This window comes from Rana temporaria, chromosome 1 (genome assembly GCF_905171775.1).
Source record: "Rana temporaria chromosome 1, aRanTem1.1, whole genome shotgun sequence".
In the NCBI taxonomy this organism is placed as follows: domain Eukaryota; kingdom Metazoa; phylum Chordata; class Amphibia; order Anura; family Ranidae; genus Rana; species Rana temporaria.
This window is the reverse complement of record NC_053489.1, coordinates 19,608,995-19,681,083: the sequence shown is the minus strand read 5'-3', so window position 1 is coordinate 19,681,083 and position 72,089 is coordinate 19,608,995. Positions and strand designations below refer to the sequence as shown.

Sequence of the window (72,089 nt, the reverse complement as noted above, 5' to 3'; positions counted from 1 at the left end):
GGGCCGGGAATAGACCCGCCAGCCTGTTCAAACCTGCCTACCAGCTCCTTGATACCTGCTAAAAAAACGCAAAACCCACTTCAACAGCCCCTGACTGAGCACACGACACATTCCCAGTCACCCCATCAACATTTGCAACCACACTGCCCCCAGTAGTACTAATAGGTAAAGTGAAACACGACTTACCGGGCTGCCTAGGCAAGGACCCAACAGCCGACCGTCCCGTCTCCACCGCCGCCACTCTCCTCCTAGGGATCTCCTCCGATTCCGACAGCTCCCCCTCGGATCGCGCCTCCATGCGTTCCTCTCCCATCGACGAGTGTCCGCCAGGGGAAGGGTCCCTGGCGGCCGAGAATCTGGCTTCCGACCGTCCCCTGCCAGATCCGCTCGCAGATTTCCTTGCCGATTTTCCAGGCCCAGGTGAGCCATCTCCAACCCTGTCGCCGTGCTCCTCGCTCCATGTCCGTCCGACTGAAGCAGCCTCCGGCCTGACGAGGCCCTCGGCTGTAGCACGCTTGGGCCTGGCTACAGCGTCCCTGGGTCTCCCACGCTGAGGCACCGACCCCCCTGCAACCGCCGAGGGGGCGGGGCCCACCTCCTCCGACTCCACACGCCGCGCGGGTCTAATGGCCACCTCAGGGCTGACTGATCGGCCTCCCGCTGAGCCCCGTCCGCGTTGGGGATTCCTCACGGTACCCCCCGTTGTGGGAACAGCCGCGCGCTTCGCGGGGGGGGCCTGGAGGGGCCCGCGAGTGGGGACTCCCGGTCTGACGCTGGGCTCTAGAAGGGGGCTCTGGTGAGAAGCGCTCCGGCGGCCTAGACCTTCGAGCTCGAATTTCTCCTCTCCGTGTGGTCACGAGGGCGGGCTCCTCCCCCCTTTTATGATTTCCCACTTCTCCCCCCACATGCTCCCAGCCAATCCTGCTGTTTGTAACAAAACAGCTCTAAAGAACCCGGGAAAGATGCCTCCCCTCCTGCTGCCTGTACCATGCAGCATAATCACAACAAGGTAAACACCGTTACAGTTAACCCTGTCATACCCCCCCTTCACCCATTACACTTTGTTCCATTGCTCCGGGCTTTTCTGGACAAAATTGAGAGAAATGTGAAAATTCCAATTCAGGGTAACTTGAGGAAATAATATAATAATTATTATCCACAAATACCAATGGGTCCCTCCACTTTTTTTTTCTTAAGTTTTAATGGTTTGAATGAGAGACGCATCCAGGTGGCTCAATCCCATCATGTTCCTTTGGTAGGTTCTTATGCCGTGTACACACAATCTTGTTTCTCGGCGGTGAAAACACCGCCGAGAAACCTGACGGGAAACCAAGGACCGGCTTGGTCCATTTTCCCCGTGTACACACTCTTGGTTGAGAAAACCGGCCGTGTGTAGGCTCCCAAGCAGTGTTTCCCTATGGGAAAACTGCAGAGGAAAAAAAAAACGCCGCAAATCGCAACGCGAAAATTTAGAACATGTTCTAAATTTTCTCTGCGGTTTTCTCGTCGGGAAAACTGCTGGAGAGCCTACACACGGCCGGTTTTCTCGTCCAAGAGAAAACATGACAGTTCGACGAGAAAATGGATTGTGTATACGTGGCATTCGTCTTCTGGTGTTTGGATCTAGTGCCAAGAATATTAGATCAGCGATCAGGAGCTGCAAAAAATTCAGGTAGGGGCGAGCAACGATACGGCGGCGCAGCTTATCGTATTTACGCTACGCCGCCGTAACTTACAGGAGCAAGTGCAGTATTCACAAAGCACTTGCTCTGTAAGTTGTGGCGGCGTAGCGTAAATGGGGCCGGCGTAAGCGCGCGTAATTCAAATGTGGAAGGGGGGCGTGTTTTATGTAAATGTATGATGACCTGACATGATTGACGCATGCGCCGTCCGTGTACATATCCCAGTGTGCATTGCTTCCAAGTACGGCGCAACGACGTATTGGTTTCGACGTGAACGTAAATTACGTCCAGCTCTATTCGCGAACGACTTACGTAAACTACGTAAAAAATTCTAATTTCGAAGCGGGAACGACGTCCATACTTAACATTGGCTTATGGAGAGCATACATACGTACGGCCGTCAGAGTATGCTCTGAATTCAATACAGCTTGATACCTCCTTTTTATAGGATCCCTTATCAGAAAAGTTCACACGGGCCCACCTGCAGCTGCTGAACGAGACTTCCATGATCATAAAGTTCACACAAACCCAGCAGCAATGGCCAAGTGAAACTTCCATGAGACTACCATGCCTGTCTGCACTTTTTGGTATGTTTTCCTTAAAAATACTTGCATGAAGATGTTTTTCTCATAATTTTAGAGATAAACCCTTGGCAGAATGGTACTCTCAAACAAATTCACAATCAGCATTTTAGTTTCTGTCTTGCTGAACCACACTTTATATAATGTTCATAACTAGCATTATTATTGTGTGTTTTGTATATAACGCTGACTATAAATGTGTTTCACACTGAGATGTATGGTCCTGTAAAGATCATATTATTATTCTTATGTGTAAGTGTAATAGGTAGTCAAATTAGATTTGAAATGTATGTCCCTGAAGGTGCTCCCTGCATGTTGGGCCTCTGTATGTGGCCAGGCTGTGGAAAAGTCTCACACATGCGGTATCGTCATACTCGAGTGGAGTAGCAGAATGTATCTCAGCCAGAATTCTGGGGGCTCAAATGGCCTACAGGTATGACAAGTACATTGTTGCTTACCAGCCACTATCATTATACAGGTCGGCAATGATCCCGCGAACCATCGTAGCTGTACGTCGGTCCCTTTAAGTGGGAAAGCAGGAGCGCGCTGCACTGTGGGGATTCCAGTGCTCGAGTCATCGCAGGCACGAGAGGCAGAACAGGGACTTGTGTGTGTAAACACACAAATCCCTGTTCTGGGAGGAGAAGAGAGAGAGATTGTGAGTTCATAATAGCTAGGAACCACAATATGTCACCTCTTATAGTCAGCCCCCCCCCAGTTAGAACACACACTAGGGAACACAGTTAACCCCCTTGATTATCGCCCCCTAGTGTTAACCCCTTTCCCTGCCAATGACATTTATGGTACACAGTAATCAGTGCATTTTTATAGCACTAATCGCTATATAATTGTCAATGGGTAAAGAGGAGATAAATCAAGGGTCACTCCAAACTAAGACCCTGATCACCAGTAGTGGTTGGACTAATGCGGCACCCAGACTAGAAAGGCTTGGTTAATAAAAAATGAACAATTTATTACAAAGATTTAACAAAAAACAAATTAACAAAGATATATACAACTGACAGTCACAACAGTTACTTAACACCAAAAGTTAAAATCATTACAAACTCCACATGTATGTAGAGAGCAAGATTGATGTGGCTAGTAGCAAATCCTCAACATGTTTCGTGACCAAGTCACTTCTTCTGGAGGTGTCTAGCTCTGACATCTGGAACGATATGTAGTCTCATGGTTATATAGTCAAAATATACTCCATTATAGCAACGCTACAGATAATACAATTGTGTAAGGAGTAAGAGAAGAGGAGTAAGGAACAAGAAGGGGAGAGGGATAAGAAGAAAGATTTGCAAGAAGGTACAAATGGGGAATGGGAGTATAGATACACAGGGGAAGAGAAAAGGAAAGGAAAATAAAAGGGGAAAAGAAGGAGGAAAGGGGAAGGAAGGGATAGTAAGAAAAAAATGGGTAAGGGAAAGGATAGGGGAGAGGAAAGAAGAGAAGGACAAGATAGGGAAGGGGGAAAAATGAGGGGGGAGGGAAAAAAGGAAAATAATGAAACAAGGGAATCAGAGAAAATAGGGGTGCGGGTGATGGGAAAGAGAGAAAGGAGAGAAAATAAAAGGGGGGGGTGGAAAAACAATAACAAAAGGATAAGAGACTGATTATGGAAAAAGAGAAGGAAAATAGGATAAAACATGAGAGAAACCATGAACTGCGGTATTGTGCTATTAGTAGGGACAATGTGAGGACACCATCACAATAGTGAAGAAAGTAGAAACAACAATAAAATAATATAGCTACCCACCCCCTGCTGTAATCTGAATAGTTAAATGACTCCGGGATCACAGAGCTAACTAGTAGCCAAGGTTAGCAACAGGCTCAACGCACACTAGGAAAATGGTTCAAGCCGAGCACACTGGGGAGTGTGTAAACTTCTCTCCAATGAATCTAAAGTGAGGATGCAACAACCATTAACTAGGTGTCAATAGGGCACCTTCCCAGCACTTAGTGAGCCAGACCTCTCAAACATATAGAAGGGGGGTGTGCCACAGCTCAAGCATACTGGGATTAAAGTTAGGTAAAAATGGAGTGACATTCGTAAAGGGTGTATACCTAGCAGTGATTTTGAGTCGTGCAGGATCCTGGATGTCCACCGTCCACAACACAGAGGGTGGTCTAAGGCTGCCCTTTGTGTCCTCCGACCCGAATGACGTGACCATGCATCAGGCTCTCGCCGGGTGGCTGCGTCATCAGGCCCACCGCTCCCTCTGCACTTGCGTTAAAGAGAAGACAAGTGCAAGCGCAGAACTCTCACTAACATGGCGCTGGAGCGACATAGGAGAGAAATGGTGGGCGGTGTTAGCTATGTCCCATCCCCCCCCATTTTCTCTTTGTCCCTCTTTTCCTTCATTTATCTGATTCCCTTGTTTCTTTATTTTCCTTTTTTCCCTTCCCCCCCCCCTCCCCTCCCCTTAATTTTTTCTAGTTTGGGTGCCGCATTAGTCCAATCACTACTGGTAATCAGGGTCTTAGTTCGGAGTGACCCTTGATTTATCTCCTCTTTACCCATATTATACTCTAGGATGATGACACCCACCCTTACCTTTGTCCGAACAGTGAGGCAACCCATTTCTATTGTATAATTGTCAATAGTTTCAAAAGTGTGTCAAAAGTGTCTGATGTGTCCGCCATAATGTTGCAGCCCCGATAAAAATTGCAGATCGCCTCCATTACTAGTAAAAAAAATAATAATAATAAAAATGCCATAAATCTATCCCCTATTTTGTAGACTCTATAACTTTTGCGCAAACCAATCATTATACGCTTATTGCGATTGTTATTACCAAAAATATGTAAAAAAATATGTATTGGCCTAAACTGAGGAAAAAATTGCTTTTTAAAAAAAAAAAATGGGGATATTTATTATAGCAAAAAGTACAAAATATTGTGTTTTTTTTTCAAAATTATTGTCTATTTTTGTTTAAAGCGCAAAAAATAAAAACCGCAGAGGTGCTCAAATACCACCAAAAGAAAACTCCATTTGTGGGAAAAAAACACGTCAATTTTGTTTGGGTAAAACGTTGCACGACCGCGCAATTGTCAGTTAAAGTGACGCAGTGCCGAATCGCAAAAAATGGCCTGGTCATTGAGCAGCCAAATCTTCCGGGGGTGAAGTGGTTAAACAACCTTATACTTAACTTTGCAGTGCGGGGGTTTTACTGAGACTATACAAATCAGAATCTGGACCAGTTGTGTATAACAACCAGTTAGCTTCTATTTTTCATTTTCAAAGCTTAACCACTTAACCCCCTGGACCATATTGCTGCCCAAAGACCAGAGCACTTTTTGCGATTCGGCACTGTGTCGCTTTAACTGACAATTGCGCGGTCGTGCGACTTGGCTCCCAAACAAAATTGGCGTCCTTTTTTTTCCCACAAATAGAGCTTTCTTTTGGTGGTATTTGATCACCTCTGCGGTTTTTAGTTTTTGCGCTATAAACAAAAATAGAGCGACAATTTAAAAAAAAATTATATTTTTTACTTTTTGCTATAATAAATATCCCCCAAAAATATATAAATTATTTTTTTTCCTCAGTTTAGGCCGATACGTATTCTTCCACATATTTTTCATTATTTTTTTTGCAATAAGCGTTTATTGGTTGGTTTGCGCAAAAGTTAGAGCGTTTAAAAAATAGGGGGTATTTTTATGGCATTTTTAATGATATTTTTTTTTTTTTTACTAGAAATGGCGGCGAACAGCTTTTTTTTTTCGGTGGCCCCTAGTGGCCTGCGCGAGAGCCGACGTTATATTACGTGCTCTCACGCAGGGGAGCCGACTTGTCGCCGTAAAACGACGGTGGGCGGTCGGCAAGCAGTTACAGTGGAGTTCCACCCAAAAGTGGAACTTCCGCTTAAACCACTTTTTTTTTGGGGGGGGGGGGGGAGTGGGGGCTTCGTTAGGAGTGGGACTTCCTGTCCCACTTCCACCTTCCGCCCAGGGACCGCTTAGGCAACTCGTCATATCGCCTCCCTGTAGGCGATCGCCTGGGACATGTGACAAGTCCCAGGTGATCGCCTGTCCATTCCTAGAGCGCGGCTCGTGCAGTGAGTGCCCGGCCGTGAAACTGAAAGCTGTCACGGCCGGGTGTCCACAGTCTGAATGGGAGCTCCGGGCGGCTGCGTCACTGGACAGTAGAGCAGGTAAGTGTATGTTTAATAAACATAAAAAAAGCTGGAATTCTCCTTTAATTTAACAAGGTGAAGACAGAAGCTCATTGGTTGCCATAAAAAGTTGATTAATCCCCTTCAGTGTGTTTTGACCTACAGGGACCCTTGTCTGCATATTTCTGTAAAGGGTGAGTAGGCATTGTGTGCTGTCATAGCTATCTATGATATCAATTCTGACAATTATTTATTATTATAATTTTTTTAATTATGATAACGAGATTTCTATGTGCCATTTCTATGTTACATTTCTTATATTTTCATTGTTTGAATAATAAGATCCCGTTAAAATATTTCCCAACACATCATTAAGATTAATTATCGAGTCACTGACCCTCGCCTGAGTGATGGAAAAACGTATCCAACTTTATTCCGTATGACACCAGCTGATCGGGCTCATCATGCAGCTGTTATAAAACTTTTGCAGCATTTTGGATGGAACTGGGTTGGAATAATAACGGATAGAAGCGGTAATGAGGATGCCCAAGAACTGAGTAAGATGATGAGAGAACACGGGATCTGCACAGAATATATCATTAATTTCTCATTAGGAAATGAAAATGATTACCAGAACTTTAGGGTTATTGATGGCGCAGCAGCTAAAGTTGTCATAATGTGTAGAACTTTCACAACAACCTTTTTTTATCTTCATTTGCTACTCCCTGGTATAGAAAATCTCACATTTATTCTCCCACCATCATGGAATAAACTAAGTAACCTCCATATAGGTCAATATACAGCAATCAACTGCAGCTTGGTATTTCAATGGCCACAAAACAATTACCCAAACATCAATATTTATCCTCACGGTGTCAACACCTCCAGTTGCCTATATGACCCGATACTGGAAGACATTTGGTATTTATTTTTACGGTGCCTTACTCCAAACCAAAAGAAAAATGTACATTTTAAAATTCTTAATACAATCATTACTACAAACTGTACAGGTGTAAAAGATATTTCTACATTTTTTAGTTCTAGTTTGTCTATACCTTACTACGCGTACAAGGCTGTGTATGTTCTGGCCAATGCTCTACATGGGATGTACATGAAAAAAAATACATCTAAACAACATGGATTCCAACACAGAGTAAGCTGCATAATATGTAACAATAATGTGTTAATATTACTACAGTATGATCCTATCCAACATTATATATATAATACTTATGTGACTGAAATTAGATGGACAACTATCTCCATCCTTCCTCTCACTGTCTGGGTGATCAGGAAACTGCAATCGCTAACATTTTAGTTTTTTCTATAATTGGATCTATAATTCAATTTTTTTTCTGTATTTTATTGATTTGTTTTATGAATTGCTTTGTATACATTATGTTAAGAGAAAAATGTAAATAGTCCATATTCATATGTGTGTAGCTCCCTCGTAGGTAGGTGCTAGAGTGAGTGTATATTGTTTTTGGTTTCTCTGATTAACAGGGAGACAGCAAGGTAAATGTATGGGCTGTCTGCTTAACAGAGAGCTGTGGTCGGTTAGCATAGTCTGCTCTGTGTGCTCAGGTGCTGCTCATGCTGTCTTGAAGTTCCCCTGTGTCCTAGCAACTATGGAAAGTGCTGGACAGTAGACAGAAACCATGCAGATGGGAGCATTAATATTCATACAGCACTGGCCAATTACAAGGGGGGGTGTCCCAAAGCATGCTGGGTAGGGATGAGCCGAACACCCCCCAGTTTGGTTTGTACCAGAACATGCGAACAGGCAAAACATTTGTTTGAACACACAAACACTGTTAATGTCTATTGGACACAAATCAAAAGTGCTAATTTTAAAGGCTAATATACAAGTTATTGTCATAACAAGGGTTTGGGGATCTGGGTCCTGCCCCAGCAAAATGCAAAAATAGTTTTAAAAACGGACGTTTTTTTTCGGGTGCAGTGATTTCAATAATGCTTAAAGTGAAACAATAAAAGTGAAATATTCCTTTAAATTTCATACCTGGGGGTGTCTATAGTAAGCCTGTAAAGTAGCGCATGTTTCCCGTGCTTAGAATTGTCCCGGCTCATTTCTAAAGGAAAAAAAGTAATTTAAAACTACTCGCGGCTATTCATGAATTGTTGGGTCCCAGCAATACAGATCAAAGTCATTGAAAAAAACGGCAGGGGTCCCCACCCCCCAGTCCATTGCCAGGCCCTTTGGGTCTGATATGAATATTAAGGGGAACCTTGAACCAAAAAAAAGCGTGGGGGTCCCTACAAATTCCATTTCAATGCTTGAGTGCTGTGAGTGCCAGTGTACTGTGTGTACCCAGTACTGTGAGTGCCTGGGTACTGTGTGTGGTGGGGTGCTGTGAGTGCCCCGTGTATTGTGGGTGCACTAGGAGTAGAAAGCTGGGAATAGGGTAGGTTACAAATAGTTACTCAATTTCCTTAATAGAATAGAGGGTAAAATGTCCGACAGGATTGGTGATGCCACTCAGAGCACAACCTTCACCATGTATGCATTCCTTGATGAGCCAATTGAGGGCGCATACTGCTGTGTGAGATGTGAGCGAATTGTTTCTCTGGAAGCCCATATCCTGGATATGGAAAATCAAGTAGCAACACTAAGAAGCATTAGCAACCTGGAGAGGAGCTTGAACATTACCCAGCAGGTGCTTGCGGGGTCAGCCTAGAGGGAGTTGGAGAGATGGAAGCACAGGAAGCAGAGGTAGGTAGCTGGGTGACAGAAAAGAAGAGGCATAGAGGGAAGAGTGTTAGGGAGGCCAGTCCTGAGTTGGTACACCCCAACAAATTTGCCAAGTTGCATGATGATCTGGAAATAAGCTCAGGGATGGCAGTGCTAGAGCAGGCCCCCTCCCCTAGTTGCCAGGGGATTGATGGCTCCAGTAAGGAGGGGAGCGGTGATACTGGTAAGGCCAGACAAGTGCTGGTAGTGGGAGACTCAATTATTAGGAGGACAGAGATGGCAATCTGTCAGAATGACCGGGGTTGCAGAACAGTGTGTTGTTTACCAGGCGCTCGGGTTCAGCATATAACAGATCTGTTGGACAGGTTGTTAGGAGGGGCTGGGGAGGACCATGTTTGTACCAATAACCAAATGAGAGGAATGTGGAGAGTCCAAAAAAACTATTTCAGTGACTTATGTAATATATTAAGGAAAAGGACCTCTATGGTAGTATTCTCTGAAATGATAACTTGGGATCTAGCAATAATAGAATGATCACATTTACCATAAATCAAAGGAAAAGGAGGCATATGGTTAGTACAAACCATTAAATTTCAAACGAGCCAATTTTCCTGAACTATGGTCATTGCTACATGACATTAATTGGGACCAAATTCTGGAATCATTGAACACAGAAGAGAAATGGGAATGTTTTAGGGGAATATTAAACAAAGGTATCAAACAGTGCATTCCAATGGGCAATACATATAGAAGAGCGAAAATTAAACCTGGGTGGTTAAACTGTAATGTGAGTAGCCTCATCAAGGAGAAAAGTATGGCCTTTTAAAAAATACAAAGGGAATGGGTCATCACCTGCATTGCTGCACTACAAGTAATGCAATAAGAAATGTAAAATGGCAACAAAGACAGCTAAAAAAAGATTACGAGAGACACATAGCTGAAAAAAATTAAAAATAACCCCAATTTTTTTAAGATATATTAACAGTAAAAAAACAAAATCGAAACACATTGCACACTTAAAGGATGAAGATAGTTACAGATGACACAAAGAAGGCAACTGTAGTAAATGCCAAAGAAGGGTTTACTGACAGCAACTGTAGTGTTAGTGACACAACATGTGACATACACATGTGGCTGACAGAGGCCAGAGTCAACAAAAGACTTAATAACAAATTACACCTGTAAGTCCATAGAAAACTCTTTTACGGCCCATTGGGTGACTCTGCTGGCAGCTGGGAAGGACGCAGGGCAAGGTACAGTAGTTTTGGAGGTTGTTCCACCACCACGCCTCCAAAACACTACTACTGCTTGTGACACACCTCTCTCCTCCACCCCCTCCTCTTCTTCTTCCTCTGTGGCCGCTTCCTGTGGTGATGTTTCCTCAGAACCAGCCGTGCTCCGTAGGGGCTACACAGGAATGCAGGCCAAGAGATGCCATGCGGCGCTAGAGCTGGTGTGCTTGGGAGACAGGAGCCACACTGGGGAAGAGGTTCTTTCAGCTCTGCAGGGGCAGGCTCAGAGGTGGTTGACGCCACGCCAGCTGAAGCCTGGAATGGTGGTCAGCGATAATGGCACCAACCTCCTCTCTGCCCTGCGACAGGGAAAACTCACCCATGTGCCCTGTTTTGCGCATGTTCTCAATTTGGTGGTGCAGCGGTTCTTGGGCAGGTACCCGGGCTTACAGGGTGTCCTGAAGCAGGCCAGGAAAGTCTGTGTGCATTTCCGGAGGTCATATAATACCACTGCTCGGCTCACAGACCTCCAAAAGGAATACAACCTGCCCAAGAACCGACTAATCTGTGACATGCCCACCAGATGGAACTCTATGTTGGCCATGCTGCAGCGGCTGCACACGCAGCAGAGGGCCATCAATGAGTACCTGTGCCAATATGGCAGCAGAACTGGGTCAGGGGAGCTTGTTTTTTTTTCACCATGCCAGTGGGCCTTGATCAGGGATGCATGCACTGTCCTGTCATCATTTGAGGAGGCCACAAGGATGGTGAGCAGTGACAGTGCATGCATCAGTGAGACTGTCCCGCTTATTCACATGTTGGAGCACACCCTACGTGGAATAATGGACAGGGCCCTTGAGGCAGAACAAAGGGAGGAAGAGGAGGACTTCCTTACCTCTCAAGGCCCCCTTTATCCAGACACTGTTCCTGCTTGCCCACCTAGAACACAGGAGGAGGAGGAGGAGGAGGAGGATGATTGTATCAGCAGCATGGAGGTGGAGCCTAGCACTCAGCATCAACAGCAGCAGTCTTCAAGGGATGATTTACAGTCCTAAGGAACACGTGGACTTTTACGTGGCTGGGATGAGGTGGCTGTGGATCCTGTCGTCCTCAGTGACCCAGAGGACTCTGCCCCGAATGCCTCTGCAAACCTACGCTGCATGGCCTCCCTGATCCTGCAAAGCCTGCATAAGGATCCTCGTGTACGTGCTATCAAGGAGAGGGATCAATACTGGCTGGCAACTCTCCTTGATCCACGTTACAAGAGTAAGGTAGCGGACCTTATGTTGCCATCGCAGAGGGAGCAGAAGATGAAACTTCTGCGGGAGGCCTTGCAGAAGGGTCTGTGCAATGCGTTCCCAGAACCGGGGGGATTACCAAAACCTGGCCCTGGACAACGTCTTGCTGAGGCTTCGGTGAGTCAGAGAAGGAGCGGTGGAGAAGGTGGCCGTCTGACCGGTGCGTTCAGACAATTTTTTAGTCCGCAGCCCCAAGGTCTGACCGGTTCCAGCAACCATCGCCAGCGTCTGGTTTACATGGTCCGGGAATAAGTAGCGGCAAGATCCGACTTGGAAACCTACCCCACGGAAAATCCTCTGGCTTACTGGGTCTTGAGGATGGATCACTGGCCAGAGCTTGCACAGTACGCAATTGAGCTACTGGCTTGCCCTGCATCCAGTGTTCTTTCAGAACGCACATTCAGTGCTGCTGGAGGCTTTGTGACCAATCACAGGGTGCGCCTCTCCACCAACTCTGTTGATCGACTGACCTTCATCAAAATGAATCAGGCTTGGATCAACACCAGCTACCAAGCACCTGATGCTGATGTTACTGAATAAGAATTTTTTGTTGAAATGTCAGATCCCTTTGAGACTGCTGATGCTGAGTGACTGTCCTGTTATGCTGCTGATGGAATATCCTTCTCCTCCTCACTTTTCTTGCTGATAGCTAGTAAGAATTTTTTTTTTCTGTGCTCCGCCACCAGTGCCTAAGGCCTAATTTTTCTGCCCCTGTTTAACAGGGGCGCCTAATAACAATTTTTGATGCAATACTTTGCACGTGGCTCCTTGTTGCACTCCAATTAAAGATATTGGGAGGGGTTGCAGTGTTGTGTTGTGCCTAAGGCCTAATTTTTCTGCCCCTGTGTAACAGGGGCACCTGATAACAATTTGTGATGCAATACTTTGCAAGTGGCTCCTTGTTACGCTCCAATTACAGATATTGGGAGGGGTTGCAGTGTTGTGTTGTGCCTACGGACACATTTTTGTGCCCCTGTGTAACAGGGGCGTCTAATAACAATTTTCGATGCAATACTTTGCACGTGGCTCCTTGTTGCGCTCCAATTACAGATATTGGGAGGGGTTGCAGTGTTGTGTTGTGCCTACGGACACATTTTTGTGCAGCTGTATAACAGGGGCGCCTAATAACAATTTTTGATGCAATACTTTGCACGTGGCTCTTTGTTGCGCTCCAATTACAGTATGTTTGAGGGGTGCCCTTTTTTCTACAATTTTGCTTTCACAACAAAAATAATGCCCCCCCCCACCACCCCTAAAATAATCAAGATATTGTTGCCACACAGCAAGCAGTATTAAATTACTTTGTTCTTATAATAATTTCATGTTGTGCAGGGACATTTCTAAACACGTGCCACTACTATAGACACACAGCAGGTGTGATATCTGAAGGATTTTTTTTTTCACTTTAAGCATCATTAAAATCGCTGCCCCAGAAAAACGGCCGTTTTAAAAAAAAATTCCATTGATACATGTTCCCTGGGGCAAGACCCGGGTTCTGAAAGACGTTTTCCAACATTAAATTGAATATTGGTCTTTAAAATTAGCGTTTTTGAATTTGAACGTTTGAGTCCCATAGACTTCAATGGGGTTCTAAATGTTCGTGCGAACCCGCGGTCTGTTCGAACGTTCTGGTGCGAACCGAACCCGGGTATGTTCGGCTCATCCCTACTGGACACTAAGTTAAAAGATATGTTGGTCTCCCTGAGAATCACAATCCACGCAGACACACTGACACTGGTGCATTAGTTTAAATCAGAAGTCACTGAGGTAAGCAACAGAGTCACACACATGGAAGAAAAAATGGGCGACTTTGCTTCTACATTTTTTGATCTGATAGACTCACATAATTCCCATGATGATGACATCTCCTGGAAGAAATCCAAAATTGCAGACCTGGAAGACAGATCCAAGCGCAATAATGTCAAGATAAGGGGCATCCCTGAATCTATCAAGCAGCCTAAAGTCTACTTTACAGAGGTGATGAAAACGGCATTACCTGTAGTTCCACTGGAAGATTTATTGATAGACCGCATCCATAGACTTCCAAAACTGAAACATATTCCTGCCCACTTGCCACAAGACACCATCGCCCACATTCACTTTTTTCCACACAAGAGAAAAATGAATGGTGGTCTTCAGACAGCCGGATCAACTACCAGAATGCCTACAATCGGCTTGCGCGCGAGCGAGTATGGCTGCTTAGACTCAGAGCTCCAGCCAGCCGGACCTAAAGCGACGACATAGCAGCAGTTGGATCGCCCCATCGAACACCCAGCCTGCCGTGGGACACTCTCTGGAGCTCAGAGAGAAGATGTCCCGCAAGCGAAAGGAGGACCGGTACATACAAAAGCTCACGGCGTTCTCGTTTCAGCAGCCGCGGCGGGGCCTTGCCCAAGATGGCGCCGACGGCACCACACAGAGAGCGCCCACGGCCTACACGGACCTTCCCAGCAGTGATCCGGGGGACACAGAAGGAGACCAGTCATCCCCGCCTCACCACGGCACCCCCCGCTCTTCCCGGGCACCCGGAGCCCAGCAAAAGTGCGGATGCGCCTGGATTCCACTCACCAGTCTGGAACCGTGAGTAATCCCCTGCACAATGCGGACGCCATATCTTCCCTGCAATCCTCCATTGCGGCCTTCCCCACCTCGGGCAGCCTGTATTGGACACAACCATGAAGGATATGCTGATGCTCCTGCAATCCTCATTAATGTCCAATCTGTCCTCCCTGATGCAAAGGTTTAGCACTGACATGCAGCATATGGGTGACAGGGTATCATACATGGAAGAAAAAATGGAGGAGTGCACTGACATAGTGAATGACCTGGTGGATGCTAGTGAGGCTCACAAAGAAGATACTGACTGGGTTAAAGCAAAGCTGGCAGACCTCGAGGACAGATCTAGGCGCAATAATATAAAAATGAGAGGGGTCCCAGAATCTGTCCTCCCTGTGGACCTATGCACGTTCGCGACTACCATGTTCTCCACGCTTCTGCCTGATCTATCCCCCATTGAACTGACCATAGACCGCATCCACAGGATCCCCAAACCGCGTCACCTTGCAGACACAGTCCCGAGAGATGTTCTCATGCGCATTCATTTTTACCAAGCCAAAGAACAGATCCACATTCCAGACCCTTCCTGCACCATATGCTGACATTCAAATGTACGCGGATTTATCCCAGCATACGCTTCAGATGAGGAGGCAGCTAAAGACCGTGACCAAGGCCTTAGCAAATCATAAGATAATCTACAAATGGCGTCACCCTGCCACTATTCTGGTGACACACAACGGCATCCCACACACCATCTCCACTGTCCAAGGGGGCACGAAATTGCTACTTTCCTGGGGCATCATCCCGGAACCCCCGAAAGATTATGCTGACCCGCCGGGGAGGCACTCCTCATCCCACAGGGGTCCTCGCCAGGATGTCCGTCCCTCCGCTAAGCCGCACTGAATGCTGTACCTTCACCTAACCTGGGCTGCTTCAACTCCTGTATCGGCTGGCGGCTCGATACAGTGGTCACCTATTAAGTTGCTCCTTGAGCCTGAACTTTGCCCCAAGTTTGCTCAGCCTTAGGGCTTTGCTCGCTCTGCTGATAACTGTTGCTTGTTTTTGAACTTTTTCTTTCAGTTAATCTTACCTTTTACCGCTCTACCGTACTATAGTTCCCGACACAGCGCTGGGATTCTCCTGCATATTCGGACTCTAATCACCAGCTTCATCTGCTACGGACCGATCCTTGAGTGCTTCCTCCCATTCATCCCACCTACAGCAGCCTAAGCAGTGGATCTGAAGCCACCTCTCCTAACCGTGAGTTTTTTTTTTGCACCCTGCACACCTGTTCCAGCACCATGTCCCTCACCATCTTAACCCTGAACGCAAAGGGACTGAATCATCCAGCTAAACGCTCGTCCTTGTGGAAGACGGCTATTACACTTAAATCCGACATCCTTTGCGTCCAAGAGACTCATTTCCAACAGGACTCACACCCACGCTGCCAAAATCCACAATTTCCCCACGTTTTTACCTCATGCTACTCGAAGAAACAAAGGGGAGTACTGATAGCCATCAGGAACTCGGTTTCCTTTCAATTACAGCACTGCATCTCCGATCCAGAAGGTCGTTATGTGATCTTAGTATGTATGATCAACAATACTCAATACACTTTGGCTTCAGTTTACGCTCCAAACCAGAGACAGATGTCCTTTCTTAAAGCGGTCTTAAAGGAAGCCAAAAACTCCCAGAGGGGACAACTTCTATTATGCGGAGACTTTAATCTTGTCCCGGACCTAGATCTGGACTCCACAGCGTGTACTAAGTGACGCCCATCCCCTTTGAAAAACTTTATTTCTACTAATGATTTGTTCGACGTGTGGAGGTGTTGTCACACGAGCGAATGAGATTATACCTACCTTTCCCCGTGTTACAACACCTACTCATGAATAGACATGTTTTTGTCTGACCGCTCGCTGCTCCAGAAGGTTTCAGCCGCGGTGATTCACCCCACCACCTGGTCGGACCATGCTCCGGTTAGCATCACCATTGACGCGAAATCCCAACATCCAAACTCCTATCTATGGAGGGCTAACGGTGCACTGATCCGTGATCCATCTACAGCAAACATTATACAACACCGCTTGGAAGAATACTTCTCCATAAACTCTCAATCGGTGTCCGACCCGGTGGTGGTGTGGGCCGCCCACAAGGCCGTCATTAGGGGGGTGTTTATACAACTAGGAGCTAGAGCAAAGAGAGCTAGGACACAAAAGATTGACCAGCTCACAGTTGAAATAGAGTCTAATGACTCCCAAAACAAGCTGTGTCCCTCCCCCTCCCTCCAGGCCAAGATTGTTGACTTGCAACACGAGCTACGCTCACTTCTCTTAGACTCCTTTGAGAGAGCCTGCGCGAGGGTGAGGGCCACATTCTATGCTACCGGAAATAAGGCGGGCAAAATGTTGGTGTCAAAAATCCAAGGACATAGAATTAAAACAAAAATCCCTTTCCTATACTATCCCCACACCAAGGAAAAGCTTTTAAAACCCCATGAGATCTCCAACGCCTTTAGCGCGTATTACGCTGACCTATATAACATAAGAGGGGACAAGTCCACCTACCAAACGACTCGTCAGGACATATAGACATTTCTGGAAAAAATTTGCCTTCCCTCCCTCTCCCCCGAGCAGTTAGAATCCCTTAATGCCCCCTTCTCGACCACTGAACTTGACCGCGCTATTATTAAACTTCCCAACACTAAATCACCGGGACCCGACGGGTTCACAGGGGAATATTACAAGAGGTTCCGTCAGACCCTAAACCCCTTCCTCTGCGACGTGTTCAATTCGGCCACGACAGCTTCGTCCTTCCCCCCAGACATGCTGAATGCCATAATAGTTACTCTTCCCAAACCGGGCAAAGACCCGACCCTGCCCCAAAACTTTCGCCCCATCTCCCTTCTCAATGTTGACGCTAAATTGTATGCCAAATTGATCGCCATTCGACTAAACAACATTCTCCCCACACTGATACACCTAGATCAATCGGGTTTCACTAAAGGCCGCCAGGCGTCAGACGCCACAAGACGAATGGTTAACCTAATCCACCAGGCGACAATTTCCGGGACCCCCTCTGTACTCCTGTCCATAGATGCTGAAAAGGCATTTGACAGGGTACATTGGGGGTACTTATCTTCGGTACTTACGAAGTTCGGCTTCACAGGACAGATACACAGGGCTATTATGGCCCTGTATTCTAACCCCTCGGCCCAAGTTTACTCAGCGGAATCCCTATCGTCTCCTTTCACTATCTCTAATGGGACTAGACAGGGATGCCCTCTTTCCCCTCTAATTTTCAATTTGTTAATGGAAACACTGGCACAGTCCATCCGATCCAACCCGCTGGTCACTGGAATCTCAGCTGGTGGTCAAGAACAGAAAATCAGCCTATTTGCTGATGACATCATTCTCATGCTTTCTGACCCCTCAGCTTCACTCCCGGCTGTTCAAGAGATGCTAGCTTGCTATAGTAAGGTGTCCTACTATAAGATCAATGAAGCCAAATGCCATTTTTTGAATCTAGGAGTTATTGCCCCTACAAGCTTATTGCTACAACGCCAATTTCTGTACGCATGGGCGGATACGAGCCTCACCTATTTAGGTATACAACTGACCAGGTCTACTAACCTCCTGTTCCAACACAACTATATCCCCTTACGCACCAAGCTCCAGGCCGACCTCCTCAAGCTAGCGTCTCAGGAACTGTCCTGGACAGGCCGATTAGCGGCATTCAAGATGTTCCACTTGCCCCAGCTCCTCTACCTCTTCAGGACCCTACCGATTCCCGTTCCGGCCCAGTACTTTAAATCGCTTCAGTCTCTCTTGTCCGCCTATGTTTGGCAGGGTAAGAGGGCCAGATGCGCCCATGCCACCCTTATTAAAATTCGTAGGGCAGGGGGTGCTGGATACGTGGATCTTCACCATTACTACATGGCATCTGTCCTTACCCAATCTAGGGAGTGTTTTTTGGCCGCGCTGCGCACTGCGTGAGGTCGGCTGGAATCCATCCTTGCACCCTGCACAAGTCTAGCTCCATGGTTGTTGTCCACCACTCCGTCCACTAAAATCCCCTCCTTTTGTATCTCCCACTATGTCTGCCACGGTTAAGACGTGGAACAAATTTATTCACCTCTGCCGCGGAAATCCAGACAATGTAGATTTGAAAATCCCGATTGAAACCTTGCAGCACTACATTCCCATGTCCTCCTATAAACGCTGGCATACCCAGGGAGTACTATGTGTTAACGACATTAAGATGAAGGACGAACTAAACCTTTCCCTGACCTGCAGAGAATCTACAACCTACCTGGCGAGGACCTATACCTATATATTAGAACCAATCACTTCTTGGCTACGTCCCCCAGGTGGGACCGCAGCATCCCTTTGCGCGCCTGGCTCTTTCTTAGTAACCCCTCTTCCGCCCTGAAAGGAGTTTCACTCTTTTATAATGCTCTACAGGACAAAACTACTTTCATTAAAACCCCTCCTCTACTTAAATGGGAATCAGACCTAGGATGTTCATACACTACACAACAATGGGCAGCAGCTTGTAAGTCAGTCTACGAGGTTACCAGCTGTTCTACCCTCTGGGAACTCTCTACAAAAATGTCTCTAAGATGGTACCTGACCCCGGCACGGATATCTAAATTCGGGGGGCAGCAGAGTGATAGGTGTTGGAGGCAATGTGGATCTCAGGGGACCTTGCTCCATACATTTTGGAGCTTCCCCAAACTAGCACAATTCTGGACATCGGTCTTCCGCGTGATCTCCGAGACCTCACACTCTGTAGCCGATCCCCAACCCGGCTTGGCTATCCTGTCTCTGGAACTGGTCCAATTCCCTGTTGAGTCGAAACACTCAGTGTTACACATTCTGCTCTCTGCACGGTTATGTATAACAAGGTAATTGAAGAACCCCCTCCCTCCAACAGTAGGGGAAGTCATACAAAGAATTCCTACAATCACTTTCATTATTCATCTGTGCAACAACTCAGGAAGCTGGCCCCTATAAGAAAGTCTTTAGGGAACCTTCATATCTCTTATCAATAGAGATATCCAGAAAAACTCCTCATTACATATGATTACCTCTCTTGAAGATGGCATTTGCCTACTCATGGATTGGCAGATTCTAGATCCTGACTCTCCTACTACAGCCAGGCCTCTATTGCCCCATCAAGATTCTACAGAGCAAAGAGCTCCCTCCTCAAGCTGAAGGCCTGTGTAAGTAATTTATATACTCAACCAACGCAGCTCCAGCGAGCTTTTACTGTACACACGTTGTTCACTTCTGTTTACTGTTGCAGTTGCACCCCACAATTTGCAGTGTTCATTCTGGCCAGATTCCGGCTGGAATCACATTTTCTAACTTAAATCGTTCTGCTTTGAATCAATATTTTCCTTTTCCTCTCCAATTACCAATTACTTCTACCCACTTAATTACCTGGTCCCCACAACTCACGGTGAGAAGTACCTCCAACGCATTCCAGGACTCCTAAACCAACACTAATGCCGCGTACACACGATCATTTTTCAGCTTGTAAAAAAAGTTTTTTAAAAATGTAATTTAAAACGATTGTGTGTGGGCTTCACAGCATTTTTCGGGTTCTGAAAAAACGACAAAAAAAAAAATCGAACATGCTCTATTTTTTCATGACGTTTTAAACAATGTTGTTTTTCGGGTTGTAAAAAATGATCGTGTGTGGGCTTTAACGACATGAAAAAAACGCGCATTGCTCAGAAGCAAGTTATGAGACGGGAGCGCTCGTTCTGGTAAAACTACCTTTCGTAATGGAGTAAGCACATTCATCACGCTGTAACAGACAGAAAAGCGCGAATTGTCTTTTACTAACACAAAATCAGCTAAAGCAGCCCAAAGGGTGGCGTCATCCGAATGGAACTTCCCCTTTATAGTGCCGTTGTACGTGTTGTACGTCACCACGCTTTGCTAGAGCATTTTTTTTAAGGATCGTGTATGGGCTACGTCGTTTTAATGATGAAGTTGGAAAAAACATTGTTTTTTCTAGAGGCTGAAAAACATTGTTTTCTACAAGCCGAAAAATGATCGTGTGTATGCGGCATAAGTGAAGAACTACGATCCTTCACATACACAAACAACTAGACCATTCAATCTGGAATTTTTGAGATCAGAAAGTTTTCCTACTACGTTCAACATTTACTCTATCTGACAATTTACTAACTTTTTCAGGAGCACTACCTTCCAGCATGCAGTTTAAATGAATCCTCATTAAATGCCAAATTGTATGGAAAGAAGCTCAAAGGCTCAAATGTGACATCTTCTGTTTGCATTTCACCTACCAAAGACCTCCTGCTTTCCAACACAAGAACTTTCCTCACATCCTTCAAGCTGACGCACCTACCAAAAAAGAGGAGTATTATTAGCAGTTAAGGACTCCGTGGCCTTTATGTATATAACACACACAAATCAGATATGCAGGGGTGCTATCTAGTCCTGGTATATAAAATTAACATTGTCTCCTACCCCATTATTAACATTTATCTACCAAACGTCAGACCGATTTCTTCACTGAAAAAAATATGTAAGAAGGTTTATCCCCCTCTGCCAAGGACACATTATTGTTTGCAGTGATTTCAACATGGTGGTGGACCGTCAAATGGACACCTCCGCCTCTTCGTTGAGTCGCTCCCACAGAGTCACTCTGTCAACCTTCCTGGACTCATCCTCTCTCTTGGATGTTTAGCGCTGTCATTTCAAACATGTACCTTTGATATAGCTCCTCTCCAGCTGTAAGATTTAGATCTCTAGTGATGGTTGGAAAAGTGTCTTCCATGCCTAATAGTTCTCAGGGCCATCACCAAATGTTAATAGCCAGATGCTCACTAATTCTCACCGAATTAGGTGGTTTGCTAGATCAGACATCTCTGAGAATCTTAAAGGGACGTTTCTGAAGGAGGACACATGATAACCTATGTCACGTGATGGATGGTGAGGATTAACTTTGTTTTTGCTTTCTTGAACATGTGCCCTTGGTAGTGGAACAGTTTCAGAGTAATTGTTAAAATTGGGGAGCAGTTTAGGCATATCTGGAGAGGGCTGTTAGTATGTCAAGTCAGAAAACTGTGGGATTGTGGTGGAGATAGGCTTGATAGAAGCACACTGTGCCATAACTTGGTCTGGAGCATGGTTTTGTACATATCCCTTTGCACTAAATCATGAGTTGCTATTTCTGTAAGGTCCTGGAGTGGATCTTCTTCTGAACCAACCATGGTTTCATTTACTACAGCTTCTGCTGCTTTCCGCACACCTATCTGGAGCCATTATGTATGAATCAAAGTGGAGTACAGTCCCAAGTGCAGTTTTTGTTTGAATTCCTTCACTTTCAAATGAAGGTTCTTTATCATTGCCTTCTATACCTATGATTTATTACTATGCTGTCCCACTAGCAAAACTGGCAGAAGCCGCAGTGTTCTAGGTGTGGAGAAGTGCAGTGCACTAGGTGTGGAGAAGGCATTTTATAGGTTGGCCTGGGACTATATGGAATTGACCCTTTCCCCACTGGGCATATATACACAAATGCTTGGCTATATCATGTGCCTTTATGTCAACCTTTTGGCAAAAGTTTGCGTAAACAACACCCTATCAAATGCCTTCTCCATCTGAAACGAGACAAGACAGGGCTGCTACCTTTCCCCTATCCTTATTATACTCATCCTAGAACCATTCTTGCATTGCCTTAGACACAACCAGGACATCCATAAGACAAGGGTAGCTAATAAGGAATACAAGCTGGGTACTTATGCAGATGATATCCTGCTATTACTCACGGCACCACTCAATACCATACTGGTTGTGTTAAAAGAATTCCAACAATTCTACACACTGTCCAATTTAAAAATGTATTTTACCAAGTCCTTTGCACTTAATATCTCCCTCATGTTTGGCTGAACAATGTCAAACAAACTTCCCCTTTAAATGGAAAATAGACTCCATAACTTATCTAGGTATTTAGCTTCCATCTTAATTAAAAGATCTTTACTATTTACCCATCCTAAATTAACTTATAGATGACCTCAAACATTGTAATAAACCCACCTTTTCTTGGTTTGGTAGGGCAGCTATCCTAAAAATGAACGCACCTTACTGCCTGCTATAAGTCCTACAAACAGTCCCCATAAATATCCCCCCAGCATTTTTCAAAACATACAAAAGTGCTTGCACTAAATTCCTATGGGGAGAATGTAAATCAATAATTAGTTTTACCCAACTCTCTTTACCCAAACATTTAGATATGATAGGCCTACCGGATCTCTAAAATGATTACAAAGCTTGCCACCTCTCAAGAATAATTGACTGGAATGTCCACAAATCTCACAAAGACTAGGTCTCCTTAGAAATGTCCTTGTTAGCCCTAGAACCGGTACCCTGGCTACTCAATCGTCACATCCTTACAGAGTTACGTACTCATCCGTTAATTGCCCCAACTATACATTGTTTCTGCACAGCATGCAAAACCTTCTCAATTTCATCCATCCCCGAACCACTTACACCAATTTGATTAAACCAAGAATTCCCGCCCAGAAATGCACTGCCAATTTCTGTCTGACCATTGGTTATTTGACCAAATACAAGCATACCACTTTTACAGTAGGTGACCGTAATATTGTGTCAATCTCGCTGTATTCCTCTGTGAGATTGACCACCTAGGAGCCCCCGTTGCGGGAGCCAGCGCCGCATGCCCTCAACATGGGGGGGCTCCCCCACCCCAAAGCACCCTGTCCCCATGTTGATGGGGACAAGGGCCTCTTCCCAACAACCTTGGCCGTTGGTTGTCGGGGTCTGCGGGCGGGGGGCTTATCGGAATCCAGGAGCCCCCTTTAATAAGGGGGCCCCCAGATCCCGGCCCCCCACCCTAGGTGAATGAGTATGGGGTACATTGTACCCCTACCCATTCACCTGGAAGAAAAGTGTAAAAAAAAATACACACTACACAGGTTTTTAAACTCATTTATTAGTCAGCTCCGGGGGTCTTCTTCCGACTTCGGGGGTCTTCTTCCAACTTCTCCGCTCTCCGGGGGTCTTCTTCCAACTTCGGGGGTCTTCTTTCGGCTTCTCCGCTCTCTTCTTCTGCTCTCCAGTGTCGTCTCTGCACTCCCTGGTTGGAAGAAGACCCCCAAAGTTGGAAGAAGACCAACTTCTGTATGAACAGTGATCAGTCATTTCCCCAAGTCAGTCCCACACACCCAGGGAACATACTTAACCCCTTCCTCGCCCCCTAGTGTTAACCCCTTCCCTGCCAGTGGCATTTTTATAGTAATCAATGCATTCTTATAGCACTGATCGCTATAAAAATGCCAATGGTCCCAAAAAATGTGTCAAAAGTGTCCAAAGTGTCTGCCATAATCTCACAGTACCCAAAAAAATCGCTGATCGCCACCATTACTAGTAAAAAAAAAATATTAAGAAAAATGCCATAAAACTATCCCCTATTTTGTAAACGCTATAACTTTTGCGCAAACCAATCAATAAATGCTTATTGCGATTTTTTTTAACGAAAAATATGTAGAAGAATACGTATCGGCCTAAACTGAGGAAAACATATTTTTTATATATTTTTGGGGGATATTTATTATAGCAAAAAGTAAAAAATATTATTTGTTTTCAAAATTGTCGCTCTATTTTTGTTTATAGCGCAAAAAAATTAAAACCGCAGAGGTGATCAAATACCACCAAAAGCAAGCTATATTTGTGGGGAAAAAAGGACGCCAATTTTGTTTGGGAGCCACGTCGCACGATTGTCAGTTAAAGCGACGCAGTGCCGAATCGCATAAAGTGGCCTGGTCTTTGACCAGCAATATGGTCCGGGGGTTAAGTGGTTAAGGAGACCAATAAGTGAGTAATAAGTAGAGCTTTCCTTATATAAATATATTTAATTTTGGTTCTACTTCATCATTCCCAACCTATTAAAGTCGCCTCCTTTGTTCTCTTCAATCATGATTTACTATTGTTAGTGATGTGCCTATTCACTTCTTCCACCGAGTCTGGCCAATCTGTATTCGTATTCATAAGCTGTACTATCAAAAGTTTTCTATATTTCACTGTCTAATGACTGTTTATACTCATTCTATGTTATACTTTTCTTAAATAAAATAAAAAATGTCTTGGGGGAAAAAATAAATAAGCAGCGGTGTGTTTCATTCCAAAACTGAATTTACTTCTGTAAATAATTCTGTAAAACTGCAGTACAATGACATAAACTGAAGTTACAATGGGGCAGATCCACAGAGCGAGTACGCTGGCGTATCTACTGATACGCCGGCATACTTTCAAATTACCCGCATTCGTATCCTTGTTTTAAATCCTCAAAACAAGATATGACGGCATCTGGGTTAGATCCGACAGGCTTACGTCTTCGTACGCCTTTGGATCTAAGATGCAATTCTTCGGCGTCTGCTGGGTGGCATTCACGTTGTTTTCCGCGTTGAGTATGCAAATTAGCTATTTCCGACGATCCACGAATGTACGAGCGGCTGGCGCATTCCTTTATGTCGTCTCTAGTCGGCTTTTTCCGGCGTATAGTTAAAGCTGGTATTTCGTGGCGTATAGTTAGACCTGCCATGTTAAGTATGGCCGTCATTCCCGCGTTTATTTTGAATTTTTTTTTTTCGCGTAAGTCGTCCGTGAATCGGGATGGACGTAATTCACTTCTATGTTAAAAAAAATGACGTCCTAGTGACGTCATTTAGCGCAATGCACGGCGGGAAATTTAGGGACAACGCACACTCAGTTCTTTCGGCGCGGGGACGCGCTTCATTTAAATGAAACACGCCCCCTAATCGCCGATTGAATTACGCGCCATTACGCCGCCAGAGATAGACTACGCCGCTGTAACTTACGGTGCAAAATCTTTATGGATTCGAACTAAAGCCAGGTAAGTTTCGGCGGCGTAGCGTATCTCTGATACGCTGTGCGGGTGCAGATCTCTGTGGATCTGCCCCTATATGTCTGTACACTTGGCCCTTACTAATGCATACAATGAACACATTTCCTTGAAAACTTCTCACCTTCAAATCCACATATACATAACATTGCAATCATAAACTTTAAAGGGATTGTAAACCCTCGTGTTTTTTCACCTTAATGCATCCTATGCAGTTTAGTAGTAAAAAATAAGGGGTAGATTCAGGTAGGGAGCGCGTAACTCTATGCGGGCGTAGCGTATCCTATTTACTTTATTCACAAAATTGATTTCCAATGCCTGGAGATCAGTTGTCTGCCAGCGCTCAAACAGAATTTGCTGGTCGTATCTTAGACAAATTCTGGCGTATCTGATTCTTTGAATCAGGCGCCAAGATACGACGCCTCACACTCAGAGATACGACGGCGTATCTGGAGATACGCCGTCGTATCTCCTACCTGAATCTGGCCCTAAATTATTAATAAAAATGCCATAAAACTATCCCCTATTTTGTAAATGCTATACATTTTGTGCAAACCAATCATTAAACGCTTATTGCGATTTTTTTTTTACCAACAATAGGTAGAAGAATACGTATCGGCCTTAACTGAGGAAAAAAAACTTTTTTTTTATATCTTTTTTTGGGGGATATTTATTATAGCAAAAAGTAAAAAATATAGATTTTTATTCAAAATTGTCGCTCTATTTTTGTTTATAGCGCAAAAAATAAAAACCGCAGAGGTGATCAAATACCACCAAAAGAAAGCTCTATCTGTGGGAAAAAAAACAACGCCAATTTTGTTTGGGAGCCACGTCACATGACCGCGCAATTGTCAGTTAAAGCGACAGAGTGTCGAATCGCAAAAAGGGGCCTGGTCCTTAACCTGCATATTGGTCTGGGTCTTAAGTGGTTAATCCATCTCTGAGCAATCCTCTTTTATTGTTCAGTGAAATAAAATGGACTTACAGAGAAAAACCTTAGTCCGTTCCACCCCCCTTGCTGTGAGTGACAGGTTATTTACATATCTCATGCACTAGCCTGGAGACAGGCATTATTTTTTAATTCCCACCCCACTCCCTTTCTGAAGTCATGTGGTTACTTTTCTGGATTTTGACTGGATTTTAGTGATCATAGCAGAATTTAGTGTAAGGAATACACAGGAAAAAATGCATGTTGACAAGGGGAGTGTAGAGGAGGGCGGGGAGTCTACTGACATCACGACTCCACCCACAGAGCTCCAGACAACAGACCCACCCACAGAATCTGCAGTTTTCAGTTCTTATAACAGACAGAAGGGAGACATTTGACAGGTAAGGATACATGTAGGCAGGGATGGACTGGACATTGGGACTACAGGGAGTTTCCCGGTGGGCCGATGGCTCAGTGGGCTGGCTTCAGTGACAGTGGACCGCCGCCCCCCTCCGCTCCTCTGTCTCTCCCTTCCCGCAGCGCTCACGAGGGGGGAACAAAGAAGCAGGGGGAGGACCAGAGGAGCAGGGACGACGACAGAGGAGCACGGGGGAGGGGACAGACAGCTGACTCAACAGCTATGGCCTGGGAGTTTCTCACTTCTGCCTAATCTTGTCCCATAAGGGGGGGGGGGGGCACCAAACTGATTCTTTGCCCGGGTGAAATAATGTCTAGCTTCCCCACTGGTACTGCCTATAAGTACCAGCCGTTCTACTCTAATAAAGTAGAACGGCTAGTGGCTAGTGAAGGGGGAGAGGGGTCTTGGGTGTCCGGGGGGGGGGCTGCGGGAGTTGTCCAGCCGCCATGGGAGAGACCTGTCAAAGTGGGCCAGTCTGGATGAAGTAGGAGGCATCTATATCCTTATAGATCAGCACTATGGCCGTAGTTTAGAAAGGATGAGAGTAGCTTTACATCCGCTTTAAAGCGGGAGTTCACCCATTTAAAAAAAAAAAAAAATTCTCCCCTTAGCTTCCTGCTCGTTCGGTCTAGGGGAATCGGCTATTTATATTAAAATATGTGCAGTACTTACCCGTTTTCGAGCTGCATCTTCTTCCGTCGCTTCCGGGTATGGGTCTTCGGGAGCGGGCGTTCCTTCTTGATTGACATTCTTCCGAGAGGCTTCCGACGGTCGCATCCATCGCGTCACTCGTAGCCGAAAGAAGCCGAACGTCGGTGCGGCTCTATACTGCGCCTGCGCACCGACGTTCGGCTTCTTTCGGAAAATCGTGACGCGATGGATGCGACCGTCGGAAGCCTCTCGGAAACCTGTCAATCAAGAAGGAACGCCCATTCCCGAAGCCCATACCCGGAAGCGACGGAGAGGATGCGTCTCGTAAACGGGTAAGTACTGCACATATTTTAAAATAAATAGCCGATTCCCCTAGTAATAACGAGCAGGAATCTAAGGGGGAAAAGTGCCCTCTAAGGGTGAACCCCCGCTTTAAGGTGAAAAAAACTGACAGTGACCGGCCCCACCGTTTTACTCACCTGAGCCTTTTAAACCCTTGCTGGAGACGCACTCTAGCTCTCTGACCAGGGTTCTCGGCTCTTGCTTGGATAGATTGATAGCAACGCAGACATTGGCTCCCGCTGCTGTCAATCAAATCCAATGCTGTGGGCACCAGGGGGCGGGGCTGAGTCTGGCATTCTGTGTCTATAGTCACAAATGCTGGACTCGGGAGCATGCCCGCAAGGTAACCCCCAGGGAGATTGATCCTCCCAAGGGGTTAACCGATGCAAAGAGGAGCCGGGAGAGCCGCCGTGGGACCCCAGAAGAGGCAGATCGGGGCCACATTGTGCAAAACTAACTGCACAGTGGAGGTAAGTATAATATGTTTGTTATTTTATTTATTTTTTAAACAAGGGTTTCCAAACCCTTTAACCACTTCAGCCCGGAAGATTTCCCCCCTTAATGACCAGGCCATTTTTTGCTATACGGCACTGTGTCGCTTTTACTGACAATTGCGCAGTCGTGCGACATTGTACCCAAACAAAATTGACGTCCTTTTTATCCTACAAATTGAACTTTCTTTTAGCAGTATTTGGTCACCTCTGCGGTTCTTGTTTGTTGCACTATAAACAAAAATAAAGCGACAATTTTGAAAAAAAAATGTTTTTTTACTTTTTGCTATAATAAATGTCCAAAAAAAATGTTAAACAAATTTCTTCATCAGTTTAGGCCAAAATGTATTCTTCTACATATTTTTGGTAAAAAAAATCGCAATACGTGTATATTGATTGATTTGCGCGAAAGTTATAGGGGTAGATCCACATAGAATTAGATCCGCGCAGCGTATAAGGCCCCGTACTCACGACCAAACATGTCTGCTGAAACTGGTCCGCGGACCAGTTTCAGCAGACATGTTTGGCCGTGTGTAGGCCCGAGCGGACCATTTTCGGGCAGATCGGACAGGTTTCCAGCGGCCAACTGTTTCCTGGACTTGCTTTAAAACAGTCTGCTGGAAACCTGTCCGCCCGGACATGTACGGTCGTCTGTACAGACCTACCGTACATGTCCGGCCGCCCGCCATCCCTCGCATGCGTCAAATGACTTCGACGCATGCGTGGAAGCATTTAAAAGGCAGGCCCGCCCACGTCGCCGCGTCATTGTCGCAGCGACACCGCGTCATCGACGCGGCGGCACCGCGGACACGCCCCGCGTATTGTTTACGCGCGGACTTCTGTTCGATGGTGTGTACAGCCATCGAACAGAAGTCCCCGGGCAGACATGTCCGATGAAAACGGTCCGCGGACCGGTTTCATCGGACATGTCTGCTCGTGAGTACAAGGCCTCAGAGATACGCTACGCCGCCGTAACTTACCTGGTGGAATTTCTAATCCTCAACGATTTTGCGCCGTAAGTTACGGCGGCGTAGTGTATTTCTGGCATTTTTATTGATATTGTTTTACTAGTAATGGCGGTGATCTGTGATTTTTAGCAGGACTGTGGCATTGCAGTGGACAGATCGGACACTTTTGACACTTTTTTGTGACCATGACACTTATACAGAGATCAGTGCTATAAAAATGCACTGATTACTGTGTAAATGTCACTGGCAGGAAAGGGCTTAACACTAGGGGGCGATCAAGGGGTTAAATGTGGACTGACTGGAGAAGGAGACATATTGCTGTTCTTAATTACTAGGTACAGCAGATCTGTCTCTCCTCCCCTGTCAGAACGATTTGTGCGTTTACATACACAGATCACCATTCTGGCTCTTGTGCCCGCAATCACACGTGGCTGGCGGACATCAGGGCCGACGGCCAAGTGCACCGTTCCCCCCGCCATGCAGTGGGTGCGAACGCGCCTGCTATGGCTCTTATTGGAGCCAACCTACCCATACAGCGATTTACGGGAAGGAGCCAACCTGCCGCAGTAAATGTATGTGAACAGCCTCAGATGATACACAGGGATGAAACAAATCTCCCTACATAAGACTTGCATGTATATCTGCGGTCTTCCGCTTTATATGCGTATTTTAAAGTGCCTGTTAGAATTTTCTCTTCCTGTTCCAGCAGGGAGAGGGGAGTCTTGCCATACACTGTGAGAAAGGCACACGCGCCCTCTCTTTATAGGCGGAGACTTGCAGAGCTGTACTGCGAATTTCACCAGCTGTCTGTTAATTTATTTCTAGCACCCGCCCTGACACAAAATTCAGGCTGGTTTTATCACATGTGTCAGAGAACTTGTCAGAGGTTATCATGCTGATAACAGAACAAGAGAGCAGGAGAAAGCCAAGGGACTTAGAGCTTTGGAGAGAGATAAGAAAACACTGCAGACATATGTGCCCAGCTCAAATTTCATGAATCGGGTTTACATCCGCTTTAACAAATGATAAATAGACATACAAGCATACTGTATGTGTATCAAAGGGACAAACATAAATAAGCTACCCTGGTGTGTTCTACTGGAAGCTGAAATATCACTTCAGCAGTTAGTGGAGAAACTTTATTTAACAAATACAGAGCACTTCCTATTTCTTGATTCTGGAACTAATAAAGTGCAGTAAACACCCAACAGACTAACCCAAATGTAGGGGTATTTGTCAGATGACTGGTGGAGGAAATGGAGAATATGGCCTTAGGATCAATCCCATGAAATTTGACTGTTGAACAATATCAAGCCCTTAGAAGCCTAAGCGCTCATTTACACTTCAGCTTCTAAACTTGAGTTTAGGAGCTGTTGGCGTTTTTTTTTTTTGCCAACGCTCCTAAACCCAACTCCATAAAAGCCTATGGGCCAGATTCACAGAGATCTGCGGCGGCGTAACGTATCGTCTTTAAGTTACACCGCCGCAAGTTTTCAGCGCAAGTGCCTGATTCACCAAGCACTTGCGTGTAAACTTACAGCGGTGTAACGTTAAGCTGTCCGGCGCAAGCCCGCCTAATTCAAATGGGGCGTGTACCATGTAAATTAGGCGCGTTCCCGCGCCGAACGTTCTGCGCATGCTCCGTTAGGAAATTTCCAGCCGTTCTTTGCGCGAAATTACGGCGCCCGGACGTGTTTTTTGAACGGTGACGTGCGTAACGTACTTTCGTATTCCCGGACGTCTTACGCAAAAAAAAAAAAAAAATGAAATTCGACGCGGGAACGACGGCCATACTTTAACATGGCTGTTCTAAATGTAAGCCATGAAAAAGCAGCCTTATGTTTGCGACGGGAAAAAACGACTAGCGACGACATAAGAGATTGCGACGAACGCGCGTATCTTCGTGGATCGCCGTAATCAGCTAATTTGCATACCCGACGCTGGAAAACGACGCGAACTCCACCCAGCGGCCGCCGGAGAATTACACATACGATCCGAAGGCGTACAAAGCCGTACGCCTGTCGGATCTTAGCCAAAAGCCGCCATATCTTTGTTTGTGAATTACAAATAAAGATACGACACGGCAAATTTGAAAGTACGCCAGAGTATCAGATAGAACACACCCAGGGAACATAATTAACCCTTCCTCGCCCCCTAGTGTTAACCCCTTCCCTGCCAGTGACATTTTTACAGTACTCAATGCATTCTTATAGCACTGATCGCTATAAAAATGGCAATGGTCCCAAAAATGTGTCAAAAGTGTCCGAAGTGTCCGCCATAAGGTTGCAGTACCGATAAAAATCACTGATCGCCGCTATTACTAGTAAAAAAAAAATATTAATAAAAATGACATAAAACAATACCCTATTTTGTAGACGCTATAACTTTTGCGCAAACCAATCAATAAACGCTTATTGCAATTTTTTTACAAAAAATATGTAGAAGAATACGTATCGGCCTAAACTGAGGGGAAAAAAAAAAAGTTTTTTTTATATATTTTTGGGGGATATTTATTATAGCAAAAAGTTTAAAATATTATTTTTTTCAAAATTGTTGCTCTATTTTTGTTTATAGCACAAAAAATAAAAAACGCAGAGGTGATCAAATACCACCAAAATAAAGCTCTATTTGTGCGGAAAAAAGGACGCAAATTTTGTTTGGGAGTCACGTCGCACGACCACGCAATTGTCAGTTAAAGGGATGCAGTGCCGAATCGCATAAAGTGGCCCGGTCATTGACCAGCAAAATGGCCCGGGCTGAAGTGGTTAATGTAATGTCTGGTCCCGGCAATATGGATGAAAATCATTGATAAAAATGGCATGGGTACCCCCCAGCCCATTACCAGCCCCTTTGGGTCTTGTATGGATATTAAGGGGAACCCCGCACCCAACTTAAAAAAAGGAAAGGCGTGGGGCCCCAAAGGCTTTATATACTCTGAACAGCAGTATACAGGCAGTGCAAACAAGACAGGGACTGTAGGTTTGTTGTTGTTAAGTAGAATTTGTTTGTAATTTTAAACTGGTACATTTTTAAAGTGTAGCTCCAGCCAAAAAATCAAGTTTTAAGCTTTTTGGAAAACATAGAGAAGGGTTATCACCCCTGTAACATTTGTTTTGCTGTCTGTGCGCATCTGGTCAGAAGATTTCACCTCACTTTCTGTCCCAATGACAAATGTTTTTTTTTGAAAATTTGGGGTTTTTAGTGAAACAAGGATTGGTGATAAAGCATCAGTGGACAGGAGACACCTCTTACAGACGAGAATTTCCCTTCCTAGGGGTAGATTTCCTGTCACTTCCTGTTGTCTCCTTCCGTTTGCAAGTAGGAGTCATTTGTAAGTTGGATGTTTGAAAGTAGGGGCCTGCCATATATACTCTGCATAAATTTGGGCCTTAGGTGTTGGTGTTGCCACAACACTGTAAGCCCTCAGGCCCCATACACACGGCCGGGTTTCTTGGCAGAATTCAGCAAGAAACTCGATGGGAGACGTATTCTGCCGAGAAAACCGGTCGTGTGTACACTTTTCGCAGAGAAACCCGTCGAGGAACTCGTCGAGCCAAATAGAGAGCATGTTCTCTATTTCCTCGCTGGGCAATGGGAAACTTTGGCTCGCCGAGATCCTCGGCAGCTTCACAAGGAACTTGACGAGCAAAACGATGTGTTTTGCCCGTCGAGTTTCTCGGACGTGTGTACGGGGCCTCACAGTTAGTCTTGGTGGGCGCTGGAACACCCTGCTGTGAACTTCTATATCAAAAATGTTAATTACATGCCATTGTTGAACAGTGGTAGAAAATTGGGCCTTTGGTGGTGGTGGTGGTGGTGGTGCTGGTGCAACAACACTGTAAGTCCTCACAGTTACTCTTGGTGGGTGCAGGAATGGGCCCTGTTGTGAAATATTAGATCAATAATTGTAATTACATGCCCCTGTTGAACAGAGGCAGACAAATTGGGCCTTAGGCACTGGTTCCACAACATTGCAACACCTCACAGATACTCAGCATCAGCATAGGCGGTCTGACATGTAAAAAAAAAATATTTGGTTACATCAGCATCAGGTGCTTGGTAGCTGGTGATGATCCAAGCCTGAATCATTTTTTATGAAGGTCAGTCGATCGACCGAGTTGGTGGACAGGCGCACCCTGTGATCGGTTACAAAGCCTCCAGCAGCACTGAATGTGCGTCCTGAAACAACTCTGGATGCAGGACAAGCCAGTAGCTCAATTGCATACTGTGCAAGCTCTGGTCAGTGATCCATCCTTATGTCAGAGCACCAATCCTGCCCAGTCTCATAGCCCGCATATGTGCAGCAGGACTGTATCAGGCGCGCGCATGCGCGGTATGGCCGCGCGCCGCATGCACGGGCGCGCACGGGCTCGTTACGCTCTCGCCCAATCAGAGGCCTGAGCGGTCAATTTAAACCAGCCCCTTCCTCCTGTCAGGTTGCTGGTTTGTCACAGCATCTGAGTTACCCTTCTGCTGAAGTTTTCTGCTTGTTTTCCTGATTACCTGAACTTTGGCTGACGTTTCCCAGATTGCTGCTATCTCCTGCCCCTTGACCTCTGGCTTGAACCTCGGACTTCCTGCCTTCTCCTACCCCTGACCACGGCTTGCCTCTCAGACCTGTCTTCAGCCCTACTTCCTGTTAAAAGTACCTGGAATTCCCGGACTGTCTTAGTGTGATCCTCAGCTGACCCCAGCGGGCAGCTCCCTGCTCAGTTCCTGTTCTACGCATCAAACCTCCACCTCTCTGCCGGTACCGGTGCCTCCCGGCGCTTCCTTCCCCCTGTTCCAACCCCAGGGATTATCACGGATAAACTTAACAAGGCCGAGATGCTGAGGGAGGCTCCCTTTGCGACCTAGCGCGATCTGCCCTCAGCATCTCGGCCTTGGTAAGTTTATCCGTGATAATCCGTGATAACTTAAGACTGTGTAACCCAGAGGATTTTCAGTGGGAAAGGTGTCCAAGTCCGATCTTGCCCCTAGGTATTCCCGCACCATGTAAAACAGATGCTGGCGATGGTTACTGGAACCGGTCATACCTTGGGGCTGCGGACTAAAAAATTGTCTGAACGCATTGGTCAGACAGCCACCTTCTCCACCGCTCCTTCTTTGACTGGACGAAGCCTCAGCAACACGTTGTCCAGGACCAGGATTTTGTAACCTCCCAGTCTCTGGGAACGCATTGCACAGACCTTTCTGCAAGGCCTCCCGAAGATATTTCATCCTCTGCTACCCTTGTAATGTGGATCAAGGAGGGTTGCCAGCCAGTAATGATCCCTCTCCTTGATAGCACTAATATGAGGATCCTTCCACAGGCTTTGTAGGATCAGGGAGGCCATGCAGAGTAGGTTTGCTGAGGCATTCGGTGCGGAGTCCTCTTGGTCACTGAGGACGATATGATCCGCAGCCACCTCCTCCCAGCCACGTACAAGTCCATGTGTTTCTTGGAACTGTAATTGATCCCTTGAAGACTTCTGCTGATGCTGAGTGCTAGGCTCCACCTCCATGCTGACACAATCCTCCTCCTCCTTGTCCTCTTCCTGTGTGATAGGCGGGCAAGCAGGAACACTGTCTGGATAAAGGGGGCCTTGAGAGGTAAGGAAGTCCTCCTTCTGTTCTGCCTCAAGTGCCCTGTACATTATTCCATGTAGCGTGTGCTCCAACAGGTGGATAAGAGGGACAGTGTCACTGATTCATGCACTGTTACTGCTCACCATCCTCGTGGCCTCCTCAAATGGTGACAGGACAGTGCATGCATCCCTGATCATGGCCCACTGGCGTGGGAAAAAAACAAGCTCCCCTGACCCTGTCCTGGTGCCATATTGGTACAGATACTCATTGATGGCCCTCTGCTGCGTGTGCAGCCGCTGTCCGAGTTCCACCTGGTGGGCATGTCACAGATTAGGCGGTTCTTGGGCAGGTTGTATTCCTTTTGGAGGTCAGCCAGCTGAGCACTGGCATTATATGACTGTCGGAAATGCACACAGACTTTCATGGCCTGCTTTAGGACATCCTGTAAGCCCGGGTACCTGCCCAAGAACTGCTTCACCACCAAGTTAAGGATGTGAGCAATACAGGGCACATGGGTCAGTTGTCCCTGTTGGAGGGCGGAGAGGAGGTTGGTGCCATTGTCACAAACCACCATTCCTGGTATAAGCTGGTGTGGCGTCAACCACCTCTAAGCCTGCCCCTGCAGAGCTGACAGAACTCTGACCCAGTGTGGCTCCTGTCCCCCTAGCACACCAGCTCAAGCACCACATGGCATATTTTTGCCTGCGTACCTGCGTAGCCCCTTGAACGCCTATGGAGCCCCACTGGTTCTGAGGACAAATCAGCACAGGAAGAGGCCATGGAGGAAGAAGAATAGGAGGGGGTGGAGGAGAGAGGTGTGTCAGAATCACCAGTAGTAGCATTTTGGAGGCGTGGTGGCAGAACAACCTCCAACACTACTGTACCTTGTTCTGCATCCTTCCCAGCTGCCAGCAGAGTCAAAAATGTGCAGTGAAAGATAGGTAACGTGCCTGCTGGACCATGAGTCAGCGGTAATATGCACCTTACCGCTGATCGCCCTGTCCAGCGAGGCATGGACATTGCCTTCCACATGCCAGTAGAGAGCCGGAATCGCCTTCCGTGAGAAAAAGTGGCATTTGGGAACCTGCTCCTGAGGTATCGCACATTCCACAAACTCACAGAAGGGGCAGAGTCTACAAACTGAAAAGTCAGCAGTTGAAGTGCCAGCAATTTAGCTAAGCTAGCATTCAACCGCTGGGCATGTGGATGGCTGGGAGCGAACTTCTTTTGGCGCTGCAGCAGCTGGGGCAGGGAAATTTGCTTGGTACAATCTGATGTTGGTGTACCGATAGCAGATTGCACACAAGTACTTGGTTGTGACACACCAAATTCTACACCTTCATTCCTCTCAGTGGAGACTTCAGAGAGGACTGAGGGTCTAGTGGGGTTGGAGATCCGCTTTGTTCTTTGGTGTGGGTCTTTTAGGTACGCTTGCCAATGAACTGCATGGCAGGTTGACATATGTCTGGTCAAGCATGTGGTGCCCAAGCGGGTGATGTTTTGGCAACATGACATATGCTTGTGACATATGTTGCAAATAGCAGCGGTGCGATCTAATGCACTCGTCTCAAAAAAGGCCCATACCAAAGATATTTTGGAATAACGTGTGAGAGACAGCAGTGCCCTGGACATGCAGAGCTCTGCGGTGTGATGCAGTTGGTGTGCTGCCCTTAAGCTGGACCCTGGAGGGCATCCTGCCTCATTGGAGATGTGCCTCCTCCTCCTCCTCCTCTCTCCTATCAGGAACCCATGTGGAGTCAGTGACCTCATCATCCCCTCCCTCCTCATCACTGTAGAAAACCTGGCAATATGCTGCAGCTGGGGGAACATGACTGCCAGATTGCAGTCCTTCTTGGGCACCCCCTCTCTCTGGGCTCACGTTACTGCCTTCCTCTAGCTGTGTACCATCATCGGAGCCTTCAAAACGCTGCGCATCATCCTGCAGCATGTACCCAACACTGTGGTCATACAGTTCGGGGGACTCCTCAGGAGGACATGGTGGGGCTAGGGAAGGAGTGACTGATGCCATTGAGGAGAGGGAAGAGGCCGTGTTGGCAGCTGCTTTGCCAGACAAAGTACCCTGAGCCTGGGTGAGAGAGGATGAGGAGGATGAAGATGGCTTGGTCATCCACTGTACCAAGTCTTCAGCATGTTGCGGCTCAACGCGGCCAGCTCCCGGAAAAAGGACAAGCGTGTCCCACGGCCACGTGCTAATGAGGATGCACCGTGTCCATGACCAGCACTGTTGCCTCTAGATGCAGAGCCTGCTTGCCCTCTTTTATCGGCTTGTAACTCTCTGCCTCTCCTTGTTGTCCTTTCAGACATACTAATGGCCTGCAGGGAGATGTAGCTGCACAAAGCTGGGATGTGTATATTTATATACTGATTATACTGCAGCTAGCAGAATCAATTGCCTGCTGTGGTATTATCAGTAAGAGAACACCAGCAATTGTCTTCAGTTAGCTTTAGTAGCAGATGACACAGTACACCAAGTGAAAATACTTGCAGATCCCTGCCTGTGGTATTAGTCTGAGAACCCCTGCAATTGTAGTCAGGTAGCTTTAGGTGCACACTGTGCAGAGGACACAGTACACCAAGTGAAAATACTTGCAGATACCTGCCTGTGGTATTAGTATGAGAACACCAGCAATTGTAGTCAGGTAGCTTTAGGTGCACACTGTGCAAAGGACACTAAAACTGAATACTGGAGGTCCCTGCCTGTATTTGTATGAGAACGCCAGCAATTGTATTCAGGTAAGCTTTAGGTGCACACTGGGCAAAGGACACTAAAACTGAATATTGGAGGTCCCTGCTTGTGTTTGTATGAGAACACCAGCAATTGTATTCAGGTAAGCTTTAGGTGCACATTGTGTAAAGGTCACTAAAAGTGAATACTGGAGGTCCCTGCCCCTATTTGTATGAGAACACCAGCAATTGTATTCAGGTAAGCTTTAGGTGCACACCGTGCAAAGGACGCAGTACACTAAGTTAAAATACTGCAGCTAGCACTATCACCTGCCTGCCTGTCAGTAAATAAGAAGAGGATACAGGAACAGATCTAGCTAAACTGAATACAGTGTATACATATTTATACAACAGCTGGGTTGCATATATATCCTCTACACACTTTAACTGCAGCTAACTGACGTGCCTGCCTGCTCTAACTCAATTGAAATGACACTGTCTCTCTCTCTCTCTCTGTCTGTCTTTCACCAACGCCGCAACACACTGCACAAGGCCGACTTCCAGGTGGCCTTATATAGTGTGGGGCATGTACTAAATCCCCTGAGGTATAATTGGCCAAAGCTACCCTGGCTTTGAACACGAAACTCATCCCTAATACAGACCTGTCCTAAAAATAAAGCAAATGATTGATGATATTCTGGATTGTTTGGTCACGGAATTCTTTACATATCAAAGAGATGTACAACAAAACTGATAAGAGGCATGGAGGAGCTCAGCTATGAGGAAAGATTAGAAGAACTGAATTTATTCACTCTTGAGAAGAGGAGATTAAGGGGGGATATGATCAACATGTACAAATATATAAGGGGTCCATATAGTGAACTTGGTGTTGAGTTATTCACTTTACGGTCAACACAGAGGACAAGGGGGCACTATTTACGTCTAGAGGAAAAGAGATTTCATCTCCAAAAACAGAAAGGTTTCTTCGCAGTAAGAGCTGTGAAAATGTGGAACAGACTCCCTCCAGAGGTGGTTCTGGCCAGCTCAGTAGATTGCTTTAAGAAAGGCCTGGATTCTTTCCTAAATGTACAGAATATAACTGAGTACTAAGATTTGTAGGTAAAGTTGATCCAGGGTAAATCCGATTGCCTCTCGGGGGATCAGGAAGGAATTTTTTTCCCCTGTTGTAGCAAATTGGATCATGCTCTGCTGTTTTTTTTTGCCTTCCTCTGGATCAACTGTGGGTATAGAATTGGGTGTATGTAATTGTACGATATTATTATTGTTTTATTTCTTGTGGTTGAACTTGATGGACTTGTGTCTTTTTTCAACCTGACTAACTATGTAACTATGTAACATGGAGACATTGCAGGAGAATCAAAATGTTTAGAATAAGTGATTCTCCTGATTTATTCATTCCTATTCACATTTATAGGAAAACCACCTAGTGACTTGTATCTAACCACTTTGTATTCTGTAACAAGACTTCAGAACTCTTATGCCGCATACACACCATCACTTTATGTGATGAAAAAAAAAACACAACCTGTGAAGTAAAAAATGACGTTTTTGAAACTTCAATTTTCAAAGACGAAGTTGCCTACACACCATCGTTTTTCTCACAATGTTCTTGCAAAGGGAGGTTACGTTCCACCACGTTTTACCATTGAAGCTTGCTTCATAAGTAGCTTCTGGGCATGCGTGGATGAAAAAACGTCTTAGAAAACAACGTTTTTTGCTACACACGGTCAATTTCTGTGAAGTAAAAAGTGCACTTTTGAAAAACGACACATAAAATTGAAGCATGCTTCAATTTTTTTTGGTCGTTTTTTACAAGACATAAAACGACGTTTTCCCCCACACACAGTCAATTAAAGTGACGTTTTTAAAAACGTCATTTTTTTTCATCACATAAAGTGATGGTGTGTACGCGCCATTATAACTGTAGATGGTAACTTTGTGTATTTCTGTCTTCCATGAAAAGCTGCACAAATATGTGAGAAATCTTCATTACACCGACCCAACCGGAGGCGAGATCTATTTTAATGAGAAAAGAGAAGTTCCAGCCGATCTTATTTTACACAGCTGGATGTATCATAACGAAACAGATGTTTATCAGGTCCCAATTTCCATTATTAAAGGCCCAGAATTTGTGTTTGAAATAAATCTCAATATCAGTCAATCCATCTTCTGGAAGTCAGGCGAGGTAAGAAATGACTTGAATGTTTTCTGTCTATATCATTTACAGAGGCGGTTCATTATTAGGATCCATAGGAACTTTTAACCGTATTTTAAGATATACTCACAAATGTAAAACAAAACCAAAGAAAATTCTCAGCTCAACTAAACAACCAGTCTGCTACCAACTGAATTGTCCTGTCTAAGGCCCCGTACACACGACCGGATCTATCCGCTGGGATTTATCCGCGGATCAGTTCCAACGGATAGATCCGGTCGTGTGTAGGCCCGAGCGGACAATTTTCGGCGGATAAAAATCCAGCCGACGGATTCCCAGCGGATAAAAATTTTGTAGCATGCTACAAAATCTATCCGCTGGAATCCAGTCCAGCGGACTGATCCGGTCGTCTGTACAGACTCACCGGATCAGTCCGTCCGCTCCCATCCCTCGCATGCATCATAATGATTCGACACATGCGTGGAAGTATTTAACTTCCAGCGTCGCGCACGTCGCCGCGTCATCGTCACGGCGACGGCGCAACACGTGACCGCGGATGTTTTCCGCGCGGATTTTGATCCGATGGTGTGTACAAGCCATCGGATCAAAATCCGGAGGAGGAATGCGGATAACCCCTTGTCTGTACGAGGCCTAACAGTTTATGTTAAAAACAGGGGTTTAGTTAGCACACATTTGCAAATATATCTGTAAGCTGCAGAACTGCACCAAGGCACCCCAATGTTTCTGCAGTCCCAATGCCGCGTACACACGATCGGTTAAACCGATGAGAATGGTCTGATGGACCGTTTTCATCGGTCAAAACCGATCGCGTGTGGGCGCCATTGGTTATTTAACCATCGGTTAAAAAAAGCCAACTTGTTTTAAATTTACCCGATGGATTCCTAACCGATAGAACAAAACCGATCGTTAGTAGGCACGACCATCGGTTAAAAATCCATGCATGCTCAGAATCAAGTCGACGCATGCTTGGAGGCATTGACCTTCATTTTTTTCAGCACGTCGTTGTGTTTTACGTCACCACGTTCTGACACAATCGTTTTTTTAACTGATGGTGTGTAGGCGCAGTGGACCATCAGTCAGCTTCATCGGTTAACCGATGAAAACGGTCCGTTCTCATCAGATGGACTGATCGTGTGTACGCGGCATAACTCTTGTGAATATATGAGAGCCTCCACAGTGGAAGTACATGCATTTGAATGGATCGGTGGAGAGCAGGTGAGCCCACCCCTCCTTAAACACTTGCCTACTGGACACTTATACCCCCGTAGAAGTCATGTGAGAGTGATGAAACGCGTAGGACGCAGGCATACGGACACTGGCAAAACAAGGTCCCGAGCTCGCTGCTCGTTTTTTTTTTTTTTTTTCACAAAATAATTTTATTAGGAGAAATTTCACCATGCATATACACATAAACATATATGTATATTTAGCATACCACATCATCCGCTAATGCAATCATAACATAGAAACTTACATAGGTAACGTGCATTGTTCAGACATTAGTAAACATGGGTATTAGAACAGCGCGGTGCTGTACATATCACCAGATACAATTCAATAAGCCTAAAGAAACCCTATGGATAACCGACACTTAAGTATCTTAGGAACGGTGCCTATTCGCTGCTCGTTTTTATGCAATGCACTTTATATCATTTGAAATGTGAGTACCTTTTTTCATCTAAATAAATTGTGAATTTTAAAACGCCAAATGTACACCAAGAGGCTCTGTGGGCCAGATTCACAGCCGAGATACGACGGAGTATCTCAGATACTCCGTCGTATCTCTTTAGAGTATCTATGCGACTGATTCATAGAATCAGTTACGCATAGATATCCCTTAGATCCGACAGGTGTAATTGTTTTACACTGTCGGATCTTAGGATGCAATACCGCGGCCGCCGCTGGGGGGAGTTCGAGTCGTAAACCAGCGTCGGGTATGCAAATTAGTAGTTACGGCGATCCACGACGGTTTTTCGTGTTCGCTACGTCCCTGCTAGTCTAGTTTCCCGTCGCAAAGTTAGTCATCATCTTAGGTGCCCTAACTTTATACAGCCCACGTATGTGCTGTATAAAGTATGGCCGTCGTTCCCGCGTCGAAATGTAAAAAAATGTTGTTCTTGCGTAAGACGTCCGGGAATACGAAAGTACGCTACGCACATCGCCGTTCGAAAAAATGACGTCACTTCGCGCAAAGCACGGCGGGAATTTCAAAACGGAGCATGCGCAGTAGGTCCGGTGCGGGGAGCGCCTAATTTAAATGGCACACGCCCCGTTGAATTACACGGGCCTCCGGCGTAAGTTTTCTCGCAAGTGCTTTGTCAATCAGGCACTTGCGATGAAAACTTGCGGCGGTGTAACGTATCTACGATACGTTACGCCGCCGCGATTCTATGTGAATCTGGCCCTATATTCTCTTATTTCTCCATCCATACTCAAGCCCCCGAGTGGCCCCCCCATCCCGCATCCATACATTACTGGAAACGCTGGAGAAGGAAGGAATCCCCTCCCCCACTTCGAATGACCTAGCATTCCACCATATCTTTCAATGCTGCTTACCTTACAGCCGTAAGGTAAGAAGGTAGTACACCCACGGGTGTTACTTACACCGAAGAGCCACCTCTCACAGAAGTCACAGTGCCACCTGTTACTGTTACAGAGCACCAGCAACACTACACTCTGCACCCTGGATCCATAGGAATTGACTTTCCCCTTCTGAGATTCATCAGCACTTTAGAACCTTTTGCTACACTCACAATGGACTTTCCATGTGTTTCTAATTCTACACGGATTGTTTTTATTCTAATTGTTATGAATTTTTGAATATTTATTATCATTGCACTTTATATCATTGCACCTGTAGTCACTTGTTTGCAGCACAGCGGCACTTTATATATTTATTTATATAATTTTATATAATTTATTCTCTCTACATTCATATATCTAGGTTTATATGTTATTTCATGAGGGAGCGCAACACCACTATTTGATTTTTTTGTGATTCTTTTGTGGGTAGTGTTTGACCCTTATGGTGTTTGCGACACCCTTGTGAGCAACTCTATTTACCCATAATAGCACAGGAGTACTCCCGTTTTTGATATATTACTGGAAACTTGTACCCCCTTACTAACCAGGCCAATTTTCAGCTTTTAACGCTCTCACATTTTGAATGACAATTACTCAGTCGTGCAACGCTGTTCCCATATGAAATTTGTGTCCTTTGTTCACACAAATAGAGCTTTCTTTTGGTAGTTAGGGATGAGCCGAACACCCCCGGTTCGGTTTGCACCAGAACTTGCGAACAGACAAAAAATTTGTGCAAACATGCGAACACCGTTAAAGTCTATGGGACAAGAATGTGAAAAATCAAAAGTGCTCATTTTAAAGTCTTATATGCAAGTTATTGCCATAAAAAATGTTGGGGGACCTGGGTCCTGCCCCAAGGAACATATATCAACACAAAAAAAAAAGTTTTTAAAACTGAAGTTTTTTTTCAAGAGCAGTGATTTTTAGAATGCTTAAAGGGTCACTAAAGGAATTTTTTTTTTTTAGCTAAATAGCTTCCTTTACATTACTGCAGTCCTGGTTTCATGACCTTGTTGTTCATTTTTGCTCTGATGTTGCTGTAATTCTCCTCTGTTCTGGACACTTCCCGGTTGTCTGTTTCCTGAGGACCACAGTACTGGGAGATTCTAGTTTCATTTTCCAAACCATCACTGCTCTATGGCTCTGTACATGCACACAGGCAGGATAACATGCAAAAGCGAAACTAAATGCAAAAACGAAAGTAGATGCAAAAACGAAACTACAGGTACATTATATGATTAATTTTTATCTATTTTTAATACATCAGTTAACTATTATGTCTCTATACCCTGTATACAGTCATTTCATCAAAACAATTTTTTTTCCTTTACAACTCCTTTAAAGTGAAACAATAAAAATGAAATATTCCTTTAAATATGGGGGGTGTCCTTAGTATGCCTGTAAAGTAGCATATTTTTCCCATGTTTAGAACAGTACCACAGCAAAAGGACATTTCTAAAGGATAAAATGGCATTTAAAATTGCTCACTGCTGTAATGTATTGCCAGATCCTGGCAATATACATTAAACAATCATTGAAAATAACAACGTGGGTTTCCCCCCAGTCCATACCAGGCCCTTCGGGTTTGGTATGGATATTAAAGGGGAACTCCACGCCAAAAATTAAGAACAAATTGCCTGTGGGTTCCCCTCAAATCCATACCAGACCCAAAGGGCTTGGTATGAATGGGTGAACCCATGCCATTTATTTCTTAATTCTGTCATAGGGCTCTCTTAACCACTTCAATACACTATTTTATATATTGTACACTACACTATATACCCTGCACTGTATTATACAGTATATACTACACTGAGTGCACTATATACTGTGAACTGCAGTATATATATATATATTATATGGACTGCACTATATACTCTGCTGAAAAATTGGGCCTTAGGTGTTGGTGTTGGCAGAACACGGTAACCGCTCACAGTTACTCTTGATGGGCGCAGGAACGGGCCCGGCTGTTAAATATTTTTTCAAACATTTTAATTACATGCCCCTGTTAAACAAGGGCAGAACAATTGGGCCTTGGGTGGTGGTGGTGTCCTAAACCAAAAATATTGTTGGAAGCCAGCATCATCTTTATTGAGGAGGAATAGGATAGGCATCGTAGGCAGTCCTCAAGGGATCCCAGATCCATAGCAAATTCAACCAGTTACATCAGCATCAGGTGCTTGATAGCTGCTGATCCAGGACTGATTCATCTTTATAAATGTGAGCCTATCAACAGAGTCTGTGGACAGGCGCACTCGTTGATCCATTACAAATCCTCCAGCAGCATGTAATTGACACTGTGGTCAAATAATTTTGGGGACTCCTCCATACATTATGGTGGGGCTACGGAAGAAGTAACTGTGGACAAGGAGCCAGTGGAATAGGCCGCTTTGGCAGCTGCATTGGAAGGCAAACTTCTATAAGCCTGGGTGACAGAGGATGAGGAGGATGAGGATGGCTTTGTTATCCACTCCACCAACTCTTCTGCTTGTTGTGGCTCAATAACACGGCCAGCAGCAGAAAAAAAGGAGAAGTGTGCCCTGCCTGCAGATGATGCACCATGTCCATGACCACCACTGTTCACTGTAGACACAGAGGCTGCCCTCTTTTAGTGGTCTGTGAGCATCTGCCTCTCCTTGTAGGCCTTCTGGATATGATGGCAGGGCTGTCTTAATGAGAGGGCACACCTGGGAACTGCCCAGGGGCCCCAGCTGCATGGGGGGCCCCTGCACTTTCCCCAAAGCAGCTTGCCCTTGATCCCACAGTGCCCTGAAATTGGGGGCCCCATGATGGTACCGAGAATGATAGATACACAGGGGAGGCAGTCTGCCTCCTACCTACTTGATGTCTGTTTACCTGCACTGTCATCATTGTAGGGGCCCCATAGCATTACTTTGCCCAGGGGCCCATGATGCTATTAAGATGGCCCTGCATGATGGGTATTTTTTTAACACTCCACTACACTGTATTATATACACTGCCTGAAGTGTATTAGAAACTGTACTATATACCCAAATGCACAGTATATATAGACTACGCTAAATGCAGAGTATATACTGTATATCAAATACACTGCCTGTACTGACTGAATATATCAAATACACTGCCTGTACAGACTGAATATAGAGTTTAAACTGTAGATATCTCCAAATAGAGTGGCGCTGTATCCATTCTGTGAGTGAAACCCCATTGACCTTAGAAGAGATTGTATCCATTCTGTGAGTGAAACCCCATTGACCTTAGAAGAGATTGTATCCATTCTGTGAGTGAAACCCCATTGACCTTAGAAGAGATGGGTTTCAATCTTTCTCCTGAAGGCCAAGTGATCTGACTGTATCCATTCTGTGAGTGAAACCCCATTGACCTTAGAAGAGATTGTATCCATTCTGTGAGTGAAACCCCATTGACCTTAGAAGAGATGGGTTTTAATCTTTCTCCTGAAGGCCAAGTGGTCTGACTCCAATCGAGTGGTGGTAGGCAGAGCATTCCACAGTCTAGGTCCCTGGACTGCAAACCTTCGATCTCCTTTGGACTTGTATCTGGCTTTGGGTATCTGGACAAGGTTTTGATTGGTGGATCGTAGGATACGATTGGGTTTGTGGGCTTTTATTTTTTCGCATAGATATTGGGGGGCGTTTCCATGAATGCATTAGACAGAGTGCCTTGAAAGTGATTCTGTCTTTTACTGGCAGCCAATGAAGGGATCTCAGTGAAGGTGAGATTGATTCCCATGTTTTTTTACCAGTCACTAGTCGAGCGGGCGTATTTTGAACGATTTGCAGACGAGCGATTTGGTATTTGGGGAGTCCGAGATAGAGGGCATTTGCATAGTCCAGTCTGGAATTGATAATTGTTCCCACCACGACTGCAACGTCTTCTTTCGGAATAAAGGGGGTGAATATGCGTAGTAGGCGCAGCAGATGGTGCTATCCGCTGACTACTGACCCTATTTGTGCATCTATTGTCATGTTGGTGTCAAAAATGACTCCGAGACTTTTGACTTTGGCACTAGGGGTGATGGATTGACCCAGAATGGGCGGGGGCGTCCATTTTGTTGCGGGATGATTTTTCCGGTTGGGGTGAAACAGAAGAAGTTCTGTTTTTGAACCGTTGAGTTTAAGATAACTCTTTGTCATCCAATTTTCTATTAAAGACAGGCATTTCTCTAGTCCAAGAGAGTGATCCTTTTTGTTGCATATGCGAAAATACAATTGTGTATCATCTGCATAAGAGTGATAAAGTAACTTCTGGTTACTGATAATTTCAAAAAGAGGGCAGAGATAAATATTGAACAGAACCGGCGACAAAGGGGATCCCTGAAAGACTCCACATGATACTGTCCGTTTTTCCGAAGTGAAAGGCCCCAATTTCACTATTTGTGATCGGTTTTCCAAGAAGGAGGAGAACCAAGCTAAATCACATTCCGTGACTCTGGCTACTTCAACTAGCCGAGTCAGAAGTAGTCCATGGTCAACAGTGTCGAAGGCAGCGCTTAGGTCCAACAGTACCAGGAGACAAGATTCTCCTTTGTCTGCGGCCTCTAGAACGTCATCCCATATTTTGAGCAGCGCTGTTCCTATTCCATGACCAGGACGGAAACCTGATTGAAACGGATCGAGTAATTTATGGGTGTCTAAATGATGTTGTAGCTGTTGTACAACTTCTTTCTCCATTATCTTGGAGAAGACATTTAGGGCTGTTATGGGTCGACGGTTGTTGGATCTTCGGGGTCGAGGGTGTTTTTTTTTAGAATCGGTTTTATTATACCTTGTTTCAGCAATGGGCACCGTGCCCTCCTTGAATGATTGGTTTAAGAGCTGAGAGATAGCTGGTGCCAAAATATCGGCACATTCTTTCAGAAGTTTGGTGGGGATGATATCATTGGGTTCTGTGCTATTACGCAGAGCACCGATGATATTTTTGGTGGCCTCGATGGAAATGGGTTTTAGAGAGAATTTTGTTGATTGTGGTGGTTTTGAGTGGGTGTTTGGTTTGGGCTTTGGGGAGGGGTTGATGAGGGGTCTATTTTGCTGAATGCTCACACAGATTCCTTCAATTTTATTAATGAAATAATCCGATAATTCATTGCAAAATTCTTGTGAGTTGGAATCGGAGGCCTCTAGACAAGCTGGGTTCATCGTCTGAGTGACCAGCTTGAAGAGTTTGCGGGGGCGGTTTTGGGCATTTGTGATGATGTTGGAGATATGATTTTTTTTGGCCATAAAGATTTCTTTGTGGTATTTCTTGGTAATTGTTTTATAAGTGGTGTGGTTTACCTCCAAAGAGCTTCTTTTCCAAGCAGCTTCTGCTCTTCTACGCTCTTGCTTTAGCAACAACAGTTGGTCATTAAACCAGCTGGAGTTGTTTTTCTGGATGCAAGTTTTGCGTTTTGGTGCTACTAAGTCGGCTGACTGTAGTAGAGCTTTGTTGATGGCGTAGAGAGTTTTTGTGGCCATTTGCTGTTGTTTAGGGATGAGCTTCGAGTTCGAGTCAAACTCATGTTCGACTCGAACAATTAGGGGTGTCCGCAGCAAATTCCAAAAGCCGCGGAACACCCTGTTAAAGTCTATGGGAGAAATCTAAAGTGTTAATTTTAAAGGCTAATATGCAAGTTATTGTCCTAAAAAGTGTTTGGGGACCTTGGTCCTGTCCCAGGAAACATGTATCAATGCAAAAAAAGTTTTAAAAATGGCAGTTTTTTCAGGAGCAGTGAATTTAATAATGCTAAAAGTGAAACAATAAAAGTGTAATATTACTTTAAATTTCCTACCTGGGGGGGGGGGTGTAAAGTCAGCATGTGAAAAAGCGCATGTTTCCCGTACATAGAACTGTCCCTGCACAAAGTGTCATTTCTGAAAGAAAAGAAGGCATTTAAAACCGGCTTTGCGGCTCTAATGAATTGTCGGCTCTGGCAATTTAGAGATGATTCATTCATAAAAAAATAAAAAATAAAAAGCGTGGGGGTCCCCCCAAATTCCATTAACAGGCCCTTCAGGTCTGATATGGATATTAAGGGGAACCCCGCCGTCAATTTAAAAAAAATGACGTGGAGTTCCCCCAAAAATCCACACCAGACCCTTATCTGAGCATGTTAACCTGGCCGGCCGCAGAAAAAAGGGGGGGACAGAGTGCGGCCCCCCCCTCTCTTGAAACGCACCAGGCCACATGCCCTCAACATGGGGAGGATGTCCCCATGTTGATGGGGACAAGGGCCTCATCCCCACAACCCTTGCCCAGTGGTTGTGGGGGTCTGCGGGCGGGGAGCTTATCAGAATATGGAAGACCCCTTTAACAAAGGGGACCCCCAGATCCTGCCCCCCCCCCTATGTGAATTGGTAATGGGGTACACTGTACCTCTACCATTTCATGAAGGAAGTGTAAATAGTTAAAAAAAACACACAGAAACCGTAGAAAAAAATCCTTTATTAATAATAATAAAAAAAATCCAGCGGTGGTAATCCACTCTCGATGCGGCTCCCTGCTCCAACGTTGTCTTCTATCCAGCGACAGATGATCTCTCCAGCGACGGATGATGAGCGGTCCGGCGATGAGAAGATCCATCTGTCCAGAGCGCAGCAGGTGAGCTCCACTCTCCGCTGGACACAGCCCAGCGGAATGACGCGCTGGAGCTTTGACATTTCTTATAATGGGGAAGTGGCCACCCGTCACGTGACCCCGCCCCCTCTGACGCACCCTCGTACGTCACTGGGAAAGACGTATGAAGGCTGACTTTACACCCCCCCCTAGGTACAAAATTTAAAGTAATATTACACTTTTATTGTTTCACTTTTAGCATTATGAAATTCATTGCTCCTGAAAAAACGTCAGTTTTTAAAACTTTTTTTTGCATTGATACATGTTTCCTGGGACAGGACCCAGGTCCCCAAACACTATTTAGGACAATAACTTGCATATTAGCCTTTAAAATTAACACTTTAGATTTCAAATGTTCGAGTCCCATAGACTTTAACAGGGTTCTAAAGTTCACAAGAACATTTGGTGTGTTCGCAAGTTCTGATGCGAACCGAACAGGGGGGTGTTTGGCTCATCCTTACTGTTGTTGGATTGTTTTTATTTTGTTTCTCTAGTGTTGTTTTGAAGAGTTCCGAGTGGAGCTTCATCTGAGATCTAGTCCAGTGAGTTGTCACTGGTTGTAACATATTTTTTGAGGGGGCATTTTTGGTAATGGTGAATTTAATCGCATGGTGATCGGTCCATGGTAGCGGCTCATTTTCCAAGACGTCTATTTCCACATCTTGTTTGAAAATTAGATCACACGTATGACCTGAGTAGGCCCATGTACTAGTTGCTGCAGACCTAATCCTTCCAGGTGGTCGATGCAGGCGTCGGTGACGGATCCAGCAAGGAGTTTGCCCACAGGTTGAAATCCCCAAGCAGCAAGAGGTGTTTGATGCTTAGGGTATAGGTGGAGAAGAACTTCGTCAACGATGTGAGAAGGTGCGTCTTTGGACCTGGTGGTCTATAGCAAAGTAGAATATGGACAGTGTCTTGGGGATTTGTTTGCAGTTGCAGAGTGAGGGTTTCCATGAATGGAAGGGAGTATTGAAGGACTGGTTTGGTGATCGAGAGGTGAATCTTGTGGATCACCGCCAGGCCTCCCCCTCATTGCCCCACTCTGTTTTGCGTTTGAATACGGTAATTAGCTGGCACCAATTCACCCAGAATGGTGTTACAGTCAGCTGTAAGCCAGCTTTCTGTGATGAAGAGGCAGTCTAAGTCGTATTGTAGGATGAAATCATGGATTTCTTGTTGGTGTTTTACTGCCGATCTTGTGTTGACCAAAACGCATGATATGCGCTTAGGCTGGGGTGAATGGGTATGATGTTTGACTGTCGATCGTCGATCGATTCTTAACAGTGGCATACTCCTTAGTGCTTTTATGGTGACCTCTGATAATATTGAGGCAAATGGTTTTAGATCCCGGATGGTTTCTGCGGCGTATTTCAGATTAGCCATAGTCGCAGAAATGTGGGGAGAGTAGTATAGATCGATCGGGGGGGGGGCTATTTGATGGTTTAATGGGAGGAAGATTTCCAAGTGGGCCTCCACTTGTTAAAACCTTTCCCTCCCCATTGATCCAGAGGAAGGCTAAAAACCCTGGCCGTGCTGAGCCAATCTGCAGCGGTCAGGGAAAAAATTCCTTTCTGATCCCTCAACGGGTGATCGAGCAAAGCCTGGATCAAGTGAGTGAGTGGTGGGAGTCCCTAGCTTTATAGCTGTAGGAGCTAAAGGAGGGGGGCTTTGGCTATGCATATCTCAGCTATGGGGCTGTGGAGGGAGAGTGGGGTTGACTGCAATAGGTGACACTATTGTTGGGTGTAGAAAGATGGCCGCCTACCGGGAACTAGGCCCGAGCCGGTTGCTGAGGTTCTGGGGGGGCGAGGTGAGGTGGTGGAGACCCTCCTGGGGCCCCCGGCACGATGGCGGAGGTCTTTATGAGGGATTAGTGGGTTTGGTGATATTTTAGGGGCAAGTTACAGTGGTATACGCGCAGCGCGCCACTAGGCCCCGGCTAAAGCCAGGGACTTTCCTAGCTGTGGGTGCCGCAAGAGCTATTGCCGGAATTGTCCAGGCCTGGGGTTGCGGTTGGTGGCAGCAGTGGCGGGGAAGAGGTGTGGGGCTACTGCAGGCGCACCTGGGAGATGTGTAGGAGTACCTGGGGGATGTGGGGGAGGCCACGGCTTATCCTGAAAAGGATGGCCGCGGAATGTCTCCAAGGTGGAGGATGGAGGTGAGGAAAAAAGCAGTCTTACCTGTGAGGCTGCTGGGTAGGGAGGCCTGCGGGAAGAGGCGGCGGGGGAGGGAAGGGGAAGCCCACGGTATTCGTCCAAAGGTACCGGGTGCTGCAGAAGAGAGCTGGGAAGCCCTACCTGGCTGTTCTGTCCCTGGGGAGAGCCGACTCATTTGAGAGCATCCTGCTCTCACTGCCTTGGATAAAGGCACGCTGCCTTTGGCCAATTATGTCTCTCGCAGAGGAGCGAGCTGTAATTGGCCAAAGCATGCAGGTCAGGTGTATACTTTGGTCATTCATCATACAGCGGTCTCACAGTACATTATGGGGCATTCCATGGCGCTCACATTTGCCACGAACACCACATAAAATTTGCTATTTGGCGAACCGGCGAACACCCAATGTTCGAGTCTAACTTTTGTTCCACTCAAACCCAAAGCTCATCACTATTGGTGGCATTTAATCATCACTGGGTGTGACGGATCTTGGATACCCCAGGTGGGCACCTCTGCCAGACCTGTGTCACCTTTCCTCCAAACGCACCCGCAGCCTGCAGATTCGCCATAACCAGCCCTTAACCCCTCAATCACGAGACAATCCACACAGGTGTTGAGGGTTAAACATGCAGAGCTTAAACTGTTTATTAAATACAAGACATACACTTTTACACACAGTTAGGGACACTCCCCTTAGCTTTGTCATAGAGGGGATGGGGTAGGGGACAAGGAACAACCAATGGGAACTGAACACTTGTACATTGTAACAGACTTCAGATAAACATAAAGGGATTATGGTAAGCATGCAGCTTCTCAATACACATCCCCTGCGGAGAGATGTCTCCAGTCCAGACCATTGTCTATGTGCCATTTACCAACACAATTAAACACAGCAACAATAGGGGGGGGGGTGGGGGAGAAGGGATGTAGCATTACATTACATTATTTCAATGCCAGCTTGTCCCCAGGTCTCCAGTCTCTTCTGGGCCATAATCTGTGGGTAGGAGCCCCGCCCACAGTTCCTTCCAAAACACACAGTGACAGTGGGTTCTGTCACACTGGGTATTTTTATTTTTTTGCGATATAGATGAAAAAAAGACCTACAATTTTGTAAGAAAATAATTTTTTCTTCATTTTGGTTATACAATTTTGCAAATGAGTAATTTTTCCTAATAAATTTTGTCCAAAAGTTATACTACTACATATCTTTGGTAAAAATAACCCAAATTAGTGTATATTATATATTTTTTGTGAAAGTTTTAGGCCTTGTACACACGGTCGAACATATCCGCTAAAACTGGTCCGCGGACCAGTTTCCACGGACATGTCCGACCGTGTGTACGACCTAGCGGACAGGTTTCCGGCCTAGCGGACAGGTTTCCAGCGGACAAAAGTTTCTTAGCAAGCTAAGAAACTTGTCCGCTGGAAACATGTCCGTCGGACATGTCCGATGGTTAGTACACCTAATCGGACATGTCCGCTGGTTATGACGTGTAACCAGCGTCCCGAAATCCCGCGCATGCGTCGAATTGATTTGACGCATGAGTGGAAGCATTGCACTTCCGTGTTTGAGAACGTCGGTGTCTTCTACATCACCGCGTTCTCTGTCCGCGGGGATTTTGGTCTGATGGTGTGTACACACATCAGACCAACGGACAATTCAGCCTTGTCCGCTGGAAACGGTCCGTCGGACATGTTTCATCGGACATGTTCGGTCATGTGTACAAGGCCATAGAGTCTACAAGCTATGGGGCCAATCTTTGAAAATTGATCACACCTGAAGTACTGAAGCCCTATAGTGCCTTTAAAACGTATTCATACCCCTTGACATTTTTCACATTTTGTCATGTTACAACCAATAACGTAAATGTATTTTATTGGGATTTTATGTAATAGACCAACACAGAGTGGCACATAACAATGATGAATGGTTTTCATTTTTTTTTTTTACAAATAAACATGTGAAAAGTGTGGTGTGCATTTGTATAAAGCCCCCTTTACTCTGATACCTCTAACTAAAATCTAATGCAACAAATTGCCTTCAGAAGTCACATGTGGTGTTATTTTTGCATTGGTGATATTCTGTTAAGTTGGATATGACTGATGATTTTAATTAACTGACGGTTTGCGAATACTGATATTCCTTTAAGCACAATGGGCCAGATTCACAATGGACTTACGATGGCGTATATCCATGTACGCCGTCGTAAGTCCGAATGCGAGCCATCGTATCTATGCGCCTAATTCTTAGAATCAGTTACGCATAGATTTGGCCAAGATACGTGCGAGGTAAGTCTCCTACTCCGTCATATCTTGGGTGCAATATTTATGCTGGCAGCAAGGGGCGCTTCCGTAGATTTACGCGTCAAGTATGTAAATTAGGTCGATACGGCGATTCACGAACATACTTGCGTCCGCTACGCTGTTTACGTTAGGCTTACCTCCGGCGTAAAGTTACCCCTGCTATATGAGGCGCAGGGGCGCGTATCTTCTTACGTCGTTTGCGTAAGTCGTACGTGAATGGGGCTGTGCGTAGGTTACGTTCACGTCACAGGCATTGAGCCGGCGTAACTTAGGGAAAAAATTTGACGTGATACTGAGCATGCGCATGCATGCGCCGTTCTTTAAGCGCGTCATTTACGTGGGGTCATGATTGATTTACATAAAACACGCCCACCTCTTCCACATTTGAATTAGGCGGGCTTACATCGGCCAAGTTACGCTACGCCGCCGCAACTTACGGAGCAAGTGCTTTGTGAATAATGCACTTGCCCGTCTAAGTTGCGGAGGCGTAGCGTAAATAGGATACACTACGTCGGAACAAAGATACGCGCTCCTACGTGAATCTGGCCCGATGGTTTTTGTATGGAATGTTTGCAACACTTGTATTTTTGGGTTGTTTGGAGTGTGGCTGTTGTACATTATTGTTCATTTATTTATTCACATGGTTTAATTTAATTTAATTTTTTATTTGAGCACCCAAGAGTATATTTTCTCTTAAAGTGGATGTGAACCCATTCTGTAGGCTTGTACCTACAAATAAACCTATAATAAGGCTTACCTGTAGGTACTATGAAAATCTCCAAAACATTCACGGTTTAGGAGATATTCACACTTCATGCAGCCGGTGATGTCACTGGCACGTGCACTCTGATTGGGTGGTATACCAGTGCCATCCCTTCAGACCTCCGTGCCACGGTCCATGACTCTTGTGTACATGCGCAGGAGTGACATCATTGTGGCAAGGCCAATCAGATGACCAGAGGACTTGAACCCAGAAGGAAGACCAGATGAAGATGGAAGCTTCGTTCTAAGGTAAGTTTTTCATAATGTACTAGTAAGCAATGTATACTAACACATTATGCATTTACTTTGCAAGGTTTTAAAAAATAAAATAAAAATATGGCACGATTTACTAACTCTTTAATAAAATGTGAGTTATATCATGTGAGGTGGTCTAGGTGCACACTGTTCTTCCAATTAGTTTTTTTTTCTATTGAACAATGCAGCTGTGTGCTGGGAACAAAAGTCACCCCAAGAACAAATAAGTCCAAGATTAAGTCAGTAAAAAGTAAATGTAAAGCTGTCTCAACAGTGGCGGTGCGTCCATAGAGGGCGCAGGAGCACCGCCCCCCTCTCGCTCCTGCACCGCCACTCAATACAATACACAGATTAATGCATTGCATGAATCTCTGTATTGTCGCTGCCGCCCACTATTCAGATGGCCCCCCCCCCTGATGACCGCCTGCCACCTGAATAACGGCAGCTGGTTGGCTTTGGAAGTGCCTATCAGAGTCAGCGGCCTTGATAGGCTTTCCGATTACAGCCTGAGGGCTGTAATCGGCTTCCAAATAGTTAACCAGGGGACACACGGGGGGTGCGCTCCCTGATTAACACTGACAGGCGTCTCAGCCAATCAGGTTCACCGGTTCTGGTTACCGGTAACCTGATTGGCTGAAGCGTCATCGAGGGCGGGAGAAGACATTGAGGGACGATGGAAGGAGGATGGCTGACCCCAGAAAGGTGAGTGCCGGGTGGGGGGGGAGGGGGGGCAATCTGGCAGCATTTTACAGGGCACAGTGGCGACAATTGATGGGCACAGTGGCAACAATTGATGGGCACAGTGGTAACAATTGATGGGGACAGTGGTAACAATTGATGGCATGGCACAGTGGCTGCATTTGGCATGGCACAGTGGTGACAATTGTTGGCACGGTGGCTGCGTTTGATGGCATGGCACAGTGGCGACAATTGATGGCACAGTGGCTGCGTTTGATGGGCACAGTGAGGCTGCAATTGATGTTTTTTTGAGTTTGTTTGCTCCCCACCAAAAAATTTGAGCACCAGCCGCTATTGTGTCTCAACATAGGATAAAATACAATACAAAAGTAAGAAAAGAAATGATGAAAACCCCAAATTACCATCCCTGAAACCAAAACCCTTTTTTTTATTAATAATTATTAATGAATCTCAGACCTGCAGAATTCTACCCATAGAAGAGGCAAACCTGATCCTGATTCATATTTATATCTCTTAGCTTGTATAACCTTGTGAGATATGAAGGACATATACAAAACAATAATAATAATAATAATAAAAATAATAATAATAATAATATCTGATTTCAGATTCCGGTATCTCGATGCTCAGATCCCTGTTTACCTGGCAGCAGAAAAAAGTTTGGATCGTCAATTCATAAATGTTGCCATGAGTGTGTCTCATGTTCAGAAGGAGAAATCTCCAACATTTCCGGTAGAGTTTTTATTTGTTAGTAAGTTATTGTTGGACTGGGCAGAAGTTACCTCTGCAGTGGACAAAAAAAAAGAAAAGAAAAACAACATATGAAATTCATCTCTATAATGTGTGCACATTTCCCCATGTTTTATGCTTTTAAAGACCCTGCGAGTACAGAAAGATACCTCTTGATCCTGACCGAAATGTATTTAGCTCCTAAGTCCTGGGGGTTTGTGGACTGAAATCAAAGAACATGGTGTCAGCCCTGCCCTTCTGTATTTTGCTATTGCTACTACTACCTATTACTTCTACTACCATAACTACAACTATCACTATTACTACTACAAAACGACTGAATCTCTCCTCTAGCCTATTGTTTTTCTGATAACATTAAAATGTATTTCTTGCATGGTGTAATTAAAGTGGACCAGTCACAGCCTTACGAGTCTGTAGGAATCAATGCCTGATATGTCACAATGCACAGGGACAGTATTGTTTTTTTGGTCACAGAATTGCCACAGATTATCGGATTTTCCGATCGAAATATTTTCCGTCTGAAAATTTGAGAACCAGCTCTCAAATTTTTGTTGGCGAAAATTCCGACAGTAAAAGTGGAGCCTACACACGGTCCGAAATTCCAACTGTGTGTAGGCTGCACTTTTCCTGTCGGAATTTTCACCAACAAAAATTTGAGAGCTGGTTCTCAAATTTTCAGACGGAAAATGTTCCGGTCGGAAAATCGGATCGTCTGTGGCAATTCCGACACGCAAAATCCCGACGCACGCTCGGAAACAATTTGATGCATGCTCGGAAGCATTGAACTTAATTTTCTCGGCTCGTCGTAGTGTTGTACGTCACTGCGTTCTTGACGGTCAAAAGTTCAGAGAACTTTTGTGTGACCGTGTGTATGCAAGCCAAGCTTGAGCGAAATTCCGTCGGAAAAACCATCCAAGGTTTTTCCGACGGAAAATCCGATCGTGTGTACGTGGCATTACTGACATTTTTGATGGACAGTTTAGTCTGTTCAAGGAAGTTGAAAAATTACAGACTTACTAGCTGGATCACCAGGTGAAAATAAAGAAAAAAAGCCTAAAAAAAGAAAAATAATGCAACCATATTTTGTGTTCAGAGGTTTTAGCATGAATAAATATCTGATGACAGGACCACTTTAACCACTTAACCCCCGGACCATTATGCAGGTTAAGGACCTTGCCCCTTTTTGCGATTTGGCACTGCGACGCTTTAACTGACAACTGCGCGGTCGTGCGACGTGGCTCCCAAACAAAATTAGCGTCCTTTTTCCCCCACAAATAGAGCTTTCTTTTGGTGGTATTTGATTACCTCTGCCGTCTTTATTTGTTGCTCTATAAACAAAAATAGAGCGACCAGTTTTGACATAAGGGCTGGTTATGGCGAATCTGCAGGCTAATCGGACATGTCCGCTGGTTATGACGTGTAACCAGCGTCCCGAAATCCCGCGCATGCGTCGAATTGATTTGACGCATGAGTGGAAGCATTGCACTTCCGTGTTTGAGAACGTCGGTGTCTTCTACATCACCGCGTTCTCTGTCCGCGGGGATTTTGGTCTGATGGTGTGTACACACATCAGACCAACGGACAATTCAGCCTTGTCCGCTGGAAACGGTCCGTCGGACATGTTTCATCGGACATGTTCGGTCATGTGTACAAGGCCATAGAGTCTACAAGCTATGGGGCCAATCTTTGAAAATTGATCACACCTGAAGTACTGAAGCCCTATAGTGCCTTTAAAACGTATTCATACCCCTTGACATTTTTCACATTTTGTCATGTTACAACCAATAACGTAAATGTATTTTATTGGGATTTTATGTAATAGACCAACACAGAGTGGCACATAACAATGATGAATGGTTTTCATTTTTTTTTTTTACAAATAAACATGTGAAAAGTGTGGTGTGCATTTGTATAAAGCCCCCTTTACTCTGATACCTCTAACTAAAATCTAATGCAACAAATTGCCTTCAGAAGTCACATGTGGTGTTATTTTTGCATTGGTGATATTCTGTTAAGTTGGATATGACTGATGATTTTAATTAACTGACGGTTTGCGAATACTGATATTCCTTTAAGCACAATGGGCCAGATTCACAATGGACTTACGATGGCGTATATCCATGTACGCCGTCGTAAGTCCGAATGCGAGCCATCGTATCTATGCGCCTAATTCTTAGAATCAGTTACGCATAGATTTGGCCAAGATACGTGCGAGGTAAGTCTCCTACTCCGTCATATCTTGGGTGCAATATTTATGCTGGCAGCAAGGGGCGCTTCCGTAGATTTACGCGTCAAGTATGTAAATTAGGTCGATACGGCGATTCACGAACATACTTGCGTCCGCTACGCTGTTTACGTTAGGCTTACCTCCGGCGTAAAGTTACCCCTGCTATATGAGGCGCAGGGGCGCGTATCTTCTTACGTCGTTTGCGTAAGTCGTACGTGAATGGGGCTGTGCGTAGGTTACGTTCACGTCACAGGCATTGAGCCGGCGTAACTTAGGGAAAAAATTTGACGTGATACTGAGCATGCGCATGCATGCGCCGTTCTTTAAGCGCGTCATTTACGTGGGGTCATGATTGATTTACATAAAACACGCCCACCTCTTCCACATTTGAATTAGGCGGGCTTACATCGGCCAAGTTACGCTACGCCGCCGCAACTTACGGAGCAAGTGCTTTGTGAATAATGCACTTGCCCGTCTAAGTTGCGGAGGCGTAGCGTAAATAGGATACACTACGTCGGAACAAAGATACGCGCTCCTACGTGAATCTGGCCCGATGGTTTTTGTATGGAATGTTTGCAACACTTGTATTTTTGGGTTGTTTGGAGTGTGGCTGTTGTACATTATTGTTCATTTATTTATTCACATGGTTTAATTTTATTTTATTTTTTATTTGAGCACCCAAGAGTACATTTTCTCTTAAAGTGGATGTGAACCCATTCTGTAGGCTTGTACCTACAAATAAACCTATAATAAGGCTTACCTGTAGGTACTATGAAAATCTCCAAAACATTCACGGTTTAGGAGATATTCACACTTCATGCAGCCGGTGATGTCACTGGCACGTGCACTCTGATTGGGTGGTATACCAGTGCCATCCCTTCAGACCTCCGTGCCACGGTCCATGACTCTTGTGTACATGCGCAGGAGTGACATCATTGTGGCAAGGCCAATCAGATGACCAGAGGACTTGAACCCAGAAGGAAGACCAGATGAAGATGGAAGCTTCGTTCTAAGGTAAGTTTTTCATAATGTACTAGTAAGCAATGTATACTAACACATTATGCATTTACTTTGCAAGGTTTTAAAAAATAAAATAAAAATATGGCACGATTTACTAACTCTTTAATAAAATGTGAGTTATATCATGTGAGGTGGTCTAGGTGCACACTGTTCTTCCAATTAGTTTTTTTTTCTATTGAACAATGCAGCTGTGTGCTGGGAACAAAAGTCACCCCAAGAACAAATAAGTCCAAGATTAAGTCAGTAAAAAGTAAATGTAAAGCTGTCTCAACAGTGGCGGTGCGTCCATAGAGGGCGCAGGAGCACCGCCCCCCTCTCGCTCCTGCACCGCCACTCAATACAATACACAGATTAATGCATTGCATGAATCTCTGTATTGTCGCTGCCGCCCACTATTCAGATGGCCCCCCCCCCTGATGACCGCCTGCCACCTGAATAACGGCAGCTGGTTGGCTTTGGAAGTGCCTATCAGAGTCAGCGGCCTTGATAGGCTTTCCGATTACAGCCTGAGGGCTGTAATCGGCTTCCAAATAGTTAACCAGGGGACACACGGGGGGTGCGCTCCCTGATTAACACTGACAGGCGTCTCAGCCAATCAGGTTCACCGGTTCTGGTTACCGGTAACCTGATTGGCTGAAGCGTCATCGAGGGCGGGAGAAGACATTGAGGGACGATGGAAGGAGGATGGCTGACCCCAGAAAGGTGAGTGCCGGGTGGGGGGGGAGGGGGGGCAATCTGGCAGCATTTTACAGGGCACAGTGGCGACAATTGATGGGCACAGTGGCAACAATTGATGGGCACAGTGGTAACAATTGATGGGGACAGTGGTAACAATTGATGGCATGGCACAGTGGCTGCATTTGGCATGGCACAGTGGTGACAATTGTTGGCACGGTGGCTGCGTTTGATGGCATGGCACAGTGGCGACAATTGATGGCACAGTGGCTGCGTTTGATGGGCACAGTGAGGCTGCAATTGATGTTTTTTTGAGTTTGTTTGCTCCCCACCAAAAAATTTGAGCACCAGCCGCTATTGTGTCTCAACATAGGATAAAATACAATACAAAAGTAAGAAAAGAAATGATGAAAACCCCAAATTACCATCCCTGAAACCAAAACCCTTTTTTTTATTAATAATTATTAATGAATCTCAGACCTGCAGAATTCTACCCATAGAAGAGGCAAACCTGATCCTGATTCATATTTATATCTCTTAGCTTGTATAACCTTGTGAGATATGAAGGACATATACAAAACAATAATAATAATAATAATAAAAATAATAATAATAATAATATCTGATTTCAGATTCCGGTATCTCGATGCTCAGATCCCTGTTTACCTGGCAGCAGAAAAAAGTTTGGATCGTCAATTCATAAATGTTGCCATGAGTGTGTCTCATGTTCAGAAGGAGAAATCTCCAACATTTCCGGTAGAGTTTTTATTTGTTAGTAAGTTATTGTTGGACTGGGCAGAAGTTACCTCTGCAGTGGACAAAAAAAAAGAAAAGAAAAACAACATATGAAATTCATCTCTATAATGTGTGCACATTTCCCCATGTTTTATGCTTTTAAAGACCCTGCGAGTACAGAAAGATACCTCTTGATCCTGACCGAAATGTATTTAGCTCCTAAGTCCTGGGGGTTTGTGGACTGAAATCAAAGAACATGGTGTCAGCCCTGCCCTTCTGTATTTTGCTATTGCTACTACTACCTATTACTTCTACTACCATAACTACAACTATCACTATTACTACTACAAAACGACTGAATCTCTCCTCTAGCCTATTGTTTTTCTGATAACATTAAAATGTATTTCTTGCATGGTGTAATTAAAGTGGACCAGTCACAGCCTTACGAGTCTGTAGGAATCAATGCCTGATATGTCACAATGCACAGGGACAGTATTGTTTTTTTGGTCACAGAATTGCCACAGATTATCGGATTTTCCGATCGAAATATTTTCCGTCTGAAAATTTGAGAACCAGCTCTCAAATTTTTGTTGGCGAAAATTCCGACAGTAAAAGTGGAGCCTACACACGGTCCGAAATTCCAACTGTGTGTAGGCTCCACTTTTCCTGTCGGAATTTTCGCCAACAAAAATTTGAGAGCTGGTTCTCAAATTTTCAGACGGAAAATGTTCCGGTCGGAAAATCGGATCGTCTGTGGCAATTCCGACACGCAAAATCCCGACGCACGCTCGGAAACAATTTGATGCATGCTCGGAAGCATTGAACTTAATTTTCTCGGCTCGTCGTAGTGTTGTACGTCACTGCGTTCTTGACGGTCAAAAGTTCAGAGAACTTTTGTGTGACCGTGTGTATGCAAGCCAAGCTTGAGCGAAATTCCGTCGGAAAAACCATCCAAGGTTTTTCCGACGGAAAATCCGATCGTGTGTACGTGGCATTACTGACATTTTTGATGGACAGTTTAGTCTGTTCAAGGAAGTTGAAAAATTACAGACTTACTAGCTGGATCACCAGGTGAAAATAAAGAAAAAAAGCCTAAAAAAAGAAAAATAATGCAACCATATTTTGTGTTCAGAGGTTTTAGCATGAATAAATATCTGATGACAGGACCACTTTAACCACTTAACCCCCGGACCATTATGCAGGTTAAGGACCTTGCCCCTTTTTGCGATTTGGCACTGCGACGCTTTAACTGACAACTGCGCGGTCGTGCGACGTGGCTCCCAAACAAAATTAGCGTCCTTTTTCCCCCACAAATAGAGCTTTCTTTTGGTGGTATTTGATTACCTCTGCCGTCTTTATTTGTTGCTCTATAAACAAAAATAGAGCGACCAGTTTTGAAAAAAATGCATTTTTTTTTACTTTTTGCTATAATAAATATCCCCCAAAAATTATATATATATAAAAAAACTCATTTGCTGCATCCTGAGCAGTAGCTGATGTCTTCTGAGGAGGTGAGGAAGTGATTGATTTTTCTGTGTGAAAAATCAAAAGACTATTGTTTTTCTGCTGTGTCACTAGGCTGTGCCAGACTCCATAGGTAGGTTCCTGTGTGGTGAAGATAGACGCCCCAAGTGGCCAGGGTTTATTTTATGTTTGATTTTGTTTATGCTGTTTGGATGCTTGCACTTGTTTCCAGCAAGATGGAAGAATAAACCAAAATCTTTGTTTTCAACCATCTTCGACTGCTTGTCTGTATAAATTCAGTGTGTAGTGAACCCATCCAAGGGGTCACACACCCCGCTACCGAGCTAACCCCTTACAGGATAAAAAAAACATAGAAAAAAAACGGTTGTCTGTGTGGAAGTCCATCGGTCAAAAATCCACGCATGCTCAAAATCAAGTCGACGCATGCTCGGAAGCATTGAACTTCATTTTTCTCAGCACGTCGTAGTGTTTTATGTAGTGCACCTCCATCCCTGATACAGTATTTGAAAAAGGGAAAATTTGGGACTTTAAGTGAGGCTGCAGACATGGTGTGGGTATTAGGGAGGTACATATTTATTAAGCATAAAAATTGCATAGCATGTCTCAAAATACAGAAACCACACAGGGGAAACAATCATTTAATATAAATGTCATTTCATAATTCAAGTGCAAAAATAAGCAGAGAGGGTACAGCAGTGCATAACCTGACGCCAACCAATGGTCTGAAATGATCGATGGGTACAATATATACATTAACATATGTACAGATGTTGCAATGAACAGCATAAGCGAGAAATATAAAAGTAGTTAAAACAAGTAAAACCATCAAAAATTATGTTGTAGTATTCATCAATATCAATGATATGCTAGGGACATATATCCGCATCGTGCCCGACGCGTTTCGTGTCTGTGACACTCATCAGGGGCTGATGCAAGGGATATCTATGGATATCTATGGAGTAGATGGTATAAAGTGTAATTATTGGATCTGATAGTGATCAAAAAATAAATAAATAACAGTAATAATACAAGATGGAACAAGGAGGTCCATCTTAAGTACTTACATAGAAACTGGGAGGTAGATGTGGTAAGTATGTAGTAGAGGCCACTAAACGGTCCGCCACGGGAGCTGAGGTGATATTTGGCTGCACTGCGGCAGAGCGCAAAAAGCAGAGCCTCCCCCACAGACTTGGAGAGTAGTATGCTGGCATGTAAGAGGGCAGAAAATGGCATGTACCAGGGATGGAGGTGCACTACATATGTGCCTCATTTAAAGTCCCAAACTCCCCCCCCCTTTCGCTTTGCATAGGGATGGAGGCTTGCCAGACAGGGTAGGCAGTGTTCCCCTGCCACCTAGGTGTTGGGCTGTTCAGCCACGGACATGCAATGTACCTGATCTAGGATGGACACACTCAGGGCATTATTACCTTGTGCCCGTGAGTTTTTTGCCAGCAATCGGGAACGACGTCCATACTTAACATTGGTATGCCGCATGTACGCCTCATATAGCAGGGGTAACTTTACGCCGGAAAAAGTCTAACGTAAACGGCGTATCTGTACTGCGTCGGCCGGGCGTACGTTCGTGAATTTGCGTATCTAGCTGATTTACATATTTCTAGGCGTAAATCAGCGTACACGCCCCTAGCGGCCAGCATAAATATGCAGTTAAGATACGACGGCGTAAGAGACTTACGCCGTTTGGATCTAATACAAATCTATGCGTAACTGATTCTAAGAATCAGGCACATAGATACGACGGCTCGGACTCAGAGTTACGATGGCGTATCTGGAGATACGCCGGTGTAACTCGTACGTGAATCTGGGCCAAGGAGGGCCAATTAAACTGTGCTGAGATAACACAGGAAGAGTGCAAAAGACCGATCTGAATTTCCAACATGATCAACAAGTATTTTTTATTTTTTTGGAACTTAATAAGCAAATAAAGCAAAATGTTTCCCATGGTATATTTTACAGAACAAAAGGTAGCAAAGTCTGCAGACAATTAACATTGAATCTCACCATTATCACATTTCTGCATTTAACACATTTTACATTCCCACAATGCACTGATGGAAATCCCATTGCTAGCTGCGAGACAACACAAGACAATTCATTTTCTCAGAATCTCTGACCCCAATACTCATTGTGTTTGTATTGTTCTTCCTGCAGACAGTGAAAACTGCATGAAATGTCTCGATGAAGAATGTCCAAATGAGAAGAAGGATCGGTGTGTTCCAAGAGTGGTGGAATTTCTCTCCTACACTGATGATCCCATTGTTGGAGTATTTTCAGCTGTCTCCATCCTCTGTTGTCTTCTGACTGGTTTAATATTGGGGATATTTATACATTACCAGGACACCCCCATTGTTAAAGCCAATAACCGGAACCTGAGCTATCTTCTCCTGGTCTCCATCATGCTGAGCTTCCTCTGTGTCTTCTTGTTCCTCGGCCATCCAGTAGATGTGACCTGCATGCTCCGTGTCACCTCTTTTGGTGTCATCTTCTCAGTTGCCGTCTCTTCTCTACTTGCCAAAAGTATCATGGTGTGTATTGCTTTTAAAGCCACCAAACCTGGGAGTCCCTGGAGGAAATGGATGGGAACCAAACTGCCCAATTCTATCATTTGTGTCTTCTCACTGGTCCAAGTCATAATCTGTGTCACTTGGTTGTCTATTTCTCCCCCCTTCCAGGATCGGGACACTCACTCTTATCAGGGGAAGATCATCATTCAGTGTAATGAGGGTTCAGTTATCGGCTTCTACTCTGTCCTTGGATATATGGGGCTTCTGGCAGCTGTGAGCTTCATTATCGCTTTTTTAGCCAGGACATTACCGGACAGTTTTAATGAGGCCAAGTACATCACCTTCAGTATGCTGGTGTTCTGCAGTGTCTGGATTGCCATGATCCCGGCCTATCTGAGCACCAGAGGGAAATACATGGTGGCTGTGGAGGTTTTTGCTATAATGGCCTCCAGTACTGGACTTCTTGGCTGTATATTTTTCCCAAAATGTTACATAATTCTGTTCAGACCTGACCTGAATACAAAAACAGTTATCCGCTAATATGTATGGAGCAACACTTAGTTACCAGCAGTTATAGCATTATCTCTATTATTGGTAATTTTTGTATTTTGCTAGTGTATTGAGATAGAACACTGTTATATATAAATATTTAATAATTACTTCTCTAATGAATAAGCATCACATTTTTGTTGTGGACACCGTTGGTATCAGACACTTTTGGTTTGTTGGAAACCTTGTCCCCTGCTGGGTGTAGTGGTTCCTCCCACCAGCCGTTACATCACTATAGAACAATGTAGTCACTTAGCGAGGAGGAGCCACAGTGACCAAAGAGGGACAAACTATCCAAATCACCCTAAAGTGTCAGATCAGTAAAAAGACTGTGGGAGAATTTCCTGGGAAAGTTGGTATAAAGTGACAACAGATGCAGTAACAAAAAAGTATCAGATTTTATTGGACTCATTAGAACATCATTAGAAAAACACAGTAAAATGTATCAACCCTCCATCTTTCACCATCCATCTTTGTTGTTATCAATTAAAATAAGGGGAAGGGGGGAAATGCGAAAGAGAAGGAAGGTGGGAGGGGTAGTGGGGAGGGAAATAAGTAATAAATATAGGGTCAGCAGGGACAAAGACAAGGAGTATAACACAATTAGGAATAAGCCGGATGTTGCGTTTGACTCGAACATTCACTGTTCGCTGAATAGTGAACAATTTGGGGTGTTCGCGGCAAATTCGAAAGCCGCGGAACACCCTTTAAAAGTCTTTGGGAGAAATCAAAAGTGCTAATTTTAAAGGTCAATATGCAAGTTATTGTCATAAAAAGTGTTTGGGGACCCGGGTCCTGCCCCAGGGGACATGTATCAATGCAAAAAAAAGTTATAAAAACTGCATTTTTTTCGGAAGCAGTGATTTTAATAATGCTTAAAGTGAAACAATAAAAGTCAATTATTCCTTTAAATTTCATACCTGGGGGGTCTATAGTATGCCCGTAAAGTGGTGCATTTTTCCTGCATTTAGAACAGTCCCTGCACAAAATGACATTTCTAAAGGAAAAAAAGTCATTTAAAATTGTAAGGTCCCGGCAATACAGATCAAAAACATTGGGTCTGTTAAGAATATTAAGGGGAAACCCAAACCAAAATTAAAAAAAATGCATTGGGTTCCCCCAAATTCCATACCAGGCCCTTCAGGTCTGGTATGGATTTTAAGGGGAACCCGGCAATAAAATAAAAAAATTGTGGCATGGAGTTCCCCCCAAAAATGCATACCAGACCCTTATCCGAGCAACCTGGCAGGCCGCTGGAAAAGAGGGGGGGTGAGAGAGAGCCCTCCTTCCCTCCTGAACCGTACCAGGCCACATGCCCTCAACATGGGGAGGATGTCCCCATGTTGATGAGGACAAGGGCCTCATCTCCACAACCCTTGCCCGGTGGTTGTGGGGGTCTGTAAGCGGGGGGCTTATCGGAATCTGGAAGCACCCTTTAACAAAGGGGACCCCCAGATCCCGCCCCCCATGTGAATTGGTAATAGGGTACATTGTACCCCTAATATTTCACAAAAAAGTGTCCAAAAAAAAAAAAAAAACACACAGACACAGCTTGGGACAAGTCCTTTATTAAAAAAGAAAAACAATTCCGGCAATGTAATTCTTCCTCCTCCCGGAATGTGGAAAAACATGCTTCCACAACACAATCCGCCTCCATGGGTAGCGCCGGTCGAATGACGCTAGACCCGCTGTGACAGATCTTAAATAGCTGAGGGCGGGGCAACCCGTGACGTGTGCGGTGGTCCCCTGCCCCCTCTGATGCTGTCACATAGCGTTATTCGGCGGGCGCCTCCCATGGAGGCGGATCGTGTCTTGGCGACGTATCCCGGGACAAGGAAGAATTTTTTTAATAAAGGACTTTTCTCAAGCTGTGTCTGTGTTTTTACCATTTTTGACACTTTTTTTAAATGGTAGGGGTAAAATGTGTCCGTTACCAATTCACATAGGGGGGGCAGGATCTGGGGGTCTGCAGGCGGGGGGATTCCAATAAGCCCCCCGCCTGCAGATCCCCACAACCACCGGGCAAGGGTTGTGGGGATGAGGCCCTTGTCCCCATCAACATGGGGAAGTCTTCCCCATGTTGAGGGAATGTGGTCTGGTACAGTTCAGGAGGGAGGGGGGCCCCTCTCTTGTCCCCCCTTTTCCTGTGGCCTGCTAGGTTGCGTGCTTGGATAAGGGTCTGGTATGGATTTTTAGGGGGACCCCCCACACCATTTTTTTTTATTTTGGGGCGGGGTTACCCTTAAAATCCATACCAGACCTGAAGGGTCTGGTATGGATTTTGAGGGGGACCCATACACCATTTTGAGGGGGACCCACACGCCATTTTTTTTATTTGGCGCAGGGTTCCCTTTAATATTCATACCAGACCTGGTATGAAATTTGGGGGGACCCCCACGCATGTTTTTTTATTTTGGGGGGCCTGGTAATGAACTGGGGGGGAACCCATGCCGTTTTTTTTTCAATGACTTTGATCTGTATTGCCGGGACCCGACAATTCATTATAGCCGCGAGTAGTTTTAAATGATTTTTTTCCTTTATAAATTTAATTTTGTGCAGGGACTGTTCTAAACACGGGAAAAATGTGCCACGTTACAGGCATATTATAGACACCCCCAGGTATGAAATAAAGGAATATTCCCTTTTTTTGTTTCACTTAAAGCATTATTAAAATCACTGCTCCCAAAAAAAATTGAGTTTTTAAAACTTTTGTCCCCTGGGGCAGAACCCAGGTCCCTAAACACTTTTTATGACAATAACTTGCATATTAACCTTTAAAATTAGCACTTTTTCATGTTCGTGTCCCATAGACTTTAACAGTGTTTGCGTTTTTGAACAATTTTTTTGCCTGTTTGCATGTTCTGCTGTGAAACGAACTGGGGGGTGTTTGGCTCATCCCTAGTGCTGACAACCCATGCTACAAAAATAATTTTACTGTTAGGGGTCCCCACAACTTGGGAAATTTTATCAAGAGGTCACAGCACTAGAAAGATTGAGAACCACTGTTCTAGTCAGACATGTCAAAGAAAAAGCTAAAAAGATTAAGAAGTAACAATCCTCCCAGTCCTTTCCATAAGCATTCTAATCATACAAACTAAGAAAAATTCTACATAAAAAATAAAGAATATAAAAATAAACCTCAAAAATATTATATATTATTAATCAATATTCCTCAAATAAATATACAGGTAAAGCCTATTTAATGTGCAAAAAATAAAGTGCCAAAAGGTGTAAGATGAATAGATCTCCAATGATTTAACATACAAAAACTCATATCATAATAAAAGTGCAAATAATGTGTAAAACAATCAAATTCCCTTAACCCTTTCACTGCCAGGCCTTGTTCTCCACTTTTAAACTTAGCTGGTAAGGCCAATTTGGAAAATCTTTCATTGCTTTTTTTATTTTTCCCTTACAGCTTCCAGAGTTTGATAAAGATCCCCAAACCATATATTTTTGAAAGCACATGACCAGTAGAATACAAATAAGGTGCTACTGATTTTTATGGCACAATTTGCGCAAATGCTTATCAAAACAGTAGTTTTGCTAAAAATACACTAAAATCATTATTAGCATATACAAACACAGCACATTTTACAAAATTCCTGCTAAATATAAAAGCTAACCTGTATTGAGTTAATAAAAACAAAAATAATTGAGCGCACTCTTAACATGTACAGATATAGTTATTGTTATGGGACTTGGGTCACAAGGAATGATTAAGAAGGGGTAAATGGAAGTGCATTAGTCCATTATTAATGTCCATTAAAAAGTGTATAGATGTAGCTTCCGCAAAGTGGCTGCCAGCTGTCAGATGAAGCAATCTGGAGAGCAGCAAAGAAAAGAAAAAATCGGCGCCGTCTAAGCTTAGCAGGTACCTGCTACGCTTAGACGGCGTCACTTTTTTCTTTTCTTTATTGAGTTAATAAACAATAACTATTTGTAAATTTTAGATTGCGCATTTTTGTGAAATGGTGAAAATCAAACATACGCAAAAATGTAAATATCCAAATTTCTCAAAAATTGTATTCATTCATTCTTTCCTGACAGCTTTCAGAGTTTGTTAAAGACCCCCAAACCATATATTTGATGAAAGAACATGATCTGTAAAATAAAAAAGAAGGTGCTACTGTTTCTAATACCCTGTGATATTTGTGCAAATGTTTATCAAAACAATATATTCGCTAAACATTCTCTAAAATCATTTTTAGCAGATATAAACACATTCTACAAAATCCTTCCTAAATTCCAACCAAATATAAAAGTTTAACCTGTATTGAGTTAATAAATAACACATAGGGGTAGATCCACATACAAATACATTGGCGCAGCGTATGTGAGATATGCTACACCGCTGTAACTTACTTTAGGCCGGTTCGAATCCTCAAAGAATTTGCGCCGTAAGTTACGGCGGCGTAGTGTATCTCAAGCGGCGTAATGACGCGGAATTAAAATCGGCGATTAGGGGGCGTGTTTCATTTAAATGAAGTGCGTCCCCGCGCCGAATGAACTGCACATGCGCCGTTCCTAAATTTCCTGCCGTACTTTGCGCTAAATGACGTCGCAAGGACGTCATTTTTTTAACATAGACGTGAATTATGTCCATCCCGATTCACGGACGACTTACGCAAAAAAAAATTCAAATTAAACGCGGGAACGATGGCCATACTTAACATGGCAAGTCTAACTATACGCAACGAAATACCAACTTTAACTATACGCCGGAAAAAGCCGACTACAGACGACGTAAAAAAATGCGCCGGCCGCTCGTACGTTCGTGGATCGTCGGAAATAGCTAATTTGCATACCCGACGCGGAAAACGATGTGAACGCCACCCAGCGGACGCTGAAGAATTGCATCTTAGATCCGAAGGTGTACGAAGATGTACACCTGTCGGATCTAACCCAGAAGCCGTCGTATCTTGTTTTGAGGATTCAAAACAATGATACGACGCGGGAAATTTTAAAGTATGCCGGCGTATCAGTAGATACAACGGCGTACTCGCTCTGTGGATCTGCCCCAGATTTTTTTTTTAAATTACACCTTTTGGCGAAATGGTGAAAACTGAACGTACACAAAACTATAAATATAACATTTTAACCAAATTTTTCAAAAAATCTGGAGGTTTTCATTTTTGACTTTCAGCTTTCAGGCCCCGTACACACGAGAGGATTTATCCGCGGATACGGTCCACCGGACCGTTTCCGCGGATAAATCCTCTCGAGGATTTGCGAGGATTTTGATCCGATGGAGTGTACTCACCATCGGATCGAAATCCGCGCCGAAATCCCCTCGCGATGACGTGTCGCGCCGTCGCCGCGATGATGACACGGCGACATGCGCGACGCTGTCATATAATGAATTCCACACATGCGTCTAATCATTACGACGCATGCGGGGGATTCATTCGGACGGATTGATCCGGTGAGTCTGTACAGACCAGCGGATCATTCCGTTGGGATGGATTCAAGCGGATAGATTTGAAAGCATGTCTTCAAATTTTTATCCGCTTGAAATCCATCCCAGGGGATAAAAATCCGCGGAAACAGATCCGCTGGATTGTACACACCAGGGGATCTATCCGCTGGAGCCGGTCCGCGGATCAATTCCAGCGGATGGATCCTCTCGTGTGTACGGGGCCTCAGAGTTTTTAACCACTTCAATACAGAGCATTTTCACCCCCTTCCTGCCCAGGCCAATTTTCAGCTTTCAGCGCTGTCACGCTTTGAATGACAATTGCATGGTCATGCGACGTGGCTTCCAAACAAAATTGTCCTTTTTTATCACAAATGGAGCTTTCTTTTGGTGGTATTTGATCACTTCTGCGTTTTTATTTTTTGCGCTATAAACAAAAAAAGACTGAAAATTTTGAAAAAAACACATTTTTTCCTTTTTGCTATAATAAATATCCCAATTTTTTTTATTTATTTTTTTTCCCTCAGTTAAGGCCGATACGTATTCTTCTACATATTTTTGGTATAAAAATCGCAATGAGCGTTTATTGATTGGTTTGCGCAAAAGTTATAGCATCTACAAAATAGGGGATAGATTTATGATTTATTTTTTACTAGTAATGGCGGCGATCAGTGATTTTTATCATGACTGCGATATTGCGGCTGACAGTTCGGACACTTTTGACACTATTTTGGGACCATTCACATTTATACAGCGACAGTGCTATAAATATGCACTTATTACTGTATAAATGTAGGGGTTAACACTAGGAGGCGAGGAAAGGGTTAAATGTGTTCCCTTGGAGTGATTCTTACTGTGGGGGAGGGGGGGCCACCAGGCACGTGCATCGGCACACGCGTGACCTGTCGGCCACAGTTTTTCCCCGATGCGTGCCCACGGCGGCGCGCAGGGGACTTGAAAAAAGGAGGACGTCCAGGGACGCCCTCCTGGCAGATGAGTGCCACTCTGTAGACGTATTTTGTCTATAGCGGTGGCGCAAAGTGGTTAAAAGACTCCCAAAACTATACATTTTCTGAAATCATGGGACCAGTAGAATAAATGGAAGGTGCAACTGATTTTTAAGGCCCTGCGATATTTGATCAAATATTTACCAAAACAATATTTTCACAAAAAATGCATTACAATCACTATTAGCAGATACAAACACTGAAAATTTTACAAAATTCCTGCTAAGTTCCTTCTAAATATAAAAACTAAGCCTGTATTAAGTTAATAAATAACAAATATTTGTAAATTTAAAATTGCGTCTTTTTGAGAAATAGTGAAAATCGGACATAGGCAAAACTTTCTCGAAAAATCTGGAGGTTTTCTCTTTTCGCTTACAGCTTTCAGAGTTTTTTAAAAGCCCCCCCCCCCCCCAAACCATATATTTTCTGTAAGCCCACGGCCAGTAGAATCAAAATAAAGCTGCTACTGATTTTTAAGGCACTGCGATATTTGCGCAAATTTTTATCAAAATAATATTAATAAAAGTACACTAAAATCATTAATAGTGGATTCTTAGGCCCCGTACACACGACCAAACATGTATGCTGAAACTGGTCCGCGGACCAGTTTCAGCATACATGTTCGGTTGTGTGTAGGCACGAGCGGGCAGAATTCCAGCAAACATTTGCCCGCCGGGCCTTTTCCCAGCAGACAAATATTCCTGTACTTGTTTTAAAACCGTCCGCTGGAATCCTGCCCGCTCGGACATGTATGGTAGTCAGTACAGACCTACCGTACATGTCCGAGCGCCCGCCGTCCCTCGCATGCGTCGAATGACTTTGACGCATGTGTGGAAGCATTTAAAAGGCAGGCCCGCCCACGTCGCCGCGTCATCGGGCGTATTGTTTACGCGCGGACTTCTGTACGATGGTTAGTACAGCCATCGTACAGAAGTCCCTGGGCAGACAAGTACGGTGAAAACGGTCCGACGGACCGGTTTCATCGTACATGTTTGCCCGTGTGT

General features: G+C 44.8%; 1 protein-coding gene across 1 annotated transcript; it reads left to right on the top strand.

The window, feature by feature from the left end:
- The first annotated feature begins 39,099 nt into the window (after positions 1-39,099).
- LOC120927264 (vomeronasal type-2 receptor 26-like) lies at positions 39,100-68,094 on the top strand. The gene is made up of 4 exons (XM_040337856.1): positions 39,100-39,357; positions 60,026-60,146; positions 63,761-64,474; positions 68,081-68,094. The coding sequence occupies exons 1-4, from the start codon at positions 39,100-39,102 to the stop codon at positions 68,092-68,094; spliced, it is 1,107 nt and encodes a 368-aa protein (XP_040193790.1).
- The last annotated feature ends 3,995 nt before the right edge of the window (positions 68,095-72,089 follow it).

Bases quoted from the DNA above. Each gene is read 5' to 3' on its own strand.
- LOC120927264 (XM_040337856.1), top strand. From the start codon at position 39,100: ATGGTAACTTTGTGTATTTCTGTCTTCCATGAAAAGCTGCACAAATAT. The intron at 39,358-60,025 runs GTAAGAAATGAC...CTCGATGCTCAG, and splicing joins TCTTCTGGAAGTCAGGCGAG to ATCCCTGTTTACCTGGCAGC. The intron at 60,147-63,760 runs GTAAGTTATTGT...TTCTTCCTGCAG, and splicing joins GGTAGAGTTTTTATTTGTTA to ACAGTGAAAACTGCATGAAA.